The sequence below is a fragment of the Myripristis murdjan genome, chromosome 17, assembly GCF_902150065.1.
Source record: "Myripristis murdjan chromosome 17, fMyrMur1.1, whole genome shotgun sequence".
NCBI lineage: Eukaryota > Metazoa > Chordata > Actinopteri > Holocentriformes > Holocentridae > Myripristis > Myripristis murdjan.
The window spans coordinates 19,295,883-19,356,153 of NC_043996.1; the positions used below are offsets into that span (position 1 = coordinate 19,295,883).

At 41.4% G+C, this 60,271-nt stretch overlaps 2 protein-coding genes across 2 annotated transcripts; both read right to left on the reverse strand.

Annotated features, from left to right (window-relative positions):
- Positions 1-17,479: 17,479 nt before the first annotated feature.
- LOC115375894 (zinc finger protein 384-like) lies at positions 17,480-25,164 on the reverse strand. Its single transcript, XM_030075486.1, has 5 exons — positions 24,658-25,164; positions 23,292-23,379; positions 22,570-22,702; positions 22,082-22,340; positions 17,480-19,455 (listed from the first exon to the last, which is right to left on the reverse strand). Exons 1-5 carry the CDS (start codon positions 24,958-24,960, stop codon positions 17,959-17,961), a joined length of 2,280 nt encoding a protein of 759 aa, XP_029931346.1. The 5' UTR covers positions 24,961-25,164; the 3' UTR covers positions 17,480-17,958.
- Positions 25,165-30,720: 5,556 nt separating this feature from the next.
- Positions 30,721-39,028, reverse strand: LOC115375693 (angiomotin-like 2a). The gene is made up of 11 exons (XM_030075182.1): positions 38,880-39,028; positions 37,554-38,374; positions 36,698-36,866; positions 34,999-35,143; positions 34,787-34,876; positions 33,771-34,066; positions 33,455-33,630; positions 33,182-33,283; positions 32,789-32,985; positions 32,471-32,602; positions 30,721-32,070 (listed from the first exon to the last, which is right to left on the reverse strand). The coding sequence occupies exons 2-11, from the start codon at positions 38,288-38,290 to the stop codon at positions 31,985-31,987; spliced, it is 2,130 nt and encodes a 709-aa protein (XP_029931042.1). The 5' UTR covers positions 38,291-38,374; positions 38,880-39,028; the 3' UTR covers positions 30,721-31,984.
- Between the last annotated feature and the right edge of the window lie 21,243 nt (positions 39,029-60,271).

Consider the following 60,271-nt stretch of genomic DNA (forward strand, 5'->3'; position numbering starts at 1 on the left):
ATGTCAAGTTGCTCAGTGCTATTCATTGACGACAGGAGATGTGTTCAGACTCTGTTTATGGTATAAAAACAGAATTTCCATAATACTGCAAGGTGTCACTGGGAATGTGACAAGGAGGCCAACTGTCAGCTACATCCATGACTGAATGTGTGGCATGTCCCAATTCCATTTTGTGTATAATAAAACACTAAGTTCAGAAGCTGGGGCTGACATGCCACATACCTGGAGCAATGTACTTAGTTTTCAGGAAAGAGGCTGCCGCTCTCAGGTGTCTTCTTGAAATCTTGGCTTTGGTTCTGCTAGCTAACTTCCCTGCCTGTCTGGGGACGCTGTTTTTGATGCTTCAGGGTTTGCCTGATGTAGCTAATGTTTGCTGCTACAGAACCGGTCAGTTTCTCTGCAGTGAAATGAACACATATGTACCCATGTTTGTTCATCAGCTCCTCTGTTAACTTGAGCCTCTTGCCAGGAAGATGAAGCACTGCATTTTTAAAAGCAGCCCAATGCAAAAGCAACAACCACACAGATATCCCAGGCTTTTGATTGGCCACTAGGATTAATGGCACACACATTACGCCAAACAAATTCAAGATCCTAAAAAAAAGTGATAAATAAATAAACACAATTGATTTGGTTGGTCTGGCAAGCATTATTTTTTAATGTATTTAGAAACTTTATTTATTTATTGGTTTGTTTGTTTGTTGTAGAATCACGATGCATTGCCCTTTCTGCTATCAGTCCTCCTACATCTGAGGCCACCACTTGTCCAGTTGTTGGGGCAGTGCATATGATTGGAAAATTCATTAACAATCAGTCTGAAAGAAGTCTGGATGGGAGAAATGAGCAGCATTGCTTGAGCAGGATGCCCAACCCCCAGCTGCTCCAGAAAATAAGACACAATGGCTAATAATATAAAAATGTAGTTCTACTGAGCTGGCTGCTGGTGTGAATGTGTGTATATGTAACACTCACACAAGCCCATGACCCCTGTAGGCAATTTGTCTGGATAAATAAGATTTTAAGAAATGCATTTCATGTTCTGTTCACAATATCTTCATTCTCTCTCTCTCCCTTCCTCCTCAGTTCCCTCCCACCTGAGCTTGTCTTCTCTCAGGCCCCAGTCACCCACCACCACTCACCATCTGTTTTAATCCCTGGATGCAGTGTAGGTACACTCCTCTGCCTCTCTCTGTATGGGACAACAACTGAAAGGGTAGTAAGGACTAATTATGCTGTTTACATGCAACAGAGTTGAACACACAGCCAGTGACAGTGGCTCAACAATCAAGATTTTTTTTTTTTTTTTTTTTTTTGTAATCTGTGTACATAGACACACATACACAAGCGTCACTCTTCTTTTGTCAGTTTAGTAAAGCAAAATTAATGGTGAACATGCAGTAAAGCTGAACACAAGCCATGATTCAGCTACAGCGATCCAAAAATTCACTTTGTTTTTCCATGTGCACTTTTTACCAGTGCTTTTCCAATGGGAAGGATGTGTTTTAAGAGCGTTAAGACATAGGGTGTTATTTTTTTGCACATTAGTGGGAGGAGAGGGAGCAGTTTAAATCAGTTTTCCATAGCACTATAACAACACTCAGCTGGCCAATTTGCATTATCACCTGGAAATACATGCCATCTGCAGGCATTCACTTTTAAGATCATGAGGTGCAGCATATTCAAGACAACACCGTCTACAGCAGTAATAGATACTGAGAAGTGGGGAAATCAAATGAGCATCCTTTGCAGCGTTAAATGGAAAGGGTTTCCTTCTTAACATCAGAATACCTTTTTAGTTTTTGACCTCTTTAAATAACATCTACCTCTACATTATAGTTTTTTCTGAGTATAGTGTGTGGGAAACCTTTGTTATGCCAACAAGGTCAGGCAGGGCCAGCGATCATCATTACAGAGTGCTTATCAAACACCATTACACACACCATATATCCTTTTATATGATCTGTGAATGGACTTTACTGAGGAGGATGTCCATTTTGTCCTTGGTTTAATGGCGCTGTAAGTCGATAGCATCCCTACCACAGTCACTTTGCATGATGTATCTCTGTATATCGCTGCTCTTTCTACATAGTCAGGCAGCATGCAGTAAGGTCATTGCCATGACTTCCATGGGAGCTCTATGAGGAGAAAGGACCCATGAACGTTGATTAAGTGTTGTTTGAGAGCCAATAATATTCATGCTCTCCGTATTACCGATGACCTCTAGAAGCCTCTAGGTCATGAAATGCAAGCAATGTTTTGAGGCAGTGTCGTTATTGACAACCATATTTTTACCCTATGTTTGTTCTGCATAAACCACAATGTTATGCACAGATTGTGCAGGGAATATTGTGGTATCTGAAAGCTGCATCTCTTCAAACAAACATTTGTTGGGACAGTTATATCCTCCATGCCCCACTATTCTTGACCTGTACTACAAAAATAATAGTCACGAATAGTAATGACAGTAGATCCTCTTTCTTCATTCTTTTTTTTTTTTTTTTTTTTAAAGCTCACCATGTATCTGAGAGGATGTATTGAGACAGAATGATGACCTGATCCCTTTTCTCCAATGTTATCTGGACTCAGTGGCAGTATTTAGCCCCTTCTTTGAAAGCTAATTATATATTTTTTTTACATATTCATATTCAGGTTCCCCACTGTGTATCCTTCTTATGACCTCTGCATTTCCAACTGATCTGCTATGAGAGTAAGGTAACACACACACACACACACACACACACACACACACACACACACACACACACACACAGCCTTGATCTGAATAGCACACACTGCCTCAGTGCACTGGATCCAGCAAATCTCTCTCTCTCTCTCTCTTTTTTTTTTTCAATCAAATCCAATTATGTGTGTGGCTGGTAAAGCAGTGGTAGAGAGAGGGGGAGACAGAAAGAGCAAAGATGCATGAAAAGGGGAATGATGGATAGATAAAGAGGTTGAAGGTGGGGGGAAATTGGAGATGCATGAAAACAGGTGAAGGAAAGAACAAAGGGAGGAAAAGAGAGAGTAAAGACGTATGAACAGTGAATTATTGTAGATGGGGACAGAAAGGAGCAGACAGAGGGACACAGGTCCTGTGTAGTTAAGTAAAACATAATAAAAAGGATATGCACTTTTGTTAGGGTAAGGTGCTTTGGATCAAAACATCATCCAAACAGCATATTTAATGTACAGCGGAAAATATGAAAGGAGAAAGGGAGTGATGGAGATACTTGAAAGAGAATGGCAAAAAAATGCATCATCTCTGTATTCAGTTGTTTGTTGTGTCGGCTGTCTGTTTTGATTACCTGTTGTAAGGGAAAACTGGCATCATTCTGCACACGACCCAGTAGCAGAGTGTAGTGTGCCTGCCAGAGAATTTATGTAAGGCAGCTGTATTTTAGCTGTATTTTCCCTTTCTTGCAATAAGCAGGATGAGTCTTCCCAACCAAGGGATTGCACCCTGCCTTAAGGAATTTGGTTCATGAAATCTGCATTGGTTTCAATGTAGAGTTTTATTGACACACGCAAAATTGCAGAGGGTTAATTTAAGTGAGAAACTTTTTAGACTGAACTGACAAATGAGCCTCACTTAAACCCTCAACCCTCAAGAATTTTGCATCATGCACCTTTCATTGCAGTTTAAACATTTCAAGATATTGGGAGGAACACTGGACTGCATTTAATAGATTATATTTATAGGCTGTACTGCATTACAAAGAACCATAAGACCACTCTGATCCAGATATCAGTTACTTAAACTTCTAGAGGAAAAAAACAAGAATATAGCACCTATTAAATTGCACTACAAGTCACTCTGCTAATGAGCAATCGCAAAATAGACTTACTTCCTTGTCCATGTGCTTCAGATACAGGGCAAGTTCTCTTACACAAGGTTACAAAGGTTATCGAGGTTATGCGCTTTGCCAATTAGCCCACAGACTCTGAGTTAATTTGAACTGTACCACTTCAGCGTGTTGAAATTGCATGGAGACAGCGAGAAACAAGACAAGCTGGCAGTGGCATCGCTATAAAGTCAAGAAAAGGGCTATGAGGGTAGATGTCACCAAGCAGGCAAGACTCAGATGTAGACACAGGCGGAGACAGGAGTAATTTCAGTGACTCTGCTGAAGACAGAGGGAAATACACACTGGCCCGCGGGCAGAAGGTCAGACACAGCAGTCAGTTCAATCAGGCAACAGCATCAGAACAGCAGTCCAGCTTACAGAACAGGTATAACAGGCAAGAACAAACTAGGAACAGGTTATGATGGTCTGGCATTGACTAGAGTGGATGACAACAGGTTTATATACACATAGGACTAATGAGTAGATGAGATGCAGTTGGTAGAATAGGAGACAGGCAGGAACTACACACACACAAGAACACACACACAAACACACACATATTCATACACAGAAGAAAAGGGAGAGAGAGAGAGAACATAAAAGAAGGAAAGGACATTATGTGGCTGCAAGCAAGGGAATGAAAGGGCTTTTCATCCCTCTGTTTTCGCCATAGACGTAGCAGGTTATTACCCTAGCCCAGTGTAGGATTCATTTATAGGGTTTTAATTATTTATGTCAGTAATTTGATGCATTTCTAAGTAGCTCACATTTGATATATAATACAATTTAATATAATGACAAATGACATAGGTATAATGGTTTATAGTGGGATTTTCTATCCCCATCCCATTGACTTCAGTGTTAATGGCACCATAGATTGACGCCAGCATTGATTTTGAATACTGTCATGATGGAGTAATGCCCTCTCTTCTTTTATATGTTCCTTGAACCAGAGCAGGAGGTGGGAGCACTGGCCATGGTTATGAGAGCAGAAGGGCAGAACACATGATAGAAATATGATCATGTGAGGGACCAAGCAAGCAGGCTCAAGGAATTGCAACATTAGTTTAGAATGCATACCAATAAATAATCAAAACTACTTATAAATAAATAATCAAAATTAAAGCTACTTAACAAAACACTGGGGAAAATGGCAAAAAAATGGGGTCTACAAAACAGAACATAACTCAAGAAAATGGCAACCTAACCCAAACTAGAAAGAACAGAAACTCACAAGACACACAGGGGGGCTTAAATACTACCTGATCAGGCCATTACACACACATGGGGGTGGACAAAGACAAACTAAACCAACCTAAAAACATCAAATTGCCAGGCTCAGGAAAATAATAATAATAATAATAATAATAATAATAATAATAATAAAATAAGTAACAAATCATGCTATACAATAAAGACCAACTGAACATCAAGGCAATAACTTTAAATCAAAATGGAGAAAAGGAGTGTCCCTCCCCTTTGATTTAGCCACAGTTGTTGCCTCCCAATTACTGCAAGCAGGGGATTTAAGGAATACACCGGCTCCTCTTTTCACCTGGATCACACACCATGAACTAAAGGTAACTCAAAAGAGAATAACTAAACAGAACAACATACTGACATCTACAAAGTAACTAAAATGTGCACACCACAAAATAGAAACAATGTAGTGTCATATATTAATAAAGCTGGGGGTGTGATATATGAACAAACTACTATGTGTCCTTTCATTTATCTGTTTAATGTTGTATGTGCATGTGACTATGAAAATATGTATGAACTATATTAAATAACAGAAAGTAAGAGGTCAGTAAGGTGTGTGGAGTGGTGCGGCCATCACAGGGTACACAAATGGTATTTAGTGGTCCAAGTTTAAACTACTGAGGTGCCATGCCAAGCCTGATGGTATTTGGCCAATAGGGGGTGCTGTAGTAACCCAGTAACCTCAGTAACGTCATGTTTGACAGCTGTTGCATGCCTGGCCCAGACACTGTGTACAATACATGCTCCATTCTAAAAAAAAAAAAAAAAAAAAAAAAAAAAAAAAAAAAGTTTTAATGGTATACTGATTAACCACATCAGCTTTCTGACTTTAAAAAAAAATCCATTGATGTGTTTAGAGCCTCATTCGCTTCCACTGCATCAACAACTTGACCATCAAAAACAGAACAAGTGCTATTCTGACAATAACCCCCCAGTTTGGTCCATGTCATTTTGTTGTCTGATCCTGCAGGACAGTCAGAGATTAACTCAGTGGGTCAGTCAAGGTGGTTTAAACCTCACCATATCCCGTTTTCAGAATGTTTTGATATGACATTATCTTTTGATCAGTGGCCACACACTTCATTATTGGACTGCCTTCATTGCGCTGCAGCCCAAAGTGACACAGCAACGCGTTAGATAGTAGATATCATGTCAACGGGTGTTCTGCCTCTGATTCCAGGCCCATCAGGGAACAGCAGCATCAGCTCAGTGGGACAGTTAGATGTCTGCGGACTGGCAGATTGATGGTTCAAAGTTTTTCTCCTGATCAATCACCCCATCTGATTTCATCATTAGACTGCAATGCTGGTTATCTGACTATCTTGGTAAAGACAGTGGTCTAACAATTAAAAAAAAAAAAAAAAAAAAAAAAAATCCATGCTTTGTTATGTAATGTCCATTTGTCCTTCCATCAAAACATTTGAGATGAGATGGCTGATTGTTCTCTTTCGAATTGAGCTGATGGTGACTGGATCCCCCAGCTTGCCGCTTGCAACTTTGTTTTTCTCTTCTATTTTCTTTCTAAAATGACAAAAAGAAAACTTTTTTCTTTGTTGTTTCTGTGTCACCACAAAGTTAGAAATAGTAAGCTGTTCAATAATGAGTGTAGCTCATAACCTTTTTATAAGTTGATTAATTGAACTGTGAAGGTTTTGTACCAGTTTTCAGGGTCTGACTACAAAGTGCTGGATGAATTATGCATATTCTGTATGCTACTGCAGAGCAACAAGCATAACATTTTAGGCTGCATGAGAAATCTGGGTAGCACTCTAGATTACAGCGCGGTAAAAACATGGACATAGTAGGGTAATAGTTTTATAATAAAAGGCAATGATGTCACTTCCGGTTTGGTCTATATAAGATGTACAAGGCATTAACAGTATGAAATGTGTTTAGTTGAAAATAGCGGTTCATGGTTATTACACAGAAATTACCTCCAGTGTTTCCAGGTAACAGATCACAGCATTAAACCTATAATTTGTACAGTATCACCTTAAACCAAAAGGGTATGTTTGGAACATAAAGGAGGGTGAATTTCAGCATTATAATATGGTAATTACCAATTTTGACTGCCAAAAATTTTCATGTGGTTTTGAAGGTATTATGCTGATATTAGCCTATAACGTGAAACCATCTGCCTATACGACCCTGTTATTATGACGTTATTACCCCATTAAGGTAGCTTAACCCAAATGCAGACCAGACAGGCAGGTGATATACATGGATTTATTGAAGATTACACTGAGATGCCAGGCTCAGGTGAGGTGGTGTGGCTGGCTGGCGTGGCTGAAGGCTTTGTGGCAGAGTGAACAGCACCATGATCTGGCAGGAACTGGGTTTACGTATCATGGTGGTGGTGACATGATGTCTGGCATGTGTGCTGATTTAGGATGACTGGCAGGTCAAGGTGCAGAGAGAGAGAGAGAGAGACAGAGAGAGAGGCAGGGACACGCCCACACCACACACTGGGAGATGGAGCAAAACACTATAACTAATCTCACCATATTACAATTTTTTATCCAAATATTACACTGTTATAACCACTTTATTAACAGGTTACCATACTGTTACCAAAATATTACTACATCACTGCTAAATAGATGTGTTTCTCCATTATTACCCTTTGTTTTGGGCTCCTCAATGCCCTGTTACATCAATTTCATCAGTCTAATATTACCCAGATATACCCATTGTTAATACCAAGCTATTACCTAATAGTCTTACACTATAATACCTATAGTTTAAGCTCATACAGTATTGGTCTTCTGCATGCATGTTATGCAGTCTTAAGGTAACATGATATGTAACGCCTCCTCCACGATTTATACACAGTCAGATCTAACTCAGTTGTCACACTTCACTTTGAAATCCATCTTCACTGTATGATCTGAGATGTCACTCGACATGAAGGTGTTCCAGCACACGGTTCAGTGCACAAAAGAAAATATCTGTTTGTGTGTGTGCGTGTGTGTGTGTGTGTGTGTGTGTGTGTGTGTGTGTGTGTGTGTGTGTGTGCGCACGTGCGTAGGCTTACTGTGGATCCTTGAGAGATTTATTAACTGCTGTGAGGCACAGAGAGGAAATGTTACATGCCTGTGTCGATTTAGAGGAACACAGCGGTCTTGTCGAGATGACTGAGTCTTGGTTTCAGTCTGGCTGTGTCGTAGCCACTAGGGGTTGCTGTTACCTTTGATTTTTCTGCAGACTGACATTCCCTATTTGTGCATGCATGTGTGTGGGGGTGTATCCATGTAATTAACATTTAAAGTTGATTAAGGTTTGTTTTTTCTTTTTTCTTTTTCTTTTTTTTTTTGCAAAGACTTTAATTCAGTCACAGGGACAGATGTTAGATCACTGGAGCGAGCATAAACTGCTCTTCCTTCTTCCTTTTTCATCTCTTGCTTCCTCTCTTTATTCATCTATATATCTACCAATCTATGCAAGTGAGCCCTCCCAGTGAGGATAAGGGTGAGTGAGAGAGAGGAAAGAATGGGGGTGGGGGTGGGGGGGGACTAAATTAAAGCCAGGATATAATCACAGGAACCTTAAAAGAGCTTCTAGTGTTTAAATGTTAACTTCTCCACTCATAGGCACTTCATTTGGAGAGTAAGCTTCTCTTATGCTGCTTAACTGCTGGTCAGCGCATACCAACACTCTTAAATAATGAGCACCAAAAGCCAACGCAACAGGAAAAGTGTGAGCAAACAAGAGTTTTGGGATGCTTTTGACTGAATTGATTAAAAGCAGATTTGCAAAGAAGAGAGCACATGCACGTACACACTCACAAACTACATTCAAAAAGACAAACAGTAAAACACAAAATCCCCCCATAATTGTTAAAGATGTCTGTGCACTTAAACGAGTGCAAGTTGCAGAATTTACATAAACGACCGCTAAGACGCTGTAAAAATGTGTTTATGATAAAATGTTTTCATTCGGGAGCAATCTCGACAATTTAGGTACCAGTTTTGGTTGTCAGTGTTCATCTCTGTACAGTGTGCTATAACTGATGTGCTGTGAGGCGTTGGACCTCAAAACTTTAATTTTATTGCCATCTCTATGTCTCATTCACTTATACTGCATCAGTGTGCAGACTACTGAATGCTTCACTTTTTAATATTATGAATATGTAATAAAATGATTCCTTCAGTAATCTCTAAATCAGCACATTTTCCCCGTCATTGCATTTTGCTTATCTGCCAGCGCACGAGGGCAGAATTTTTTCCCCTCCAAAGATAGCGACAGGCAGAGAAATGTTGAATGAATACAATATGCAGGTTTCCTGTATACTGATAGTATCTGTCAATTATCATTAGTTTTTCACTGAGAACTTGTTGCCAAAGAACATTAGCTGTCCTGGCATAATTTAGTCGCACAATAACAATCACATATCTGGGAACTGCAGTGATATGAAAAACTCACAAACATGCAGATAAGGCATGTGATCAGCACTACATGCTGGCAAAAGCTGCCGACTGTTGCTGGCTGTCATTTTTTTCCTTGCCGTGTTGGTCGGTAGACAGACAGTCTGTGTTCCGGCAGTCTACGGCAGGGATTTTCAAACTTTTTTTTTTTTTTTTTTTTTTTTTTTTTTTCATATTCCAAACCATCATATTGGCTTTCATTCAGCTCATTCACCCTCATTTTAAGTGATTTTGACCTTGAGTATGAAAAGATATGTGGTTTGTGTTAGGGCTTAAATTGTCCAGATGTCACAGTTGAACACTGAGAAATAGATGTGAAGTGATAAGATTGACATTTATCGCCAAAATCATCAGTTTGTATTGTATTGTAACAATATCTGGTGAAGTAGAGTTAAATTAATTAAACTATTCTTCATTTTACTGAGGACCTTCTAGAAGCCACTCAGTGACCCTGGTGGGCCCCAGACCCCACTTCTCTACTATATCCTAACAATCCTTTATGAATGTTTCATTTTAATAAAGGCAATGTTTTCTATTATTGCTACTGAAATAGGCTTCCTGATCCTTAAAGTGGCTTCTGTAAAAAAGTTATTTAGCTGTACGCAAATGGTACATACAGCAGAAATACAGAAGTCATAGAAGAAGTAGAAGTATCTTCAGTCATTACACACAATATAATAAGTATAAACAGCATATAATGTACAATTATACAATAAGTATAAACAGTCTAGACAGTATACTGTAAAAAGTAAGAGTTTTAAGTAATGACTGAAAAGGCAGAAGCATAATGCTTATATGTATGCCTGTCCTACAATCTTATCAATTTGAGCTACCTTCCAGAAACAGAAAATGAGTTTAAAAAATCATTAACACCTGTAACCCTTAAAAAATAGCTTTATAAACCATTCTAAACCAAAAGCAAGTTACACATTCTTGAATTTACATTAGCATTAACCCCAAAAATAGATCTACATCTCTGTTTAATCTGCTTTTTAGCTTTTTGTACGGTAAACTTACAACCATCTCTCAAATCATATTTGCACTCCTGTATTGAGAAAAGGAAAATATTCTCTGTCTGGCAGTGACTGACTTTGTTTTATCTCTGAACATAATTGACATTATCTTATAATGCCAAATCATTAAATCGTTATCATCACCAAATCATTAAATTTCATACCATGGGATTTTATCAACATTGAGTTACAGTGATCATAGTATTCAGCCTTATTTATAATATGTAATACTCGTACATATGTATTATTAGTACAATAGGGAATGCATCCATATATTCATATCCTTTTATGCCCTTTATGAATAATACAGCAGACTGGTTGACATGTGCTGTTATGGAGAAGCTGCAGTGAAGATGTGCCACATTTCCTACATATTTGACATCATAAGTGTATTTATATTCAACATGGTGCACTCTCTCTTTCTCTCTCTCTCTCTCTCCCTCAGTCACAAACACACATACACACACTTTCTGCACCCTTGCAGTGAAACAAAACTGCTACCATCAAATTCCTGTCCATCTTTGACTAAGACCCGGTGGATATCCCGAGTCACGGAGAAAACCTGTTGGCCTCCATGACATACAGCTCAGAGCCAGCTGTTTTGATCTGATGCTGCTGCACCGGCACAGAGAGAGGCAGCAAACTAATACTTTGCCAGTCAACCAGGCTGAGTAGCAGGAGACGAGATGATGGGGGCAACTCTGGAGGGTTAGGGGCGCAACATGAAATGACAGCTTTCTGTCTTGCTGTTGAAAGTCTGTGGAAAAGGAGACCATTTTAAATCAACGAAAGACCTACAAAACAAAAAAATAGGAATACCGCATTGCATCATGATAGTTTAGAGGAAAAACAGGGAGAAAGACAAAAGGACAGAGAATGATGATGTCTTTCCTGAGAAAGTGCTGCAATCAGCACGTTCTCCTCAGGACTGAAATAAACAACAAGTTCATTATCATTCAACTAGCTCAGAGATTTATGTGACAAGTTACTTCAAATGAAATGAACTGATACTTTAGCATACTTCAGTGTCAGTGCTTATGTATTAAACAGAGTAGATGAATAATGTTTCCGCTAAAAGGATTGAGCATAACTGGTCAACAAATAATATCTCACACTCACACACACACACACACACACAAACCTCCACCAGCAGCAGGGTAATTATAAGTAGGTAGTGTGTGATTTACTGTGAACAAAGTCAAAGTTCAGAGAAGAAGATCAATGCATCTGGTCCAGTACACTTGATCAGTTTTGATGGGGTCAAAGGAGATTCAAGACCAAAGGGATTCATACAAAAATCAGCACTGGATATAAAACCACAAAAAGTATGGGAGAGAGAGAGAGAGAGAGAGAGAGAGAGAGAGAGAGAGAGTAGGGCATCGGTCCAAAGGGCAAGTACATTTTAATAAATAACAAGCAATGTTGCCTGGTAACTGGTAAGCGAAAAAATGTCATTTGGTCCAGGTGGATTTGTATCTCGTTGGGTTTCTGACATTTGGTAGGCATTTCATTTCTCAAGCGGGAAACCCATCTTCAAATCTGATTTCTTAAGCAAAGATGGAAAATTTAAAAGCATCCTGGCTGCTTATGAACACACCCCATACTTCCAAAAAGCAAGCGCTCAATTCTCAGCACATGCCTTTTCATTCCACTTTTATAATCCTGGCATTGCTGTCTATTTAACCTGCACTACCCAAACACTGTACCTGGTATCTGAGAGTGGATAAAGGTGAAAAGTGAATTTGTGGTGCCAAATAAAGACTTCACAGCACTGGCACCAACACATGCCAAAACAGCAATTTTCCCCATGACTCATTCCTCATCTCAAGTCTGCCTCGGAGCATCAATCTTGTCTTCTGTCAACACAGTGCAGCTCTGATTATTTAACTGCCATCTTAAGAAGCCCAGCATCAAATCATCAGCCTGAAAAAGGGAGGCACTGAAGGAAATGGTTAGGTAAGGAGATAGAGAACATCAGAGTGAGAGAGACAGAGAGAGAGAGAGAGAGTGGGAGAGAGTGAGAAAGGAATAAATTGAGAACGACAGAGAAAGCATGAGAGAAACTGAGACACAGAGAAATCAGATCAAACTGCAGGCAAAAAGAGAAGTAATAAACATCTCCATAACTCCAAAAACACATATCACCACAAATTTATCTATATATGTATATTTTTATATTGCCATAAATGTCCTTGTTTGTGTGTGCATTTTTTGTTATGTTGCTATTACGCTGCAGCTGACAAGACCTCGTGGGACTAATTACTGAACTACCAATCTATATATCACAACATAAATCTCAGAAGAGTGAGCAAGGAGTGACGGAGAATGGTGGAACAGAGGGAGGGAGTGTCACGTGTGTGTATTTTGGTGTGTTTATGCAAGAAGAAAAATGACAGAAAGAAAGAATGAGACGGAGAAAAAGGTGCGCATCCAATTATACAAAAAGAAATGTCAAAAAGAGCAAAAGCAAAAGAGAGAAGGGATGGTGTCCTTGTGCCTTGACTGAATGACAGACTCCACCCATCCTCCCAAGTCACAGCAGTGGGCTTCAGGAGAGCTGCAGGACCAGGGGTCACTTCTGGGGAGAAGAAGAGGGAGAGAGAGGACAGGAGCAAGAGGGAGATATGGGAAGGAGGGAGGGAGTAGGAGCAAACGCCCTTCTCCTAAAGAGTGAGAAGGAGGGTGAGAAGAAATAAGAGATGAGGGAAAGAGGAGGGAGGAAGCGATTGGAGAAAGATGGAGAGAGTGCAACCCCTAACTCAAGGGCAGGTTAGAGGTACTGCAGCCGAAACAGTTACCATGGTAATTGGATGGATGGGTGGGTGAGGGGTGTGTGTTGTCGAAATCCTCTTAAAAGTCGCCTGAGTTTGTATTTGTGGCCCAATGAGGACATCTAGTGGTTCTCCTGTGACTAGCAGGGACATCAACATCACACTGATGAGTGGTCTGGGCTGCACACCAGGGCGCCATCTCACTGCCTTTATATGCCTCTCCATCACCATTAGTCAAATAAATCCAGTGAGATCAACCCTCACAGAGCTGAGGGAGCCCATCAACAACAATAAACACATCAAGGTTTATTTCTCAGCTATGCAACTCCAAAAAATATGTAGCTTAGAAAATTCTGGTCATAGCAGTAATCAACATGCATGGCTAAATCATATTCCTAAATCAGATGATCAAGTTTAATTTTACAGATTCAAATCAGTTTCACGGGTATGTAGCGTAATCTTTTTCACAGTAATCTGGCTAACTTTCTAATCCTGCTTTGTGAAATAAACCCCCCGGGAGTGTGTCTTGCCCAGAATGCTTTGTGATCATTCATTTCCATGGTAATGAGCGACACAAGCATGAGCAAACAAGCAATAATCAGAGGATTTTGACTTATTTATGACATTAACTCATCCGCTGAATTTATTAGCTGTTACTCTACGTAATTATTAGCATTACCGGCTTAAGGCTAAGTGCCACTCATTTCAAATTCTCTGCTTCCCCTTGCATCTCACCTCCTGCTCTGCAAGTGGCTCACCTGACGCCAAGTACAGAGAGAGAGTCAAGGAGAGCATGTTAAGTAATGAAACAGGGCTGAGGACCATACAGGAGGCCAGGCTGAAACACTGCCCCCATGCCCCCAAAGGGAAGATATATCTAATGGTAACCTGACTCTATGGTGCTGTGAGCTGGTGAAAGGGTTTGCCCCTCATTTTAACCCAGTCATCAGCTGCACTCCCATTTTCCACACTCCCACATCGCTCACATTTTAAGACATTTATTGCTGATTGTGGAATGAGTTTGTTCCTAGTTCCATTTTAGGGGAAATTCACTCTGGATTTCATCTGGATTTAATACCTTCAGTGGGAAGGCCAATGAAATATCAGGTTAATGCATGCCTCTGGTAACAGATGATGCATGGAGGCAGAGCAGCCAAATATATTTATGTATGTGTGTGTGTGTGTGTGTGTGTGTGTGTGTGTGTGTAGAGTTGTGTGTAGATGCATGTTAATGAGTGTTTTGGGGCGTCTTCTTGTGTTTTGCTATCATTCAGTTGTTTTATATTGTTTGTGAAGTTATAGAGGGGCAAAGTCAGCACGGTTCATTTGTAAAATTGGACTTGCAGTGCAACAGCTGATGGTGAAAGCCTAAAAACATTATTTTGAAAATCACCATGACCAGATCACTTCCAAATATCATTATTTGGTAAATCTGTCATGCAAACTGTGGCAGTTAATCTTCTTGTATTATTTGCTTGTAGTCGCCATCCCTCGACTCTCGGAGAAGGTGACTCATGACCCAGTGAGTCCAAACTGCCAAACTCCTTGCATAATCAAATTGAAGCCCTGGTTAGTTCTTGAATCAGCCCATGAACATAAAACATGTCATACTGCATTTTGTTCCTTAACTGTTAACAAAGGTAACATGCTTCCTTTTGCAGGATACACCCACAGCTGGTATATTTACATTAAAACCTAAAATACACACTACAGATGTTGTGTTCAGTTGAAAAACTGGCTCAGAAGGATGCTCAAAGCCTCATCTTGTGCAGACTCTGTCCTCGTTTGTCACTCCGAAATGAATCAGTACATCCTCAACCCAGCTGTATTATGTGGTGCTTCAAGTTTTGTTCCCAAAGTACCCAAGTTTGTAGCCCATTAAAAATCAAAGGAATTCCATTTATTCCTGTTCTCTAAGCAAAGTTAGGCTTCATTTAGATCTGCCGACCGTCAGAGTGTTTAATCTACTAAGCAGCCTTGGGCTTCCCCAGCAACAGCATGAATTTTTCCCCGAGTGAGCAAAGCTGAATACGTTTTTTCCAGAGCTTTGAAGAGAAGATATGACGGGCCTTAAAGCAGGCTCAAGCACCTGCGCCTGGACAGAGGATAAACATATACGCAAGGAGGATTCCTGCAAGATTTGTGATCAAAGTAGGAACTCGGAGCCCAGATGCATTTACACATTAAAATTCAAAGCTTTCAAAGAAGAGGAAAAAAGTTAACTGTTGAATCATTTCCCCCCCCAGCCACTTCAGGTCTCGTATATTCTGTGGATTTCAAGCAGCATGTGTCACTGAAGCAGTCACAACGATCTGGATGGGTGGTGGGGATTAAAGAGTGTCACTCTCAACCTCAATAATGTTCTGCTGCTTCTGCTAGTACAGCAGTTCTATTAGCAGATAGGAGTTTTATTTGAATACTTGTATTGGACAGCTCCCAGGCCAGAGTGTGAATGCATGTAACCATCTCTCCCACTGCAATTATCCTTGTTCGCTACTGCACTGATACAAATCCCTAACAATAAAGGGACAGATGAACAACAGTGCGCAGGATGACTTTGGTGCAGATGTGCAAACCTCCTGTTACCTCCATCTCTCTCAAAATCAGGGTATCTGCCAGCTTCAGAATGCACTTCAAGGACCACCTAGCATTGAATGCAAGGCCAATTTAGATGATGAATTGAAGCTTGCAAAAGCAACCTGTTTCTATTTGAATAAAGCTTCTGAAGAGATCAGAAACTATAAATGAGCAGGTTAACTCAAAGGACACCAGGAAATTTAATTAATCCCATGAATAAATAAGTCCAGCTGTGTTAAGTAAAAGAGAAAGGACACATATTGGACCCTAAAGCTGTTTTTTTTTTTTTTTTTTTTTTTTAATTAATCTGAGTAGACAGGTAGTTCAAAGAAACATTAGATGGTCAAGCAAAATCCAAACTACATTCAAGACATTTATATACTTTGTAAGATATTCAGGTCCAGTCACTTATTTTCAAACTTTTGATGGATCTGCGGACATCCAATAATGTTGGCTGTTGATCTGACAGGGGCTTCAAATGCCATAAAAGTAGATGAAACACTTTTATTTTTAATATAATGGACAAGCCAGGTAATTATGACTGCCTCGTGGAATGGCCTTACTATGACCTTCAGTTCATTCAATACTGAGGTAATGCAAATTGCCCTCCTGCATTACCTTTAACTGTCCCCTCATGTATGTCCTTAAGCTACAACTGTTATCAATATGCCCAGGCTGGACAGGGCAGCCTATATCCGTTTCTTAAATACACTAAACACAAAGTCAAACAGGCTTTTATTTGCAAGATTAATTCCAAACTGTCTTTAAAAAAATGTTGCCACTGGGTGAGTTTGATTTATTGGCTTACAGGTGATTTTGGAAAGGCTTATTAATATGAATAAGAAAACATCCATGTACTACTCTGCAAGTATTTCTAAAGCTCTTTATACTGTACATCCTGGGATAGCGCAGGCTGTTACTTAGAGACAGATGAGTCTTTCCCTGTAATATGAAATGTCACATAACCATGCAGCTCCAGTATGAACATGCAGATGAAAAATGTGACTGTGCATGTGCCCAGAAGATCTTGATGGGCATATGGATATTTTAGGATTGAAGCTGATGCTATTACTGTAACACAGTACATATATCTTATTTGCATGTTAAAGTTCAGACAAATCTTGCATGGTCCCAAAGATTAATCTTGCATTAATACACTGCTGACACATTTGCATGTTATCTAATGCTGCTAGGACTTCTGTGACAGCACAGCTGACTCAAGCCAAAAAAATCTCTACAGTTTGTACCAACTAACCTTAAGGCATTTTGTACTGAAAGCTATTAAATCCTATCCATCTGACCCTACATTACTGTATGAAATGGAGTTTTTTTATTTCCTAAAACTCTTATTTTATCAGGTTATCAGGGAGGTGAGGTGGCTATTGTATAGTGTTTTACAGCTAACAGTGACACCCAAGATTCTTACCACTTTGCCCCAATCTATTGAGCGTTTAAAGGATTTAAGGAGACATGAAGTTTCATCTGTATGAGGAATCTTGCAATATCATTTGATACTGCCAACACACACACACACACACACACACACACACACACACACCCAAACAAATTAAAACTCAAACTCTTGGTGGGGTTTAAGATGCATTTTAGATGCAAACAAGATTAGGAAACAACATGGCTTTACTGGAGTTACAAAAACAGTATAATGGAAGCAAAACTACTGGAGAATAACAGAACACAGAAATAGTAAGGAACACTGGCATTAACATCAGTCCTGTGTGAACTACTTTTTTTTTTTTTTTTAACCGAATTTGATCCCAAAACACACATAGCAGTTAAGAGGATTCAAAGGTAGGCCTATTTTGAAATCAAAGCAACAATATCAGTGAAATCTTCGCTTTTCAAAACAGTAAAAGGCAATAAAACTTGCAGACCTACAGATTTGAGTTCAGATTTTGTTTCTCTGATTGGTAGAACTGTTCGAATCACACATACTGTATCATTTCTGTCGTGCCTGTCCCTACTGTGTGTGTATTGCTCCTGTCTTCTCTATAACCGTTTACAGCCAAATCCTACACCCTCAGTTGATTCTTCAGCAACAAATTGATCATTTTAAGGGTTTTCGGACTGCCGTATTTTTCTTTGGTCTTCCTCTTTTGCTCGTACTATTACTGTTTTGCCCTCCACTCTTCTTTTTCCTCTTCTTTTCTGCTGGATTAAAGTCAGAGTCACTATCCTCAGAGGTCTTTGGTTTTCCTCTGCGTCGGCCGGTGTTCTTGTTTCTCTTCTCTTTCTCTGTTGAGTCAAAATTTGGGTCACTGTCACTCTGCTCCTCCTTACTCCCATCACCGCAGGAAGTCGCGCTTTTCAAATACTCCGCCTGAAATGTGTCAGCGTCTGCGTTTGAATCCTCCGCTTTCACTGCTAGAATCAAGCTTTCTCCCTTGACTGCTGCGTTCCTCTTAGGCCTTCCTTTCGGTCTCCCTGTGGGTCTCTTTTTACATTTTTGAGTGCTCTTCTTTTTCACCACCTGCTTCTTCTCCTCCTCTGACTGCTCCTCCTCCTCCTCTTCCTCCTCATCCTCCTCTTCTTCCTCCTGCTCCTCCTCTGCCTCTTTCTCCTCCTCTTTCCCTTCAAATTCCACAATATCAAAGTCTTTCTCCTTCTCCTGTTCATCGCCAGTCTGGCAGTCCATTTCGTTCGTCTCATCCTTTTCGGACTCAGACTGATTTAGGCTCGTCTTCTCCATCTGCCGTTTTCTCTCCGATCCAGGGACTTGGCTGTGGTAGCGCTGGACGTGACTTTTCAAGCTGACATTGTGATTGAAGCTCGTGCCACAGTGCTTGCATTTATAAGGCCTTTCCCCGGTGTGCAGGCGCATGTGCGATTTGAGGTGGCCCGACTGGTTGAAGGAGCGCTGGCACACCTCGCACACAAACGGCTTCACTCCCGTGTGCACGACCGAGTGTCTCCGGAGCTGATGGATATAGTTGAATTCCATCTTGCAGACGTCACAAATGTGTTTCTTGGGGCCTCGGTGCTCTAGCAGGTGTCTGTTGCGCAGTTTACTGTTAGCAAACAGCTCTGAGCAGTCGGGGCATTGATAGGGCTTTGATCTAGGGCGGTGGGTCTGCTCGTGTGCAAGCTTGTCTAGCCTTGTCTTAAACGACATGAGGCAGTACCTGCATCGATGCTCGTAGTCTTCATTATGGATTTTGCTATGAGTTTTTAGAGAGACCTCAGAAACGCATCTCTTGCCACACACATTGCAGGCATAGGGCTTGATTTTGTACTCGCATGTGTGAGGCCTCAGAATGTTGAAAAACTTCCCGCACTCCGGGCAGAGCTGATTGAGTTTGAGGCCAGCTGGATAGTTTTCCTCAGGACTTTCTTCATCAGGAATTTCCTCCTCATCAGATTCCTTAGTGACCTCCTCAGTCAAGTTGTCCTCCGGGGGGCTCCATTCACCATCTGAATTGAAGTTCTTTTTGCCGTCCTCACTGTCGTCCCCTCCATCGGATGAATCACTGTCATCGCTAAAAGTAATAGTCTCAGAGATAACTGGGACGTTGCTGGAGTTGTGGCTATCTCCTGAAGGCAATGCCTGTAAAAGACGCAGATAATACACATGATAATCTCCACTGCACCTGAATCACATCTCAAATATCTCGGACGTATTTGACATGTCTCTGCTGTGTGCCACATGAGGGTAAAATTTTCCAAAATCTATGTAACATAACAGGTGTTGAAATGTATGAAATGTTACATTGTGATTAAAGGAAGAGTTCACCCCAATGCATAATTTCGAACTTCCCCCTAGTTCAGTCTACCCATCAAATAGTTTCTGTGTGAGAGGTGAGTTTCTACATAATCCAGTTTTATATTACCTGCCAAAAAACATCACCAAGCTGTATCTGTGTCCAGTGAGGCTGTTGGAGGCTGTTCCCAACTGGCATTAACATCCATCCTGCGTAATACAATCACAATCTCTGAGTACAGGTGTAAGGAGTAATGCATCCTCAATGCATCTTGCACAGGACACATTTAGAAGTGGCTTTTGACGCTTTTGTCCACACCACATTATAACAACCCTGTCTACATCAACCCTGTCTACATCAATGGAGCTGAGGTGGACCAAGTGAGCAGTTTTAAGTTCCTGGAAATCAACATAACAGAGAACCTGTCATGGACTTCACATATCTCTGCCCTGGTTAAAAAAGCCCAGAAATGGCTATATTTCTTAAGGAAACTTAAGAAAGCAAAATTCCCACGCCAAGTTCGTGTCAACTTCTACAAAGGAGCGACTGAAAGCATCCTGACTGGAAACATCACAAACTGTGGGATGTGCACGGCCCAGGACAGGAAGACTCTGCAACGAGTGATTAAAACTGCCCAAAACATCGTTGGTACCCATCAACCAAGCACCAGTGATATCGGGGTGGTGACGTGCATGCGCAGAGCCAAAAGGATCCTAAAAGACAACACCCACCCCAGCCACAGCCTGTTCACCCTGCTGCCGTCAGGCAAAAGATACAGAAGTATCCACTGCCGTACCACCAGACTACAGAGCAGCTTCTTCCCTCAGGGTGTGAGACTACTAAATGCACCATCTGCACTCCTCCATGTTCAATAATTTGAGAGGGAGACCACATTTTAATTTCATTATACAACCTGTTGTATATGACCAATAAACTTCCTTGTATCCTTGTATCCTTGTATAAGTGTAAACAGACATGTATCCCAGGACAGACCGAAGGACCACCTACTCACCTGATGTCCTCCGGCCAGACCGGCACTTTTCCAATAGAAAAAATCTCCTGCCTGACTCTGCCCAGCAGCTGCACTGTTAGCTGATGGGCCAAATGCAAACTGACCAGCTGTAAGGCAGCTGGTTAATGAATAAAAATACAAACTGTCCACCTGCAGGGTGGGAACTACAGGGGAGCCAAGGAGAGTTCAGCTCCCCTTAAGACATGAGCTCCCCCAAAAATATGATCTGAGAAATATACTCTTAAATTTCATTCCTTGGTGCCATTAAACAGATTCATTCCAACTCTAGACACGATACAGTTACTAGAGTAATACTACACAACTATTACACACTTGTTTAACCATCCTGTTTTTTTTTGTTGTTTGTTTGTTTTGTTTTGTTTTTTGTTTTTTGTTTTTAATCTCATCTGTAATTTCTGACACACATCAGAGCCATGACAGTGGGAGAGTCCCATCTAACTGCACATTCAAGTTCAACATCAAGTTTAGCTTGATTTTTCTACCGCAGCCGAGACCGTCTCAAACCTGCTGTGGAATAATTTTAAAAAATCTGAGCTTGAACGTGAACAGGTCCAGCCTGTAATAACCAATACATGTGAAATGCCTCCTCAGTAGTTGACAGCGCATCAAAATAAGGCTGGAATTCGCAATGATGTCTCCTTTAGTTAAATACTGCTGCCAGTTAAATGCCGTTTCATTTTTCTTAATTACTAACTTACTTATTTATTTATTGTGTGGAAGGAGGACTAGCAAAGTCAGAGTTTCACTGTACAGAGTAACTGTCTGTTTTACTGTGCTTCTTCTCTCTCTTTCTCTTGTAACTAAACAACTCACAAATGGAGATGATGTGTGTTCATTTGCATATAGCATGAAAGTGAGATCCGCTCACAAGTGGGCAGGCGAGACAAATGTGAAGATGCGTTTTAATACCAGGTGTGAACGGACAGACTGACAGCTGTCCACTTGTGATCAGAACGCCAAAGATGCATTTTAATGCCAGGCGGGAACAGCCTCACTGCTCCTAAAAATACTCTTCACCCCCGTGGGCTGGAGATTGTCATAGCTTTTGGAAAGAGCTGTTGATGTGAAGTTTTTCACATGTAAATTTTGAGCTCCACAAAACAAAACCCATCCTATCCCATTGTGCTGGGGTGCCTGAAGACAGAGAAGATCACGACAGACTGGAAGCTTTGCAAAATCACACAGACACTACCGGGATGGATAGACTGCCCTAAGGATCTTTTGTATTTTGAGTGCAATGTTTATTTAATTAGTACTTAAACTATTTATTTTGAAAGCACAACAGCAGCCAAACCCAACACTCCAGCTTTCTCAGTAGTATGCACAAAAAATAGCACAAACATTGAAATTATATAAGAAATCATAGTAATACTAATATAGATTTGGTGTGCTGTTTGGCTGCAATGAATCAGCTGCATATTTAGCTGGTAAAATCCTACCTGTTGGGTCCCTGCAGTTACATCTTTGTCTCCTGACAGGTATTGGTCTACGGCAAGTGGGAGGCTAGTCTGGGCCTGGCTCTTCCACTGTTTTCTGTAGTCACACTTAAGGCACTGCTGGACCACGATGACAAGTAAGCCATGCATGATCTTCTCCAGCTGACATTTGCTGCCACATGACGGACAGTTCCGCCGGAACAGCTGCAGGAGACAGCTTTCATTCACAAGATACTTTCCTTTCTCCTGCAGAAGGGCAGCTCTAAAAAAGAACAACACAAAAATCTGTGAGATACAGTCTGAAATAAGTAAGTTCCCAATATTTCTGGAACAGTTACCAAAAATGCCTGTCTGCTGCCTGTCAGCCAATTCATATTATGCTTGAAATGGTTATATTTATGAGCTCTGTGTTTTATGTGTGCTAAATGTCCCACTGCTGCATAACCAATTGCCCCACTGGGGAAAAATAAAGTTGATTGACGGTTACTTACTTTTCCTTGCTTAATTTTTTTTCTGCATTTATGATCTCCTGCTGTGTCTGGACCCCTCCAGGAGTAACAACATATGAAAGATCAGTTGAACAGGAAACTGAGATACCACACGGTGCTGGGCTTACTTGGACACCTACAAATAAAATATAAATGTAAATGCTTAAAGATATTTGATTTTTAATGTTGAGTAAATACATAATTCACTGTTATTGTAATATACACTCAGTGGCCACTTTATTATGGTCAACCTGTATAGTCTAATGCAGTTTAATACAACAGCACTGCTATAAATACTACCTTTTAAGATTATGTTTATGATGGCCCATTTTTGTTAACATTGTGGAGAATGTGTAAATTTAATTCAATGTTAATTATTGAGGTTGTAGTTTGCAGAGGGCTTGTACTGGACTTCATTATACTGAGAGCTATTCCCAATTTTTTTGGTCCTCCCTATTTATATACATGAGGGGTACACAATATTAGAAACACCTCTGAATAAAATGCAGTCCAGCATAACAGCACCACTAACTATGAGCTCAATGCCAACCATAGAATTGAATGAACACCTCTATTACTGTGACCAAAGGGAAACCTGAGCATTACAGGCATCATAAAGGTAAACTTTATGACAGAACAGTTTACTAGATCGTATTAGAAGGTGGACTTAATAAAGTGGCCACTGAGTGTATGGTCATTTTCAATGATAATGTCACATTTCTTACCCTTTGAACTGAACACTTTTTCTTCAGGACAAGATTCTGAAGAAACGCTCAGTTCCTCATCCCGACATCCAACATCTGAATTTTCCTCCTACACAAATAAAATAGCACAAGTAAGATCAGTTAGTTAAACAAAAGCTAAACAAAATGCAACCAAAATGTTATTTAGATGTTGCCACTGAAAGCACCTTACAGTATCATTTGTGAATTTGTTTTGATCAGTAAAGGAAAATGGTAAATGTCTTTCATGCCTGTGCAGTGACTGTCCAATGTGCCTATTGACCATCTGAATGGTAAGCATGCACATTAATCTGTAAATGTGATCAGTGCTGTGATGCTGTGTCACAGTCCTTGAGTTATGTATTGCATGTGCACCAATGACACAACAAGTGCACATCATGTGTGCCCTCCACAGCACTATGAGTATGTCAATACGTCATTATTCGCCTGTCAGTACGAGACGCATTTCACCTGAAGCAATGCGCTGCACAAGGACGTACAAGATGTGGCCCTGCGATACAAGTCAACAAATCAAAAAGATGTGAATGTGGCCTTCCTTTTTAAACACTAGGGCTGGGTATTGGCAAGGACCTTATGATACCATATGTATCACAATACATAGGTTGCAATCTCGATACATTGCAGCACTATGGAGAATTAATTGAAAATGTGTAGTTGGAGCTTAAATACAGCCTACTGCATAACACATGGGTAAACCAGTAAAACATGCAACATATTATAAGGCAGAAAAATCAGGGGACAGTGCACCTACACTAGAACATCAAAGTGCATAAATGATACCTATCCAGGCAAGGGCATATAATCGATGCAGTACTGCGAAAATGTGCATAACAGAGCTGTATTGATTATTCTGCACAGCTACAGGAATTGTTTTGATTCCTTTATACCTTCTCATATGTGCCTTCTATTATGTCTTAATAGCCTTATTGACTGTATGGTGGAACTTAATACAGTGCTCTTATGTTTTTTGATGTGTCTCAATGTGTGGCTCAGATGGAAATAAGCACAGAGTACCTAAACATTTAACTGCATATATATCTTACAATTACTGTACAACAATTAAAGTGGGCACCTGACATGGTCCTGCTTATGTCATAGGTGGCAACTTTATGGGACATCCACCTGATATGAATGAAGCATTGTAGCGTTATCAATGCAAACTTGGGTATTTAAATCCCATGCATGTCTCGTCGCCCTATCCCTTAATATAAAACAAGCAAACCCTAAGGGAACTAGGGCGCCAAACTGGTAGGAAATGGCCATTAGGAGTATGGTCGTATGTATGGAGGAGGGATATGTTTTGTGTTGTGGGGATGTGACTGTGTCGCACACGTCTGAGCCCACTCACCTCACTTGCTGAGACTGAGACGGTGGCTCCTGGTGACCTGGGACAAAGTGATGGGACAGCGCTGGACTTCAGCTGGAGCGTGCGGCCGAACCCCATTTGGATCAGGGTCAAGTTCTCAAAACAATCGTCTGTGAAGTGCTCGCTGCAGATCTTGATATCAGTCCAGGACGACTCTTTGAAAACCTGACCATTGGTTTTGGCAAGAAACTGCACCCATTCCAGTCTTTTCTCCGGGTCCTCCGGTAGCCTGAAGCGCTGCGTAGTGCTCAAGAGGAACGAGTCGCATCCCATGACGGAGCACATCCCGCCCGGATCCTCTGATGGCCCTCCAGCTCGGATCAACACCAAGCGGCGTTGAGTGCGTTTTAAGGAATACACAGCTGCTTACTGGGTCGATTATTATGGGGTCAAACCATAACAGCACTGAATTAGAGAGCCAGTTGTGCAGCAGCAGTGGCGGTGGCTCAGTGGGCGGAGATTTAGCGCTGGTACAGGGTATGCTCGTTTTGGTGTCAGGCGCATCCTGGATTTAGCTTATTGGGAATGATGTCTCTTAGTTTCATACAGCCGAGAGCGATTAGTAATGTCTTCTTGGGGCAAAGTGCATTCACTACAGGAAACGACATTTATCAAACACGAAGCATTTGATAAATAGATTTAATAATTATGAAACAAGTTGCTTAAGTAAATGGATTTCCCTACATTTTGCAAAGCTGAGGCCTATGTACGTCATGAATCCTTTATCAGGATTTCAGAATGGCGTGACGAGGTTGCTGACGTTTGGTTGCTGTATTTTTAAAACTATATCTATCATAATAATAATGATAATTATTATTATTAACGATGCAAATCAAAATTTGCCCACAATATTTGCCCACAGCATCATACGTGACTCGACAGTGCCTTGCGTCTTACGTCACGAACGTTAACACCAAATTTAATACATTATGTAGGCTACTTGAAAATAAAATAAACCAGTGCCTGATAAACCAGGATATCGTGTGCAAAATTATTATTGTTATTATTATTATAAGTAGTAGTAGTAGTAGTAGTTTTGCTGTTGTTGTTGTTTATTCTGTATGTTGTTTATGCTACACTGGAGAAAACTGCACCTAGCTGCCAAATGAATGTGGCCTAATTATTGGCAAGACTTATCTAATAAATAAATAAATAAATAAAAATAGCTTACATTCCTGATCAAAATCTTAAGACCAGTTGAGAAATTGCAAGAATTTAGATTTTGCACTGTTGGATCTTAAGAAGGTTCTAAGTAGAGCTTCAAAATGCAAAAAGAAGAAATGGGAGTGAGACAAAAAAAAAAAAAAAAAAAAGTAAGCAATTTATTGCAAACAACCATTAAACTGAAATAGGTTGTTCATCAGCTTATCAAAAGTTTAAGACCACTACCTTTAAAACCCAAATCTTGGCAAAAATGTGGATTCAGTGTCATTTTCTGTCAGGTATCCACACTGTCATGACCTCCTGAGCTGATGAACAGCCTATTTCAGTTTAATGGTTGTTTGCAATAAATTGCTTACTCAATTTTTTTTTTTGTCTCACTCCCATTTCTTCTTTTTGCATTTTGAAGCTCTACTTAGAACCTTTTTAAGATCCAACAGTCCAAAATGTAAATTCTTGCAATTTCTCAACTGGTCTTACGATTTTGATCAGGAGTGTACCTTTAAGAAGTGATTCCCATAAGATTCCCTAAAGCGCACTTGGAAGATTTGCACTTGCATTTTGCATTTTATGCAGGCGCACTCCGGATTTGCAAGTTAAGGAAGGCACCAGCAGGTGGAAGTGTTGAGCTTGGAAAAATCTGTACCTAAATCTGCTGTGCATAATACACTCTAATTGCACCTTGTCAACATAGTGTAGCATTGTGTAAACCAAAGCTTAAGCCTACAGTATATTGTTTGAAGTAGTTATTGATTCTCAAAGTTATTTTGCACACATTTTCAGTCCATTAATCAAGTCGTCTACACCACACTGTTCACCCCAACACAGCAGGGAATATACATCTGTAAGCACAACAGAGCCAGTAGCTTTATATAAAACCATAGATTATCTTGTCAGTTTCCATATGCTGTATTATCAAGATTAGGACCTTGTCTATGTGGGGTATCCAGTCTCAGTCTCTGAAAAACGCTGCAAAATTGTTCTCTGAGTTACCTGATTCTCACCACACTAGAAGTTTCCATTCTGTAATTTCCTGAAAAAGGTTAAAATACACACCAAGCCCGGTGCCAGTGCTTCGCCACACAAAGCCCTGGGCTTGCAAAAGGTGACCATTCTCTGGCACTGAGCACTAAAAGTTTGGCTGGGTGTGGAAGGGAAAAACGACACTTTGTGTGTGTGTGTGTGTGTGTGTGTGTGTGTGTGTGTGTGTGTGTGTGTGTTTACATTTGTAAAGCAGTTAACATTCAGATTTAATCTGTGACCGAACACAGCTCACTTAATGTTTATACACTAAGCGTATGGTGGAAAAATGCTCTCCAGGAGGTGGAGCACATACTGCAGCTAAATGTGGTTTGGCTCATGTTGTTCCTGAGTTCTGACTCTCATGGGATCTTCAAGTCTGCGTAATGCTCAACAGTCACTGAATTCTATCTTTTAACTATTTAACATCTGCAGTCCCAGCAGTGTTTTGTGACAGTATTGTGAATAGCTAATGATATATTGGCATGCTGTGACATCCTGTGTGTGTACAGTAATGCAATTCTATAGGTCAAGTAGGTCAATTTTTTTCCATGCAGAGGATTCCCAATAGATCAACATCTGGTCAATAACCTCAACATGCATAAAGATTTGACATATGACCTGGAACAGACAAATCGCAGCTATTTTTTCCATACTGGTCAATGAAATGTTAACCCATTCTTTTTTTTTTTCCGGAGAATTTTTCCAGAGTTTCCCTGGAACCCTTCAAAGGAGTCATATCTCTTTTAAAAATCAGAAGATGCCTGCATAGTTTTTCATAATGCTGATTGCACGCTAGTTGTTCCGTGTACAACAGCCACATGTGGTTGAAATATGGATCAAGGGGCACTCGTGTGGTTTTACACATATGGACTCAAAAAAAAAGAGGAATGTCATTGACTACTGTTGTGTTTGCAGCAGGTTTGAGCAGCAGGTGGTGATATGCTATTCTCTTGTGTCCCGCCAGGCATGACACATGAATTTTTATGCCGAGAGACAGAAATGGATGGGTTTTGTTGATTTATTTTCCCTCTAGGTGTTTTTTGAGCATTTCTGCTAGCCGGGGCAGACAGAGACTCTGACAAGATATCTCGTGTTCATTAATCAATGCTGGCAATGTCTGACCTGAGGGGAGAGAGTCAGTCAATCTCTCAGCACTAAACACACCACCACATGGCAGCACTACCTCAGCATTTGTTTGCTTCCTTGTGGGTTTGTCTATTGTGTGTGTGTGTGTGTGTGTGTGTGTGTGTGTGTGTGTGTGTGTGTGTGTGTGTGTGTGTGTGTGTGAGGGGTGCCTAGTGGAGAAGTGGTTAATTCTGACAGAGATTTGGATTAATAGTTTTCCCACGCTTAATGACTGTTTGGCCTTGTCTGCAGTGAAATTTAGTCTCAAGTTGCTCTACTAATTAGCCCAGTGCGAGGACAGGAATGTGACAGCCTGCATTCCAGAAACCTCCTCCTTTCCTCTCTGACTTTGATATCAGCATTCGCCATCACAGCGTTTGCTGAATGTGCTGAAACTTCAAAGGCCGCAGCTTATTAGGAATGTGCTGTTAAACCGTAAACATGAGGAGAGGGCAATAAACTCGGCCGCACACGCAAACAAAGTGTGAGAAGATCATTTCCACAGTTTACACACCAACAAATCCCTTCCTTTCATGATGATTGAGGTCAACGCGGAGTTCTCATGTGATTGAGCAAGAGCAGGGGGAGGGTTTTGCAAAAAAAAGTAGCAAAATTAATTTTCCTGGACATTCACTGACATGCTAAAGCACAACACAGTCTGACCTCTGACTCCCATTTACGTTCCATCTGTCTTCATCATGTTAATTCTGGGAAAGAGAATTGCGGTCGAAACATGTCAGCCGCCTTTCACATTCACAGAGGAATGTTGGCTGGTCTTCACAATGTTGTCAGTCAGCGCTCGAGATAAGCTCTCTCAGTTCATAAATAAGATTGATGGCATTGCATACCACCAGTTCCTGTTCTGTTTTCCCATACAAGTTGTTCCGTCAAAAGCTCCCGTACCATCTTGCCAACTAACATCCTCCCTGTAAACAGCCTCTCCATGCCCAAGTTAAGGCATGCTTATGTGTTTTAACACATCTACTATCTAATTATCAAACCGCACCACAGCAGTATATGTTTTACCTTTGTTTGCTGGAATGTGTCGTGCGGCACTGGTGATAAAGACTGAATGAGCAGGGAGAACAAATCTTTTAAAGTTGGCACAGAAAACACACTAAATAGTTCTTGATGGGTGTAAGTTAATGGATAACTACAAAAAAATGTCTGTTTGCCTCATCTACCCGCTGACTCACATTTAAGTGCAAGCCATAAGATATGAGTAAGCTCTGGAAATGCAAAAGTATCAGGTGACTACAGTCATCACGTAAATGTAATGGAGTAAAAAGTACAATGTTTTCCCTCTGAAATGTAGTGAATATAATAATAAAAGAAAAGAATAAAAGAATAAATTCTCACAAAATGGAAATATTCAAATAAAGTGCCACTACCTCGAAATTGTACTCAAGTTCAGTACTTGAGTAAAACAGGTTGCTAATACTTTATTGATCCCCATGGGGAGATTCTTTTTTTACTTCCCACACTCCCACACTCTTCCCAGGTCAAAGGTAGAAATGGTTTGACATGTTGCTCAAGGGCACTTCAGCAGGGAGTGTACTTGCAAGTGTGGGAGCTGTTTCTTTTTTTGGCATTTCAGGTTCATTTGATAGTGACAATAGAGAAAGATGTGAAAGGCAGGGGAGAGAAAGGGGATGACATGCAGCAAAGGGCCTGGGCTCGGATTCAAACCCAGGCTGCTGAGGAAGGCCTTAGCCCTGAAACTTGGTGCGCACACTCCCAGGTGACCTATCAGAGTTCCCCGAAGGTAGATCTTTGACTTTGACTTAACCCCGCTGCCTATGGACTGATAAAAGTATCACTGAAAAGCTTCTTTCCCACAGCCTAATATTATACATATGCAGTACATGCACCTGCAGTGGGACGATTCGTGGGACTGTGAGTTCACCTTTCTATTTTGTCAACCCCCAGCACTGATGACACCAGAAAATTCATTCATTGTCATTGTCAGTGTTGTTCTCGTTGTCATTGCCATTGTCCTGTTTCACTGTGAAGTCTCATTGTCACTGCTACACAGCCGCCCCAAACTGGTACAAGTCGATGAGAGTCTGGGGCTCTCTTCTGTGTGTGTGTGTGTGTGTGTGTGTGTGTGTGTGTGTGTGTGTGCATGTGTGAGGGCAATCCATACAGACACCGATACCACATTAGAGAGCTCACCATTCTATTCTCAGCTTCAGTTCATCAGTTTTCAATGGCATGCATCAAAAAAAGCACATAAACACCTCTGCAAATCCGGGTGTCAGCTGAATCGGAGGTCGTGGAGAAGGTAATTAGGAATAAAATTCATGTTAGCAAAGGTGTACTGCAGTATGCAGGAATTTCAAATGGCATTAGCCGTTAATCTGGGAGAAACCTGTCTTTGTCACGTATACGGTTGCGTGTCCCTTTGAGAATGCTATCTATGTCAAGCATGCTCTTCATGCCGCAGAGAGAACAAGAGAGCAGGCCACCCGAGAAAGCTGAACCCAAAAGAATGCGGCTCTGGTATTCATTAACGAAGAGCACTCTGCTCTGTGGAGGGAAGTGAGAAGAGGAATGGAGAGATAGGGTGACAATGAGAGAGAGAACTGAGATGGAAACAGGAAGAAAACATTCATTACATTTACTGGCATGGCTCTTGTGAATTTTTAATATCACCAAATGGATTGGAGTAGGCATTTCAGGAAACATTTTTGAAAAAAAAAAAAAAAAAAAAAAAAAAGTCAGGGAACCAGATTCTTATATATTAGAATATTTTAATGGTTTATGAAATGTTGCATGAATTCAATTTAAAAACCTTCATATGGTTAGAAGTTCACAGAAATGTCTCTTTAAGTCAACACTTGGTTGGGATACAGCTTGACATGACCGTGATTGTCTGCACATAACTTATAACGAACATACATAAAATCTTTGGCATCCTGCTCAAAGCTCTATTATATCTAAAATATTACAAACATCTGTATAAAATATATAATAATAATAATAATAATAATAATAATAATAATAATAATAATTAACTTGTTGTGTTAGTTCAAAGCTCACAGTAAACAAAAAACCAAAACAATGTAGTTTTCAACTTTTATCCCCCATGGTGACCAAACCAGCAGATCCACCATATCAGGAAACACACTCGCACACGCGCACATGCAAACATATTCCAAGAAGGAAAATATAATCAGAAAAACATATGATGAAATCAACACGGTGATGCATGACCCTCCCAAATTGAAAAACGACACCAGGTCTGTCAGTTTGGCAATAAAACACCATTTTGTCTTGTGTTTACTCTGCATGTCACTGTCCACATATTGCTAAGCCTTGATAGAGCCAGCTACTGGGGCTCAGGGAATATGGCCAGTGAGTCAACAGTATCTTGTATTTTTAGGGAGTTCAGATTAATTCAGCATAGGGGTATCTTCCCAACAGACAAGTTCCGGGTAATCAGAATGATCTTACTCAGATTAACGCCACATTTTTGGAGGGGAGGGGAATGCACAAAGATAACCTTGTCTTGAATATTTATCTAGAAGAGCTTGAGGCTTTAGTTAATATTTGGGGAATGTGGAAACAAGATTAGATAAATGTGAAGCTTCTTGATTCCTTGGATTGGGAGAAGGAAAGGGGAATAATAAATGAGGAAAAAAAGCAGCAATTATATAAATATTTTGGCATACACTCTCTGAGAACATGTTGCCCTGTTACAATCCACAATACTGTCAAAGTACCTCAAAAGATTCACATTTTCTCTCCCAGCCAGACAGCCAGCCTGCAGCTGCCCAGCTGGGTGAGAGAGACTGAGGCAGAGCACAGCTCTGTCTCAAAAATGTGAAAGCAGTCCATTTTTCACACATTGCCCACTCTTTCTGCAACATTCCTGCCTCGTGCATCCCTTATTTTTCCATTCTTTAAGTCAATGACATCAACTTGCACTCCGCACAGCTTCTGAGATGCTATACTCTTGATACTTTTCTTTCACATCCAGAGTCCATCTCTCAGTTATTTAAATGAAGATTTCCACTGCCTCAGACTCCAAGTCGTCCAGCCCTCTGAAGGGATTTAATAGCAACTTCTTAGGCGCTGCCTTGTCTGGAAAAAAAAAGAGAATGAATAATTAAATGAATGTTTTATGGGTAACCAGTGGAAAACTGCACCAAATACAGCAGATACAGCTTGACTGTCAATGACTAAAGGTCAATAGAGATTTTCCACACAGGAATAAACCATTCTGGTAGATGTGCTCAGTCAATAGATCCACATAATTTCCTAACCATGCACATTCCACAGGGCCCACATTGTGAACCATGACCTGGACAGCTGGTATCTGATTGGCTGGCTCAGCCACAGCATAGTTAATCAATGTGTACTAGAATCCATCCATGCATCTGAGGTTTCATTATGTACATATAACAACAAATTAACAAATCTTTAAGTGCACATTTACGATACTAGTCTTGCATACACAGTTTATATCTGAGAGACTACTCACCACTGTTGAACATAGTTGCACTGGCAGACTCCTTGGTCTTGGTTCCTTCCTCCTGCCGGTTTAGTGTTCCAGGTTCGGACTGAGCAGAGAACTGGCGGGTTGGCATCGTTTGATCATCTGAAAGACTTTTACCTGCAGGAGAAAATAATAAAGCTGTCAGTATCTGTCCACTGTGCTGACACTAAGCATGCTTTAAAGTAGTTCCCACTACATGATAATGAGATGTGTTTGTGTGATACTAGAAATGCAGCTGATCAGTGCTTTGCTTTAATACCAGCCACCATACTCAGTAAAACAAGGCACAAATCTGTCCCTCACCTCTGCTCTTGGTTGTGCACTTGGCAGTGTTGATGGAGGGAGTGGAGGAGGCTGGTCGGAGAGGCGGCCCTGTGCTCTTCAGGAGGTTTGTGCGGGGGCACTGCCCATCCTTCCTCCCTTGGTCCTGGTGCAGCCGCTGTTGGAGAATCTTGATCACAGCATCTTTCTCCAAGATCTGAGCATAAAGAGCACGGATCCTAAGAGGAAACACAACAATTACATGTTAAAGGTTAGGAAACAGTCATAGCTTTTTACTTTCAGTGGACTTGACTAAATGTTGTTTTCCAGTTACAAAGGCACAAACTTTGTGATAGTTTAGTCAGTATTTGTTGATTATTTAAGAATTCAAAAAATATGATTTACAATCAGCAGAGTTCTCTCATAGCTACACACCTGTTCTCCATCTCTTGATTCCTGTAGTCAGCAGCTGGCAGGTCCTCATTGAAGCTGTTGTTGGAGGAGTGGCAGGGGGAATGGTTTATGATGGTGGTATCTCTACAAAAGGAAAGAGAGAGCATAAGGAATTAGCATGCACAATGCTAGCTGAGCCATACTGTCCAACTACACTTCAGGTTTTTACAGCAAATCCCAACTAACAACCAGCAAATTAAAATTACTTCATGTAAATCTTCTTGGGCAATTAAAGTAAATTCTGGCAAACCTTACCTCTGGGCAGCGGCAGTGGCAGCCACCTCCATGGCAAACTGCCTCATGGTGCTCTCCTCGAGGTACTTCTGCTCCCAGCGCACCATGTCAGCCTCAAGGGCCAAGATGCGCTCCTCACGCTCTCGCAGACGTTCATGGAGGGAGCTCACTGTCACTCCTGGTGGCTGGGACTGCCTCTGTTTTACAGTGGCAGACAGAGAGGTTAGGTAATGAAAAACCCCAGGAGATGTGCTCATGGAAACAATAGGCTTTGCAAGGTTTTGTAGGGTTCTCAACTTGGTGACAACCCACCAGGGAAGGGTTTGATTCCATTTACCTGCTGCGCCCTCAGACTCCTCAGCTCCTGCTCTAGCCTTGTTCTCAGCCTCATCTCCAGGCTCTCTCTCTTCTCACAGGTGGCCTGGAGCTGGGCCAGGGCGCTCTGGAGCCGTTCAACCTTCTCCACATAAGCCCTCTTTCTCCTCAGCTCCTCCTCAAGCTGACGACCACGACCGCGAGCTGCTTCCAGGGCCTCCTCCAGCTGCTCTGCCCTGAGGCCCTGCTCCTCTGCTGTGGCCCGCAGGCGCTGCAACTCGCGCTCTACACGCTCCCGCTCGAAGTTCTGCTCCTCATCTGGGGCAAAGGAGGAGGAAAGAAAAGAGGGCAGGTTTAGAGAACGTTTAATGCATTTGGATTGTGGGGAAGGATATGATCTCAGAGGCAGTTTCAATTCAAAAAGGACACAAGTACAGAGAAAAAGTAATTCCAAGGCTGCATGAAACCCATTTCTAAAAACTGAAAATGCCTGCCAATAGCAATCTACCACCTCTCTCTCCTGAGTCTAACCCCATTAATAAGGGCTGGGATTCGTACATCATGGCCAATGTTCTTCATTTACCACAGCATTCATGGAATGCTGAGAGGAGGGAGGAGGAAGGAGGGAAAGCCGCCCTATCCCTTTGACCCACATAGCCCAGAACATTCCTCACCAAGGCCATACAAACACCTCTGCTCCACTCTGGTCCAGGCTTCTAAATAGACAATATAAATCAAGCTAACAACAGGTGGGGGAGCCTCAATTCCACCACTTCCACTGCTGTTTTGTGATTTAAAGCTTGGCAGCTTTCTTTTCTCCTTCCGCTGCAAGAAGGTGGATTGAATTCCCTATTATTAAGACTGTTTACCAAATAAGTAGAGGTTACGCAAGTGAAATTCCTGCATGCAGGATGTGCTTAGCTACAAAAGGGCCCCATGCTATGCTACAATCCAATCCAGTCATGAATGCTGATCATAAAGGATGGGGTAACCCAGAGCCAGGGGGAGGAATCTAACCAGACAGAGTGACACACTTACTTTGTTCAAGGAGTTTAGCCATAATGTGCTGGTTGTGGTCCGCAGCCTCCACTTCTTTTGCTACATGTGTTCTGGCATTTTCTAGGTTTTCTGTAATGCAACAGGATTCCCAAGTTAGAACAAATTGTAAACCATATAAACTCTGGCTCAGCAGACAGAAGAAAATATGGCTGGTGACTTCTATCTGGCATGTGAGGGTCTTGTGGTCGTACCTCTCAGGTCTCTGTTGAAGTCCTGCAGCCTCCTGATCTCAGCCACCAGCCTCTTCCTCAGGGTCTGCTCCAGGTTCTCTCTCTTACTGCTGCCCTGCATCAGTGTCTCGTAGGCCTCAGAAATCCGCTGGATCTCCTGCTCCAACTGGAAAGTAAGGAAATTGGAGAAAAGGGGAGGAGATTGAGAAAGATTGGATAAAGTGGAGAAAAGAGAAGGGAAATGGAGAGGAAAGGAATTTTTGGTTAACCCACTTCACATGCCAGAGAGGAGAAGGAATGTTGATTCATGTTGTTACAGTACATAGATATACATATGGGCACATATATAACTGAGTGTATACAGTATAAACAGTACACACTGTGTGTGTCTATAATCCTGAGAAGGAATTTAAGCCCGCACCACTCCCTGTGAGACTGATTTATATCTACATTCCTGAGGGCCAATAGCCTTAGTTCCAGGTGTGAGTGCACAAGCGTGCACTCAAGAATGTGCACGTACACAACAAACCACAAGGCACGATGGCACATACACACACAAAGACACACTCACACAGAGGTCCGGGAAGGTTGCCAGTGTGGGGAAGGTGTGCATGCCTGTGCCTGGGTTATGGAAACGACTAAGAGACGCCCACCATTACAGCAGTCACACAGGCATGTTTACTCAGGGCTGCGGCCCGACGGAGAAAACTTTCCAACCCTGGCAATTATCATTCTTTAAGGCTGAGACAAGGCAAGAGCCGCGTGACGTAACTCCACATGAGAGCAGTGGATTTTACAAAGATTGGCTGAAATGTAAGATCTCTTTAACGATGTTGCTACAATGTTAAACAAGAAAATGTATTCCTTCTTTAGGCCTGCTGACTGAAACATTAACGTGGAGGGGGAGGAGTGCATGATGACTGACATTAGGGCTACACGGGAGATGAAAAAGAAGCCAGTGAAAGTGCAGTTGGTTGGAAGTAAGAAAGGGATCTTTCACTTTTTACAGAGCAGCCCGCCACCTGCCATCAATACCCTCCCTCCCCCCTCTCTCTCATCAGCTGTGTAGAGGTCACAACCTAATCGACTGCTGTCTGACAAGCCCTAGATTAGGCTGAAAATCTATGGCCTCCCTAGAACTGAATGTGCACCACACGCACACAAACACACACACACTGCACTCCTCTAGGTCAGCTACACAATGAGCGGAGTGTGAACACAGTGGCTGCCTGTGGCTCATGTTTGTGATTCTGTGGTATTGAAGGTAGCAGCTGCTCATCTCATCTGTCCAGTCCAGATGAGGGAGTGTGCCTGTAGTCGGATGCCTGAGAGACAACTGCTAACTGAGGTAGGATTTCTTGGACAGGTGGCAAAGAGGGAATACGTTGTTGGCTGTTCAGAGAGTACATAACTTCCTAGCATTTCCCTCAGTTTGGCAACAGGGCAGCCAATGACATTCAAATTAAAGCTGGGCCATTCATGGGCCACGGATGACTTGTATTAACAACAACCAGCAACTCAAATTCCCACAAATAAAACAGAAAAACAAACAAATCAAGCTATGTTGATCTTGGGATGCAAGCAGTAAGCGCTGAACATAGATTTGCTCTTCCTTTAGTAGGTGTTTCACTGTAATATCAAGTACACAAAGCCTACAGGAGATGTCAGCTGCATGAAAAATAAGGTTTTCCTCTTGGAAAAGGTGGTTCTGTCTCCTTACCTTCTGGATGCGGCCGGTTTTCTCCCTGTGTGCTTCTAGTTCCTGTCGCAATCTCTCATTCTCCATCAACAGCAGCTCCATCTGGTTGGGCTCCTCCAGGCCAGCAGGGGGCAGGTTGGTGAACGTGCTGTAGCAGGATACCTCAGGTGACTGGCCAGACTGGGCATATCTGAGAGGGAGACACAGACGAGTAAATAAATTGTTGTCATATTCTAATTATCTGTCTGAATGTCATGAGGGTAAGAATAGGAGGGAGAGCAAAGACAGTTGCAGTTGCCTAAATTAGTAATAAGATTTCTTCAGCTGGCTACACATGGGTTGAAGAGGTGTGAGAAAGGACTATATTTGAGCAAAGCATCTGAAATATCACACATCCTCTATTCTTGTCTATCAGCAAGTAGACAAGCTGACTCCAGTGTGGGAAGAATGTAAAAACCTATATGAGGAACATACTTTCATAAAAGCATCTAAAGTATCACAAGCAACTGGAACTATCCTGTTGCGCTATGCAAAGCATTACAAATACTATGCAGATCAACTCCACCTACAGGGCCGGACTTGTTCTCCTGTATGTGTTTCAAAGCAGAAATGTGAGCCCTTACGCATGCAACAGCGTGGTTCACAGTATTAACTACGTGTTTATGCAGTGAGACACCATGACACACTCCTCAAAATTTCCAGGAATCAACTTTGACTCCCAACTGAGAGTATGATGCAATGTCTCTATTCATAATGGTGGGTCAGAAAAAGGAAATAGATCAAGTAATAAACATCAAAATAAATAAATGCATCAAAATAAATAATAGGCATGGTCACAGTCATTCTCATGTCTTGTACTCCCTAATCGCCTGTATACCTGTGCTGTTGCGCCTGCAGTGGCTCCTGGACCTGGTGAGGGATAAATCCTTGGCCCTGAATGGGGGCTGAGTACTCTGGTGGCGGGCTGCGCTTGTCCTGGCTCAGTCCCGTGCTCTGCAGGCCTTGTGGGGAGTAGTAAGCCAGCTCTGGGTAGCTGTGAGAGGAGCTCTTGATGGCCTCGGCTTTGGCTCCTGCATCGTTCCTCTCCAGAGACATCTGCATGAGGCGCTCGCTGAGCGACCGCACATGGCCGCGCTTCACCTCTATCAGATCTGCCTCCTCATGGAAGACTCCCTCATTCAAGAGGGCTCCCTCATGGAGCTGCTTGATGGGGCCTGTGGTCACCTGTGCAGTAGGGGCCCAGTGAGAGGCCAGGTACTGAGAGTGTGCTTTGGCCTGTTCATAGGTTGGCAGCTCCTCCCCGTGCAGCTGGTAGAGCTGGTAGCTGCTTTCTGAGTGCTGGTAGTCTCCCTGGTGCTCCTGGCCCTGGGGCTCCTGCCTGGCGGAGAGCTGTGGGAACTGAGTATCCTCCTGGGTGAGGCTTTCCAAGGAAGAGCGGGGGCTTCTGGCTGCGTCTCCTCCACTGCTGGGCCCACTGTTACTTCCACTGCCTCCGCGCAGGGCCTGCTGCTGGATGGCCAGTAAGGTGCGAGTGTCTGTGGGGTTTCCATAGCGAAGCTGCTCCTGGATGAGCCGGTGCAGGACCGTGCCAGACGGCTCTTCACTGGACGACATATTGGTTTGTGGACGTTGTTATTCTCTCTGGTGACCAGATGAGCTGTTTATCAATTGAAAAATATTTGCAAATCAGCTGTGAACCTGGAGGATAATGGGATAAATACAATTCATAAATAAATGCCGCCAATTGCCAAGGAACAGAAGAAAATACTGACAGTAAGACAACATAGATTTCAACATGATTTGTGTGTGTTTTCAATGTGAGAAAATATTTCTATTCATCTCCTCATGTAAAGAGAGCTATATTTTGGTTCGAGTAGTTCACTCCATCAAATGAGTGGACCCCAGTCTACTTTACCAACAGCGACAATAAAGAAGTGTGGACAGATTTCCTACTACAGGCAAATATACGTGCGCCAAAAAATTCCAATCTCACGGGGGAGCAAAAGCGCACACAAAACAGCACAGTAAAATAACTTTATATTGGCCAGTGACACGACTGAAATGAAGCGAATACGTTTGAGGGTTTTGATTAAACAATTCATAACTAAATAACATAAACATATCCCAAGTCACGGTGTACACTCTTCATGTTTAGGGCTCGTTTTCTCATGTGGGGAAGGGGAAAATGAGACGCTCCACTTACCAGTTTACGCTCTCATTGTAGCGAAACGTCTCTCTTCAAGTCGGAATAATTTCAGAGTAATCCGCTATTTCCACAAGTTTCTCGTTTTTAAATGTGTCTCGGCATTTCCCCCGACGAGCGGCTGCGGTCCTTGCTTGCTCTCAAATGGTTGTCGAGAGAGCAGGCGGCGATAATAAGTAACCGAGGAGGGACTGAGGTCGGAATGCCAGGAATGTAAAACGCGAGGTCCCTCGGGGATCAAAAACGTAAAACCACACTGGGGGGGAGGGGGAGGGCAGGGGGGAGCCGCGCTGCGCTTTGTCACGACCAGCCAGCCGCTCACATCAAGTTGGAGTCAAGGTTTGCACAGGTTGGCTTTTAACATTAGTACGGGCATTTTTTAAGAAGCTGTCGGCCAGTGCGCACAGTTGAGCGCTTGTGTGCTGTATGAGTGTGTGTGTGTGTGTGTGTGTGTGTGTGTGTGTGTGTGTGTGTGTGTGTGTGTGTGTGCGTGTGTGCGTGTGTATGTGTGTGGGCTTTTGCTTCTCTCTCTCTCTCTCTCTCTCTCTCTCTCTCTCTCTCTCTCTTTCTGTGTGTGTGTATGTGTGTGTGTGTACTTACTCTCTTTCTCTCTCATTTTCTTCCTTACTTAAACTTTGGTTCTTAACCCATGCAGAATCCAATTATGTTCCAAAAATAAAATAAAATAAAATAAAATAAAATAAAATAAAATAAAAAATACTGGAGAATTTCTACTCTGTATGCACTCATAAATAATTAGCAATAAAAAATAAAAAATAAATAGATAAATAAATAAATACGTGCATAAACAAACAACTAAATAAATAAATAATCATAATAAATGTATTACAGTTATTACTATATAACTTATGTATTATGCCTTCTGTCGATTCCAATGGATGGAGAATCTGAACATGAGGCTGAGAAAGCCTAATGGTAAAAATTACAATAAGCAGTCTATAATACAGACCTTTATTTCCACAAAAAGCATTAGTTTATTCATTTTAGATGACTGGTTAACTGTATTATTATAACTATTATTTTAACACAAATACTGATTTAAAAAAAAAAAAAAAAAAAAGACTGCAGAAAGTGGTATGTTCAAAGCTTCCTGAGTTGAACATCGTGTTTGTATAATCCGACTGTATCATTAGCAAGTCAAATCTTCCGGCAACATTCACAGCCCACGTCCATTCTAAGTAAAAGCTTTAAATCTTTCATATAATATTTTGACATGTATCAGTAATATAACATCTCATGTGAACTTGAAACACAGATTAAACACAAATTACACACTTTAACAATATAACTATGCTTCCTCCTTGCCTCAGGGGTGGCCATGCTTGTTGAAAAAGGGGGTGCAGCTCTACTGCAGTCCATCTTAGATGACGTAAACACTGTGATTGTCTTATCCAATCAAATAAATTTGTGGATTTGGGTAGCGTCAGATGACAATAATAATAGATCTAGACATCCCAGAATGCCATTGGCAGAGTCCAGAGTCCAGTTTCACAAACCCATGTCCCACCTGAGCCTGATACTGCACCCAACCTGTTACCCACAATTTTGAAAAGTGGACCCATTTATGCAAGATCCACAAGCCACCATGATGCTCCACATTCTGTTAAAAAAAGGTATTTTTTTAACATAGTTTGACTAAACAGTGCAGCAATGACAACGCCTTCTGAGGATGTGTTTTCAACAATTTGATATTCACCACTTCATCCATGCTGATGATGATTAATATGTAGCTTTGATTACTTTCGGCTCCCGTCAGTCAGGCCACTGACATCCCCTTGTTTTAGGTTGTTTGTTTTCCCTGGCTGGATGCTATTCAGTGAAGAAAGGTAGCCTATCAACTTTAAAAATCATAGGCAAAAACTAGGGATGTTGTTGGGATTTGTGGATATTGTCCTCTTTATGGATCTAGAAACCTAAAAAAAACCTAGAAACCTGAAGTTTGCAAAAGTTCACCCAAGACAAATCCATCTCAAGTGCATTTTTACCAATTCCTCACAATGACTGAAGAGCTAGTAAGTGGGAGTCAAGCACACATCAACTTGTCTGATTTAACAATGTGTGTGCACGCGTGCGTGCATGTGTGTGTGTGAGAGAGAGAGAGAGTGCGTGAGAGACTGACTTATACAACTAAGGCTCTGAGCTTTGCACTCCTTATTTTTGTTTGTTTGTAATGGTGATCTATAAATTCAAACATATTCTACATTGACATCCAATGCAAGTCACTTTGGATAATGTAAAAAATGTGTGTGCAAGAGTGTTCAGGGTTCAGGCTGTGCATACTTTTGCACCCAGAAGTGTTTGTGAGTGTGTGTGTGTGTGTGTGTGTGTGTGTGTGTGTGTGCCAGTGTGATGCACAGCAGCTGTCCCCTGGAATCTGAGGCCTGTGTCTTCCCCATTACCGGGAACACAGTGGCTCTTTGTACCAACACACTCCACGATGTAGAACAGTGACTGGATAATGTCTGGCAGAAGCAGAGGCGCTGCTCCTGCTGATTTACAGGTTCACATCTAACATGCACTGCATCTAACATGTCCTCCTGATGAGACACGGTTACACACATAGCTTGAATTACCGCTGAAGATCCATGAATGGATGGATGGATCCATAGATAGATGGCCAGTCAAACATATAACTCACCCCACTCCCCTTCACAAATGTTAAGATAGGTTGATTGATTTTGTTTTCATTAGACATTTCAAATTATCTCTGCATCTTCTGCAGCTGACCTACGGTCCATAAACTCGTCACAAACCACAACACAAGCAGCTATTACAGGATTGGAACATCCATTTTGGTCGGTTTTCTATGAAGAGATAAACGTCCCCCAGAGGGAGAGAACAAATCTTTATGACAGGCTTTATTTTTGTCTTTAAAAAACCCAAAGGCAAGTCAGAGCTATTCATTACCTGTTTGAGCCCAACAGATATATGGAGGACTTTAGACTTTTGGTCTGGGCCCTTTAAATAGCAGAGATGTTAGTCATAATATATAAATAATGGTGTCTGTGGAATGCAGGAAGAGCGACAGAGGGAAAGAGAGAGGCAGATACTATCCATGAATATTGCCTTTACATAATCCACATTTTCAATCCAAAGGCCCAAGTTAGAAAACAACACGTGCAAACTCTAAATGAATAGATGGAAAGATGCATGCAGACCAAACAGAGCTAGCCAGTGCAATTGATCATTATATGTGGACACTGGCCTCAGGCCAAATGTCTCATTAGACCAAAAAATCTATAGGCCCCAGGCTGGATTGGTATTGGAATGCCCCTGCTATGTGTTCCCAATCAACTCTGAGTGTCTTTCAGCCTCTTTAATCAAACACACACACACATTCCCCTCATGTTTAGGATGTTGGGTATTCTTATGCAGATCCATTTTGAAAATATCTAGACTCTACGTCCCTTCAGGCAATGTCCTCACAGAGACGACTGACCAGCAAAATGGGACATGCCTGTATTTCCCCTTCAAGTCTCCACTGAGGAGCAACACTGTCCCCACCTTTTACAAAGTCTAGCCATGTCATTTAGCACCACCTCACTACTTCCTCTCACTCCCTCATTGTGTGTGTGTGTGTGTGTGTGTGTGTGTGTGTGTGTGTGCGCGCATACCCTGCTGGCCCTTGCCCTAGTCTCTGCCGGTGGACAACGCCTCTGGCCATTTGCCCCCTATTGTACAACACTTCCTGTGAACCTCTGAAGGAATGCAGGGCTGACCCTTTGAAAATTATGGACACTCTCAACAAGTCATTACAGGAGATGGACATCCAAAATGGCTTGCCGCAAAAATTCCTGAGTGTCTGTATGTAGACGCTGGGACCTCGAGCTGGACCGAAGTTATATTCCATGAGTTATTCCTTGTTTATGTGGGACAAGAGTGGCACTCAGGATATTTGGGGAGAGTACAATGTTTTGTTGTTATACACAGCAAAATCATACCACTTTTGAGGTTTTGGTGGAAACATGAGCACATTATAAGACAACAGTGAGAGTAGTCAAACTACCACTTACACAACTGGAAACAGTCTGACTCTAAATTTGCTCTTTGCCATCTTAGCCATGTGTTAAGGTCAGTATAAAAATGTCTTTGTCAAAGGCGAAATGAGGGAGGTTGGAGCTTTATGGGAAACAAATCTCTCTCTCTCTCTCTCTCTCTCTCTCTCTCTCTCTCTCTCTCTCTCTTTCTGTGTGTGTGTGGTAAAAAGAGGGATTGTCCTTAAAGGCAAAAACTGACACTGACACAAATAAGTTCTTTCATTAACCTCTCTTGTGACAAGAAAAATGGCACTAAGTTCACCAGCGTACCCCCAGTATGAAGTCCAGTAAACATATCATAGGCCTAAACTATTTAATATGGGTAAGTATACTTAAGTGCATTTTTATCTTCTTTTACCAATTGTCAGTAATTTGCAAATACTAAAAATGAAGAAGTCACTCTTTTTGCAATTGCAACTTTGCTTCCAACATCATGGCTCCCAGAAAAAAAAACAAAAAAAACAAAAAAACAACAAGAGTTTCACATTGTCAGACAGTTCTTTTTGTTTACTCCAAAAGCTGTGCAAAAGAAGGGAATATTCCTGGATATTAGACTGCTTCTATATACAATGAGTAGAAACTGAAACTGTGATGATTTCCTGGTGTAACAGTTGACAGTATGTAAGAGCCACATCTGTATGGGACAGGAGGTGAGGGCTGATATATAGGCAGTAGAAAACTTGTTGAATTAAAGTGTAACAGTCATTATTATTCTTTTATAGAGCACAACCAGAAAACAGCAAGTAAAGCAGATGCCGGTTGGATGCAAACATTACTGGAAGGGTTACTGCCAAACTTGCAGGAGTGGTATTGTCCCTTAAAAGGAATGCCAACCACCCTGAAGAGAAGCTCATAAACAAGTTTATTTTAGAGGAGCCTCTTCTACATATTGACCAATATGTGGCCACAGATACCATTAAGACACTTCTTCGAGGATCTTACCAGAGGATTAGGTGTCTTAACTGTTAATGCAATTTAGCATACATCATATCAGGATTAGCAATAAGAGCATAATAGCGAAGAAAGTGCAGATCTGTGTTTCTAAATGGATCTCTTCAACCCAGAGCAAACTACTACTTGTGTAAAAACTTATAAACGAGACATGTTTCCTATATGTGAAGACAAATATGAGTTTTTTAGTGAGTCTTTGTTAATGACTCTCTCCTGGAAGTATACAAGATGGATTGGATGGTGATGTGACTGACAAGAACAAATGTGAACTCCATTTGTGACTACAAACACATTCACTGTAAGAATGATGTCATATATCGTTTTTGCAGGCTATAGTCCATAGTATAGAGAGTCTGCTGAAACTGCTGAACAAATGAACAGCAGTGCATCTTGACTGATCAGGCACACAATGTCACAAACACACAACTCATCTAAAACTTCAAGGAAGCATGCTTTTACCTTCTTGACATTATCTCCAGGGCAGCTTTGGAAGAACTTTCTGCACAAAGTCTTAAGTTTCCAACTGGCTTTGATAGATTTAATAACCACCGCAGTCTCCTTGCAGGTGCTGCCTTCACATACGCCTCTTAAAGCCAAATTTCCTGCTTCTCAAATCGGAAAAATGACTTGTCATTAACATAAATTTTGTGGAGGTAATAACAAAAGTATCATCCCCTTGCTTTCCTATAATTCTTCTCTCTTGATTGTCAAGCTGCAAAACAGAGAGCAAAAAGAGAAATGTTTTTGGGGCATGCTGCTTGCTTTTGAGAAATCAAGGGGCACCAATATACTTAGAACCAAAATTAAGGGATCAATTACAAAAGTTATCAATGCTTGAAAACTTAAATTTAAGCAGAGTGAGAACAGAGATGCTGAAGGCCAAACATTAACATAACAAAATGCATCGCTTTTACCATAAATTTACACATGCTTTGGTATGCCTGAATTGTAATTACATTATTTCATCAGCACTTGAAAGCAGCATCATTAAAGTGACCAGACAGCCATTTTCTGTTCCCAGCGTAGGTGTGAAATGTCACAGTGTGTAGCATATTGATCTGTTCAACGAAAGTCTGAATAGCCTCCCTTGAGAATTGTTATTTAACCCACAAACTCCACCATACACTTTTAAAGATGATTATTAGGCTGAAAGACCAAGCAATATGCTGTGTACTTTGATTGAAGATGCATGGTAATGAGGCGCTTGCTTTAGTGAACAGTCTTAGTGAACAAGTGAGATGTTTGGATAGGCTATAAAGCTGAATCCAAGAGATGAGTGCCCAAGCCAAAATGACACAGGCTCATTATATAGGGTCATTAAAACGGAAAAGATGTTTTGTGATCTGGAAAGCTGGAAATATCATGCTCATGCTCATGCTACAAATCTAAGCAAGAATAGCAGGTTTCAAGCCAACTGGTAAATTGGCCCTGTGTAACTGAAAACTGAATGTCACTGCTAAGTTGCTTCAGCTTTAGTTTTTTTATGTTTCTTAGTTCCTCATGGACAAACCTAAATTGGCAGGACAATGTGAATCACTCTTCAAATCTGGATATTGTGGGGGAAAAAAACAATCAGAAAATGTTTAAAGTAGGACTAGAAATGGTTGATTTGGTCATTTGTATGGAAAGGTCTGCAGAAAAACACCCAGTAGCTGTGTCACTTGTTCCCAGCTCCTTTGACACATTCAAACTTTCATGCCAGGTTAAATAAAGTCCTCACATACATTAGTCAAATATCTCTGTGGCTTTTTGTCTCTACAGAGAAACTGTATGAACTTAATCATAGGCCTGCTGCCAGGACAGCAGGCTTATTGTGGTGGTTATCACGGATGTCATGAAACATGGGCAAATATTACAAGTCAGTGTGAGACCTAAATTTAAAAAGGACTCTATCACTGTTGAGATGCTTAAGAGAGCTATTGGAAAATAGTTATGCTGCTAAATTAACTCTCAGGCCTATCTGTTTCATTGCTTTGTTATGAAGAAGACAGCTAAATAACTTGTCTCAATAATCCTGAAACAAGGAGGTGCTGTTTCTCTCTAACTTAGTCAAATAATTTGTATCTCTACTCTAATTTTACAAGGATATTTCTGCATTATTTTCCAGGTAAACTTTGCTTGCATTTTTCAGGTAACATTTATTTTATGAATCTTTAAGGTTACAGTCCCTTTACAAATATGTAAATTTAAAATACTGGTTATTGTTGAACTGTGTCACAAACTAAACCCTAACCTTAACCTGATTTTCCTTCCTACCAGAGTTTGGCTACTGCAGTTGTTTCATTTTTTGTGAGAACTGTGGCTTTCCCTGAGGTAAAAGACTGTTGATTTTCTGTCATTCAGAGTGCCAGTTGTGCAACCACATCAAGACATGGAAAGGCCATCAATCCTCTGGACTCTGTGGAGACACGCTGCTTAACAGACAGAAAAAAAATAGCCTACATTGCACAGTAACACGTTTATTTTTGAATTCTTTTGCTCTGCAACAGTTTACAGCTAACGGGAGCTTTTACGTCTCAGTTATATTAAGAAAATGGCACTGGAAATAGTATTCCTGCAGAGGGAAGGCACCTGAGCACGAGAAGCTAGTAATAGCATTAATTTATTGTCGAACCAGGTGCACCTGACTTCAAACTGGCATTGAAAATTAGCTGCCTTCAAGCAAGGAGCAGCTGAGTTCTGCCAGATTCAGACTGGACAAGCTCCAAAGCTGTTAATCAAACCAAAGAGACTGAGGAGAGTATCAGTGAAAAACAGTGTCAAGTGGTGCACTGTTAATAAGGCAGAGCCAACAGTCCCGTGCACCATGATCGTGTGCTAAAGGAGATGAAACTAATGAAACTAGTGGATTTAACCAGTCATACATAGGATTCAGTGACTTGACTGCTCTGTAAATGCATGTAAAAAATGACCTTCATCCCGAATGACTGCTGCACTCACAGTGTGGCATATCTTTCCCCCACAAGATACATGATGCATGTGAGCACAAGCTTGAGCGTTTGGTTTGATAAGATTGTGGCAAACGTTGCTCAACTAAAATTGGCATTGAAATACACCAAAGCCATGACAGAGAGTGTTTTCCCATGCAGGTTCTGTTTGAAACCATTCAAGGACCTGACAACCCTCTTCTCACAGGGAAGAAAAATGAAAGGAGATTAAACCTGGATAGATATGTTGATCCTCAGAAGGGTGAGGCACTTTGGTTTGTCAGCACTTTTTGTCCAAGCGAAACATCAAAAGTTTAACAAAGGCCTTTCCAAACAGTAGAAAAAAGTGCATGACTAAATGGAGCTTTACTTATTTTTCTACAGAGCAAGCTGCTACTTTGTTGTGCAGATGGTTCAGATGGCTCTATAGCTGTTTGAGTACAGACCTTTAAAGGCTTTTCCAGTGCTGTTACTCTGACAAAAGGTTAATCAACATGTTAACCTGAAGAATTTACCAACAATATCATATAGTATCATAGCACAAACAGGGATCCTGAAGAGCAGGTGAGCACTCAGGACCAGAGCACAGCAGAAGGAGAAAAAAATAAAGGTCAGTCAATGGAGGAAAAGAGGAAAAATGAGGGGCACAGGGTTTTGGAGGCTCTCATTGGCCTCGGTATGGAGATGAGAGAGAAACAATAAGAAAACAAAACACCTAAGACACTGAATACAATGATGTCAGGTACCCTACAGGTACCCTAATGAAGAGTGTTAAGGATCCAGCCAGTTCTTGAGCGACAAGGACGCTATATATGGGGTGCTTTTGTGAATGTTCCCCTGAAGATTTTAATGACCCAGATGGACAGAAAGATGACTGAGTGTGAGGACCAAAGGGAAAAGCAATCAGGGGCTCAAGCAGGCAGAGAGCAAGGAAAGTCGACAAGCAGACAAAGGTATATCAAGGTGACCAAAGATGATTACCACGGCCAATGTGTCCATTTCTCTCAATGTGTCCTTTAACACTGTGGTGTCATGTGTATAGATACTCACTGTGCGTAATAAGGAAGTTGAGAGATCTAAATTCCTAAAATATAGGAGTTCAGGTTTTTCCCTCATTTGCAAGCAAACAAAGGAGAGTAGGAGGTGTGTTAAACCACAATGAAAAAACAGAGTGGATAAAAAAATCAGCCCAGAGAAACTCTCTAACCCCATGGCAGTGTTGACAAGTTGCAACCTACCTGGCCACTAGACTATAAATATGAGTCATGCATTTTATTCTGAGGAAGTCGTCATGTGACGTGGAAACATTAATCCTGCCACAGAATAAAAGCCAGAGTGTAAATTTGTTACACTATCAGTTTGTCTTTCTGGAGCTCCCACTTTTCTAACCTTTTTTTTAGGAAGTTTGATTCAATTCAGTCAATTTATTTCATTGCATGTCAGTCCATTTCGCACAAAAACACAAAAAAACACTATATATTAGAACATGACGTGGGAGAGAGAGAGAAAACAGATACACACAATAAAATACACAACTGGTGTGATAAATACACACATAGGCAAAAACAGGGTGCAGTGGTTGCTGGGGAGGATTGATCGCTGGCCAGTGGGCAGATGGTTGGCATGAAACCCCCTTAATAAGACAGGAAAAAATGGGAAGGTGGGAATATGAGTCGTGTGAATCTCCCTCTTTTGGCTCTTTTTCTCTTTCTTTGGGGAAGAAAAGAGATGGCCAGACATGGTATGATTTCAATTTGTTGAGAAATGTGGAGGTCATGGCGGTTGCAGTTGCTGTAGTTTAGATGAGCACTTGTATAACATGAACAGAGGTCTACCTTGTGGTCAAACTGAAGCCAAAACTGCAAGATGATTGATTCAAAGGTTCACCAAGTACAGCGCTTGTCTTGATATTCAAGAATTCACATTGTTTGTAAGTCTCTCTCCTTCTCTCTGTCTCTCTCTCTCATGGTTTCTTTTTCTTCCCCTATGTATGCTAAGAGCTGTAAATGGCTTTGGACACGGGGATCGTCTGGATCTGGGCTGAGTGGAGAGACTAGAGTGGGACTTAAAGGGATTGTGGGGAACACGACGGATACTGGAGTGTTGGATTGTGTGGGAAAGAATGCGATAGAATAGAAGACAAGGTCATCTGATATGGCAGGATTGGCAAGGAATGCAACTGGATAGTGTTGGAAGGAGTGGGACGGATTCCTCTCCTTGACTCTCACATCCACGGACGGCTTCCTCATTCACACAATACACAATAGGCAAGGATAAGGTGAAATGCACTCAAATGGTATCCTGTTCTCAGGAAACCATTTGCATCAAGCTTCCCATGTGTTCATATTTCCCAAAGACTTAGATTGCATTATGGACGAATTAAAGTTATTCCAGGATTGGTTTTCAGATGAAATAAGCTGTAGACTAGCTGGCAAGTATTACTTGAGAAGACCTAATTTTTCTTTGATAATTGTAAGAGGAAACGGTGTAGGAAAAAAAAAAGAGTGGTAACTTCCCCTTGTAGTGCAGTGTTGAGAAAACTTCTGCATGTTGCAGCTAGTCGAGCTGTATTCGAGGGAATTTCCAGACAAGTTCATAGCAGACAGACAACCGATTTGTGAGTCATGAGAGCAACTTCTCTCAAGAGTGTGATGGCAACAGAACAGATGTGTACATGCATCCAGACGTGTGAAACACAGCTAGTGCAGGTTTTAGTCGCATTTAGAGTCAAGAACATTTTGGAATCGGTTGAAGGGAGATGACAATAGGGAGATGATAATCAGTTTCATGCTGTGCGCAAGATGGTCCTCAGTGGCAACCTTGACTTAATTCAGAAGCTGAATATTAAAATCATAAATTGCAATTGAAAACATCTTGTAGCTGAAGCAGATGTCTCCAATATTCATAATAACCAAATAGTCATCATTACACATGTAATCGAATTAGATTTTAATCTCTATTTCAAATCAGTTCAGCTGACCCAATTCTTACTTTCAGGTCTGTTTTCAAGGAGACCTTATGCGCCCAACCCTGTCTGTGCAACTGGAAAATCCACATTTTTCTCCCCAGTCATGATATCTGAGATTGCTGTCAAGAGTATTGTAATAAGCCTGGTGCAAGCCTGTGGTTGTGAATACAGTGATTAAGCCCTGCATGTCAATGTAAACTCTATTTGAAAGAGAAGGTGGGAGTTAACTATGCAAGTGAAAACTGTTTCTTTTCACTAGGAGCATTTTAAAATGTTTTCCTTCAATAATTTATTACTCTTATTGGCATCTATTGGCGATCAAGGAATTCCAAAAAATATTCAGACAGGTCTCTGGCACAAGTTACAGTGGCCTGAAACTGACACAAATAAATTATAAAATAATATTTTCACAACAGAAATGAGAAAACTAACAAATTAGGCTAGAGGCTAATATAAAATGATGTATGATGTGCTTTTCCTTTCCCTTTTGGCTTGCCAATGAAATATCTTGTGACACTGGTCAGGAATTTAGTTGAGTCTTTGGTACTGATTGACATCCTTATCAAATCCCCACAGATATGTTGCAGTCATCTGGGCTTAGGGGGCGGAAAAAAAAATCTTACTTATTGCAACTTTAACACATAAGAGCACATCATGACATCACCATGGCAACTTCAATGTTTCGTTTTGTCGGTAAACACTCTGAATATTTGGCATCTGCTCTCAGACTTATTACTCACAAACCGCTGAGGGCACATAGTTGAGAGTCACTGTAATGATGCTCCCTTTTCCATTTTCTTCCCACCCCTATTCGTCCTGCCTCCTTTCTTTAATTTTTCTCTAACTTAAATACATGTGTGGATGGTCTCACCTGCACTTCTGACACTTGAAACACAAAGGAATATTAGCAGGCCAAGTGTGAAGATACAATTTACAAGGTGTAGGTCAGCCCAGAGAAAGGGAAAAGAAGTTGTAAAATTGTGCAACAAATCCTATCTGCCGTAGGGTATCAGTAGCCAAAGATTTGTTCCTTTTGCAGTGAGACTTAACATATCAGTTTCTAGCAGATCGTACATCGTGTAATGCACCAAGATTCAGTCTGAGCTAATGCCCCACATTTATCTAGCGTCTCAGAATAGAAAAGCATGGAGAAGATCCCCTTGGAATCTCAGTCATCCTGATCTTGAGTGCAAAACTGAAACAAAATAAGCTACCCAGCTCTAACTCACTTTATAAATACTGGCTCAAGCTGCCCTTTTGAGGTGTGAAAGCATTTGCAGCCGTGTGCCCTGGAGACAACATGCCTGCTGCAGACGAATGACACAGCAACAAGCCACAACACCCTGTCCTAAAACAGCCTTCCACCCCGGCAGACCACCGCCAGCCTGGGAGGTCACCAGAATGCCAGTCATTCATTTGGGCCCCGGCATGTGTGCCCCCAGCAAATAGCTGTGCTCCTCTGCTGCTGAGCCTGCACATAGCATGTGATCTGATGGCTGGCTTTGACCAGAGGCGTGATGGAAAGAGAGAGAGAGAGGGCTCTGTGTGTCTGTATGAGTTCAGCAGCTCTGAAAACCTACCAGGGGCTTTCCATGGTCCAAAAGCAATGAAGGGAATGTGGGTTGGGGTGGTGAGTGGGGGGTATGTGGGGTGTGTGTGTGTGTGTGTGTGTGTGTGTATGGGTTCAGTGAGGGGTAAAAAAAGAGTTGAGCAGGTAGGTGGTAGAGGGAGCAGGCTGAAGAAGAAATGGGGCTGGAGGTGATGCGAAGATGGAAATTGGGTAGAGCAAGGGTTTTCAAACTTTTTTCATGTTCTGGACCCCCAAATTGATGTTTACTGAACAGCAAACCCCCATTTGAAGTTATTTTGCCGCAGAGACCCCAATAAAAAAAGAAATTGGATGGTTTGTGTTAAGAATTAGATTGTTCCGGTTCCTGACACCAACACTGGCAAATAGATTCAAAGTGATGAGATTAAAAAATAATGTTGATCACTCATGAATTTTTATATTATATAGTTTATATAGACAATTTCTGGTGAATTAAAGTATAGTGAAATTAAAATACTCCTCATTTTGCTTCCCTGGACCCCAACTGGAAAACCACTGGAGTAGAAGGTATTAGGTAAGTATAAATCCTTAAATGTAAGTTCAGGAGCAAGTGTCATTTGATGGTGAAATTTCTTCCCTCCTAGATATTCCACCATCACCTGTAAGTGGTATTATTGCAAAGTGGAACTGTTTAGGAACTACGGCAATCAGCCACCAAGTGGCAGACCATGTAAAGTTACAGAGCGGGGTCACAGAGTGCTGAGGCGCACAGTGCGTAAAAGTGGCCAATGCTCTGCTGACTCAATAACTGCAGAGCTCCAAATCTCCTCTGGCATCAACATCAGCACAAAAACTGTGCACCGGGAGCTTCATGGCATGAGTTTCCATGACCGAGCAGCCGCATGCAAACCTTACATCACCAAGCACAACACCAAGTATTGGATGGAGGGGTGTAAAGCACGCTGCCACTGGACTCTGGAGCAGTGGAAACATGTTCTGTTTAGTGACGAATCACGCTTCTCTATCTGGCAGTCAGCTGTAAAGTTTGGGGGAGGGATAATGCCATGGGCTTGTTTTTCTGGGGTTCCCTTAGTTTCAGTGAAGGGAAATCTTAATGCTTCAACCTACCAAGACATTTTAGACAATTCTCTGCTTCCGGCTTTGTGGGAACAGTTTGGGGAAAGCCCTTTTCTGTTCCAGCATCACTGTGCCCCAGTGCACAAAGCAAGCTCCATAAAGGCATAGCTGGCTGAGTTTGGTGTGGAAGAACTTGACTGGCCCACACAGAGCCTGACCTCAACCCCATCCAACACCTTTGGGATGAACTAGAATGAAGATTGCAAGACAGGCTCTCTTGTCCAACATCAGTGTCTGACTTCACAAATGCTCTTTTGGATGAACAGACACAAATTCCCACAGACACACTCCAAAATCTTGTAGAAAGCCTTCTAAAATCTTATAGGAAGCTGTTGTAGCTGCAAAGAGGGGGACCAACTCCATGTTAAAGTCTATGGATGCAGAATGGGATGTCATAAGAGCTCCTGTTGGTAATGTGTAGTCTTTGTCCTTGTAGTGTATTTTCTGAAGCCATTACAGAAATGAATAGAAATATATGTTTGCTGTATGTTTTTGCGAACAGACTCAATAAAATAATCATTTTATTTTTTGTTTGTTTGTTTTTGTATTTGTTTTCAGGTGATGACTTTAGAATCCTGTCAATTTTTAGTTTAGGTGTTTAATTTTTTGTCCTTGATTGTATAAATGACACCTTTAATGATAACTGATAACACTCTCTTTAAATAGTTAACCCCCTGCATGGAGGCATGTTTTTTCCTGCTTGGCTTGCTGAAGCCTTGTTGTGCAAATCAAACAATTTCTAAAACTGTCAACTGGAAAATCCCATTATCTGACAGATGACTTTTGGCCTTGGTATTACTACCAGTAAGTGATGATTCAGCTGCGGGATATGTTAATGGCTGCAACTCAAGGCCTAGACGTGTCTGCTGACACACAAAGACTTAATTGTGTTGCCTAAAAGACAGGCATTGTCTTATTTTACACAGACTGTCTATTTTTAAGGCTGCGGGGGAATAAGCCGGGGTGGGGAGTGGGGGGTAAAGGGGGGAATGCTATTCTAAGACTAATAGCGCTCAAATGACTATTAATGCCAAATGTGAGAAATTAATTTGAATTGCTTTTAAGTTTGTTGAAAAGTCATATTATCTATTAACCCATTTGGATAAAGCACTGTGTCTACACTGTGTAGTTGACACTAGAAAACAAGCAGAATCAATCCTTTATCTTGCTTTGTTTATCTCTTTTTTATCGCTGAGCCTCCAAGGCTTGACATTATAATTTGATCAAAGAGATACTCCTCACATAATTTACATCTAAATACAACTGACCCAAACACTGACTGTTTATTCTCAATTGTAGAGGGCAGATCTCTTCCACTAAATCCAAGGTATGCTGTAGCTGTCTGCTTATAATTAAAAATATGTGAAAAAATGTCAAAAAAAGACCAATGTGTTGCAACATACATCATAAAGACTACCATGTTGTAACACCTTCCTTTAGTGTTTTGACATAAAGCAGACAACTGCAGTAGATATTTATAGTAAGTGACATACTGTATCTTCTACAAACGAGAATGAGCTGTAACAGTTAATACAAGAAAATGGTGGTTCCATGCATGTAATGAAAAATAAAGCACCCGATCCATTGAAACAGCACCAGTGGTGACAATTTAGACCCAGCAGTACGTCTTTCCCAACTGACCCAAACTTTGTTCTGCAATGGGTCTTATGTCTTGATGTTTTGAATCATTTGTCAAATTAAGCTTGGCTACTAGTTTTATTGAATGTTTTACAGATACAACAACTGAGCATCTGTAATAATGAGCAGACCTTGAGAAGTTGTTTTTGTGTGTGTGTGTGTGTGTGTGTGTGTGTGTGTGTGTGTGTGTGTGTGTTTAAATAAATAATTAACTTTAGCTTTTTCTGTCTGGGTCATCTTGCTTCTGGAAAAAACAAAAACCTGGTGTAAAGCATAAATTCGTAGCCTCAAGTATGTCCACTACAGTTGCTGGGACTGTGCTGGGAACAAGTCCACTCCATTTAAAGAACTGATCTTGGCGATTGCACAGTTTTCCAAATTCATCATGGTACAAAGGTCATCTTCATGCTATGACAACATTGGTTTTAGCCTATATGATGTTTGCTGGAAGCCCAAGTCAGTAGTTTAGGCTCATTTTGATGCAAATTACAGTATAGGGGTGCACAGTAAATGTTGCAATAGTCGCCTTGAAAGAATAGTGTTTTAGGATTTAAATGCTTTGTTTACACAAAGTTTACACTGAGTTTAATAACAGGCTTTATTTTCAATTGTCTGCTAAAACTGGCCAAAAATGTATCTACTTTATGTGAATGAATAAAATTTGAATGTCAAATAAGACAGACAAAGCATCAGTACAACGTGCCATAAAGAACTATTGTCTGAATCTGTTGTTTGTACCTGCATTACCATGGTCCCGTTCTGAGGAGTGGAGAGCAGCACTCAGCGTCTGCTAGCCTTCATTTCTCCTCAAATAATTCTCACTCGGGACAGGGCAGTGATCACAGGCAGCGCTGTTAGCACTGGTGTCCCAAAGGAAGAATGCAAACACCCGAGAAGCGCTTCCAAGAATCCCCAGTTGAGGACCTTTCTGGAATGTCCTAACGAGCCTTCTCCGCGGTGTTTACAGTTCCAGACCGATGGCAACCCTGCAATCTGCCCTGCCAGCGTATCATTATCTGGCCTCCTTAGGGGACAGGGAGAGAAAGAGAGAGAGTCGAAGTAGTTTTCTTCTTTGTAACTAAAGGTTTGGATGTTTGTCCTCAGATCTGACCATATAACCATCCAAAAAAATGGAGAAGAGATTTGATAAATTGTCAAATGCAGCAAACCGCTGAATGTTGGGGAGATGTCTAGACAAATAGCTAGATGCAGGGGAGTTGCTGTCCTGTCAAATGAATCTCTTTGTGTTGTGGTTACTCAGTGGTGTGTGTTCCTGACCACATGCTCAAGAGGAGATTGATTCATTGTAAAGCTGAGCATAGTGATCATTGTTTTGCGAAGACCGCAGCCCTGTAATATATTACTGTACATACTGAGCTTCACACAAACCAGGAGAGAACAGTGAAGTTGACATTTCACTAAAAGTGGAAACTTCACGTTAGGGTACAGAAGAGAGTGAAAGTTTCTTGGCAAAAGGGGAGAAGCATGTGACACAGCTGTGTTGGTGGTGGTGGTGGTGTGTCTGTATGAGTGTGTGTGTGTGTGTGTGTGTGTGTCACCCCCAGCCAACATACAGTGTGTTCTGATCCACTTCATTGAGATCAGAAACACAAATAAGGACTGTCTTGATTGACTTCAGACCACTCTTACGTAACACTGGAATGTTGGAAATAGACTGTTTCACTGTGTCAAAAGTTGTAGAGAAAAAAGAAGTTAATATCTTTTTTTTTTTTTTTAGTCGTATGGTGTTCTCTTCCCAACCAGAACATGATGTATTTCTCTGGCATTTTTTTTATATAGAAGTGAAAGCTGTTTGAGGAGACAGTCAGGAAAGATTTTAGCAACTGAATAACTACTTTAGCATACAAATACAAAAATAATCCAGTGGGAAAGGCAAACCAAATTATAGTTACTACACAGAGAGCCGGATTTCTATAATGTGTCTTCACACCATAAAATCAAAATTAGCACCATTATGAGCCGATGGTACAAAGAAGTAAGACCTTAGGCTCTGAAACTTCACACCAGAGCTAAGACAATGCAAGGCCTCCACAGTTTCCTGTTCCTAACAATAACATAAAGAGAGAGAGCCCTGACTGGAAGTTATGTGGCCTTTATTCCCTCAAATGCACTCAGACCAATGGCAGCCCAGCAAGAGCACCCGCTGGAAAGCTGCCCACAAATATGCTCATCTGAATTACCAAAAGCTGTGAAAAGAGGATGCCCATGCCGTGGGAATTTCACTTATCATACTTTTCCAAAGGATTCCATAGCTGTGACCAATAACACTGAGACAGGATGTGTGTGTGTGTGTGTATGTGTGTGTGTGTGTGTGTGTGTGTGTGCGTGCGTGTGAGTGTGTGTGCGCGTATGTGTGTGTGTTGGAGGAATGTTGCCTTGAGACTGAACATTATATGGATGCCTCACTGCTATATTATTCATTATTTTCTTTCTCACCTTCTTACTCAGAGCACAGGGGAGACAGTGCTTTTCTAGTTGTAGCCCCCAAACGCTGAAACAAGTTGCCTCTGTATGTTAAGTTGGCCCCTACTGTTTTTATTCTGTCTTAAAAAAAAACATGTGTATTCCTTGTTTTTTGACCAGCATGACAGTTGGTATCTTTTAACAAGTTTGTCTTTGTGGGTTTTTGTGCTGTTTTTTGTGTGTGTGTGTGTGTGTGTGTGTGTGTGTGCGTGTGTTTTGTTTTTGTGCTGTTGTTTTGCTTTATAAATAATTTTGTATAGAGATGAGTTGAGTTGAGTTACTGAACTGATACCTCAGGATGGTCAATGCACCAAAACGTTGCATAAATAAAAGGTTACAATGCAGGATAATGCTGTGTGTTAGTGTTTACTTTACTTACTCAACTCCTAAAATCACTCCTTGTCATGAGAGAAATGGCTCCCAAAACACACTCAAAATTATGTCTAAGCCTCATAAAATGGCATAAAATGTTACAAGACCAGCACAGGAACACTGAGCATCAATGGTGGACCCAGTGGATGGCACAAAAAGGCCTTGCCACCCCAGGTGCCACCCCAGTTTTTGGCAATATAATGAAAAAAATGTTGTTGCTGGTTGTACATTTGCAAGGCCGAAACTCTGATGTTCAACTTTCAGTGAACGCAACTCTATTATCTGAGTACAAGTGAAAGTAGCATTAAATGACGTAACAGCTATTTGTAGCAGGCCAACCATTAGCAACAGCAAGTTGGCTGTGCAGGAGAAGGAATTAAAGAGTCATAGAGTGATGGGACTATGTGATGAGTTTTCATTTTCAAAAAGACTTTTGTAATGTTTTTTTTTTTTTTTTTTTTTTTTTTTTTTTTTTTATGGCTGAAAACCAGCTGCCTCTTGACTGTGGTGATGAAATCAGTTAGCAAGAAACTGAATAGTTTCTTGCTTAATATGTTTGATATTTATCTGTTTGATGTTGGCTGTTAGGAAGCAGGGGAGTAGTCTGCCACACTGCCAGCAACAAGGAGGCTTCAAATTTTATTCTTTGAAAACATAAACAAACAATCAAACACAAGTTGAAAACAACCTCCTCCAAATTTTGAAATTGTCATGATAGCCCATTCTCATGCAGCTCCCAGGAGAGAGGGGACAGAGAATGGCTGTTTTGCCCAGCTGGAAGAATGCCTTCCTGGGAGGCGTCTCCTCGCAGCTCCCAGGGGACCTTCACTGCACTTAATGGGTGCTACAAGGTTTCTTTTCAGTGCTAAAGGGTGGTGACTGAACTGCCAAAAGTCTATGTGAGTGGGCTGCTAATAACAATGCTGAACTGGACATTTACAGTACATTTGTCGAAGCTTGTGAATGTGAAATGTTGGTGACACTATTTCTATCTGGCCTTTTTGTTTGTTTTTATCCATCTATACATTTTCTGCTGGTTATAAGGGGTTACCCTCCAATTATCTTCGGACTTGGAGCTACTGATCCTTATCCCAACCGCTTCACACTGACGCTGCAAATCACCCCATTGTATGCTGAAGGTCACAGTTTGATGAGGCCAATAGAGCCACATCATCTGCAAAGAGCAGGGATGTAACCCTGAGGTCACCATACTGGACACCCTCCATACCCTGACTGCGCCTTGAAATCCTGTCCATAAAAATCATAAAAAGAAGTGGAGACAAGGTACAGCCCTGGCAGAGTCCAACACCCACTGAGCACAAGCTTGACTTATTGCCCAAAATGCAGACACTGCTCTCATTGCAGTTATACAGGGACTAAATGGCTTGCAGCAGGGAGCCTGGCACCCCATTCTCCCACAGCACCCACCAGAGAACACGGCTGTAAGTCCTCTCCAGATCCACAAAACACATGTAGACTGGACTGCCAAACTCCCATGATTCCTCCAGTATCCATGCTAGGGTGAAAAGCTCACTCACAGTTACATGACCACGATGGAATTCATATTGTTTTTCCTGAATCTGAGGCTTGACAATCGGCTGGAGTCTCCTTTCCAGCCTGGAGTAAGCTGACTAGAAGACTGAGTAGTGTGATACCCTGATAGTTGGAGCACACTCTGCAATCCTCCTTTTAAATATGGGAACTAACACCCCCGTCAGCCACTCCACAGGCCCTGTCCCCGACCTCCACGCAACTTTGTTTGTTAATAGCCATTTGTTTTATGGTTGGGATATAAAATTGGGATCCATGACCTTTTCAGACAGTAGTTTGGAGTTTGAAATAACTATATTGCCATGTACTATATTTCTTAAAGTTAAATAAAAATCAAAGATAATCAGTAATGTCCTAAAACAGCAGTAGTTTGTCCACTCATCAGCTATGGACCCTTGCAGCGCAGTCAAATGCCTCGACTTGATCATACACATCCTTTTATATCTCTAATCTGAGTTTGTGAGAATATTAAGAGAAAAAAAATCAGAGGACAGGCCAAAGGAAGGGAAAATGATAGCAACGGGGCAGCAAGAGAAGATGAAAGTGATTCAGGCAGAGGGAAAGAGCAGAAAAAAGACATGAATGGTCAGAAAGACAGGAACCAGTAAGCAAGTGAAGAGAGACAGAGAGAGATGCACAATCCCCAGTGCCCCACCAAGCACCCGCCCACTCTTCTTCCCCCCACCACATGCACACCACCCTGCAAAACCCCGTGCTACCCCATGTAAAAATTTCTTGGTCCACCCCTGCTGAGCATCAAAGCACACTTAACACACTGACATCTTGGACGTACAGTATATTTATTTTGCCATAAATAAATCACACTAATCATGTGTATTATTGTCTTTAGAGCAGCATTAGGAAAAGCCCAACATGGACTCACACAACATATTAATAGTAACTGTGATGGTTTTATGGCTTTTCTACTTTGTTAGAGTGGAGAGTGACAAAAAAAAAAAAAATGAGAATGAGAATGAGAAGATATGATGTGATGAGCCAGACTCAAACGAACAGCCGTGTGAGTGCACGGTAAACACCTTGTGTGCCGCTAATTTACATAAATTAGCATAATTATATATCCTAAACCACTTACTTTTAATAATAAAATGTGTGTCACTGGGTCTCATGGTGAGGTAAGGTACTCACAGCTTTGTAGGTAAACAGATAGATAACGTAACCATGGTGCATTATATTCTTAAGCACAAAAGACCAGGAAGAGGTAAGAGGAAAGTGGCAGAGAGAGTTTGCATATGAAGAGACATGTACCAGGACTGGTTTTGTATAAACACCACCTACTTTAAGGACATTTTTTTCATGCCGCTCCTATCAAATATTTGTTTTGGAAATAGAGTGGCAATGATGCTTGTACAAGGGGAGGTAATTCAGCAACTTCTCAACATACACAAACATTCTTTTGTGTGTGTTTCCTGTTATCATATGGTTACTGGTTACAGGAGACTGAGTATGCATCATGAATGTTGAGTGAGATGTGGATGACAGTGTTTCACAATATTAACACTCAGAAACAGATGAGTGCCGCCTAGTGGCAAGAATTTTTTTTTTTCTCTAAAGAGGGTGAACTCTTGCAGTGTTTTATTAGCTTTTCACCCTGTGTCTTAAATAAGTCAGGAACCAAACCCCCACACAGTAAAGGCAATGATAAATAGGGAACTTTATTGATGCAGGATTACTTTTTGCTGGAACGGGGGTTGTTGAATGAGTCAATCCAGAAAATAAAATACTTGTGGGAGTATATG

What these genes read in the sequence shown, in the direction of transcription:
- LOC115375894 (XM_030075486.1), bottom strand. Translation starts at nt 24,960, where the DNA reads ATGTGCTCCGTCATGGGATGCGACTCGTTCCTCTTGAGCACTACGCAG. An exon ending in AAAAGTGTTCAGTTCAAAGG is followed by an intron (nt 22,703 to 23,291) that starts GTAAGAAATGTG and finishes TTTTATTTGTAG; the next exon opens with GTGTCCAAGTAAGCCCAGCA. An exon ending in AAAAAATTAAGCAAGGAAAA is followed by an intron (nt 22,341 to 22,569) that starts GTAAGTAACCGT and finishes GTTCTTTTTTAG; the next exon opens with AGCTGCCCTTCTGCAGGAGA.
- LOC115375693 (XM_030075182.1), bottom strand. Translation starts at nt 38,290, where the DNA reads ATGTCGTCCAGTGAAGAGCCGTCTGGCACGGTCCTGCACCGGCTCATC. An exon ending in CTGCAGGCGCAACAGCACAG is followed by an intron (nt 36,867 to 37,553) that starts GTATACAGGCGA and finishes TCTCCCTCTCAG; the next exon opens with ATATGCCCAGTCTGGCCAGT. An exon ending in TGCAACTATGTTCAACAGTG is followed by an intron (nt 32,071 to 32,470) that starts GTGAGTAGTCTC and finishes TTTTTTTTCCAG; the next exon opens with ACAAGGCAGCGCCTAAGAAG.